Below are 72089 nucleotides of genomic sequence, written 5' to 3'. Positions count from 1 at the left end.
GTGATGAGGAAACTGATATCGTAGCCCTGGAGTGAGAAACAAGAGAAGGGGTTATAGTTCAAATGATGCTACTTTATCAATTCTCCACTTTTTCAAATGTTTGAAAAACACTCTCCTATAAATTTAGTATTGCCTACATTATACTTAAAGGATATGGGACATGGATTTTTACCTGGGCATAATTATGTATAAAGGACATAAGAAATGCCATCTAAATCACTGCAGGGCGTCAAAAATGTGAAAATCACCACATTATTCAAGTTTTTTATACATCAGCGTAAAACAAGGATTCGTTAATGAGCTAGGTGGTCACATGACCCATGACGCAACAAAAACTTTCCAAGGAGCCAGCGCTTGGGAATCTAATGTAAACAGGTTACCGAAATGGACACCAGACAGTGATATTCCCGATGTTTCACAGAGATGTGAAGTTAGACCCTATCAATTCGAACCGATAGCTGGAAATTCACATGAACATGGATCTTGTCTTTACTCTGACGGGTCAGATGATTCTGAGAGTGAGAGTTCATTCAATCCCCATGAAACTGAAAGCGGTCGGCTCGATAACACTTCCTGGTAAGTTAAAAACAATTCTGCTCAAAGGCTAATGATCTGTTGAAAGAAGTATTATTTTTGTATCATACATTGAAAGTTCATCATAGATCTAGCTAAAGTCCGTTGCAAGCTAGTTTTTTTTTTGCTGATATTTTTCGAGATTGATTGAGATACAATGCTTCCAGAGTCCGAGATGAAAACATTCAAAATGGTGAAACGAGTCAGAATTATGATAATCAATAATTGATACACCCAAAATTATAATACTAATCCTTACCTCGGCTTTCAGTCGCTTAGCACAGAGGTCTTCAACGGGGGGGGGGGGGGGGGGGGGGGGGGGGTCGCGAAATCGCACCGGATCACTCATATCAACAAAAATATTCCTGCCCTGTCCCCTGGCCTCCGTGCAGGGATGCAAACAGCGCGCCTTTCGGCGGATGCCGCCTTTTTCACGGCTGAATCGCGCAGATCCGATTTTGAAAAAAATAGCGATGTTGGTTCATGGAGCATGAGGCATGAAGTGTAAGGATGAGAGAGAGGCGGTTTGGGTCGGGAAGCTGCGCGCATTTGTGCAGCCTGGCGCAGGTGTGCGTGGCTTCCCGATTTGAACTGTTTTTTTTTCTCTCATCCTTATGCTTCCTGTTTCATGAATTAATATCGCTCAGTACCCGAGTATTAATGTTGAAAGAATCCTCAGTGAAATGGTCCGAACACAGTTTGTGGGAAACAGTAGGTGCAAAGTTTTTTTCAACAGGTGTTCTGTAAAGTTGTCCTACGAAGCCTACTGCGCATGCGCGAAGCCTACTGCACATGCGCAGGTGAGCCCACACTTTCCTCAGCTTCGGGTCCTTGGGGAATGCAAAAAAAACTTACTCCAGGGCATTTCCCATTGGAATTATTGCAACCATAAGCAGCACAATACACCATGATGTCCAATGTATGATGTCCAATGTACTTTAAAGACTATAAAAACAATTTTCTTGTCATCCACTTCTCCATTCATCTACCCGCTTGTGCTGTGCCCGAAAGTTTTTGTGATGTATGATCACGTGACAGCAGCTCTTCCGGTTGCAAAAAATGCATATCGGAAGTCGAGCAGAAATGCCATATAATCATCACGAATATAACGATTTTGCTGAATTTAATAGATGATTTTGTATTTGTTGATGCAATTAATTCATATTTTTAATGGAAATAAACTGATATAGCGTGCTGTTTCATGTCCCATATCCTTTAAGTGTGTAACTTATAACCAGATTTTATAGCCTAATGGCCATAACTCACATTTAGTGAAACCAATCAATCAATCAGTCAATCAATCAATCATCAATCAATCAATCTGTCTCTGTTCAGCATAAACTGAGCTGCCAATTTATTAGGTAGGTACATTTACTTCGTAGTTATGCTCACTGGTGTCAACAAAGTAGGCATGTAATGATTCACCCAATTCATGATTCACCCAATTCATGATTCAATTTTCCCATTATATTAAAAAAAAAAAAATGCAACATTTATTCTCCCATCAACTTAAATATTCCTTTTGGGAAACTTAAATAATTAAAAACAACAACAACAAAAAAAAGACACCACATTTCATTTTTGTAATTATTTACCCAAATTTGTGAAGGTTGCAGTATAATAGCCTATTAGCTAAAATATTCCTTGATTAAAAATGAAAAACATTAATACCAAATAAGCCTTTTCTGAACATTTTATTACCTACCATTTTCTTCTTTTTTTCAGCAGTCTGTAAAAAAGATGCTCTAATTTTTTGTTAAATTTATTTGTAGCATCAGTCACACAACAGCTCTTTCCCATTTTAGATCCATGTGTGTTTAGTGGCATTAGAGCTGTTACTGCTACCTACGGAGAAATCAGGTGCATTGCCACTATTTTATGTCATTGCGCCCTCTGCTGTCTAAACAACTGTAGCTCGGAAAACAGATTATGCAACCTGATGATAATCACAATTCTTTTTTTATTTTTTATTTAATCGATTCGACTAGTCATAAATTTGTATTGTGATTTAATGTTGCACAATATATCGTTACATGCCTACTACAAAGTGTACCTACATGTTTAGTGAACCAGAGAAAAGTTAGAGCTTAAAGGTAGACTGCCTTTCAGATTTTTCAAGTATAGATTATAAAAAGAATTTTCCCTGACACCCAATTATTTTTGTTTAGTGGACCGAAAGCTACTGAATTTGAATGACAGGCTTCCAATTTATTAGTTTTTTTTTTTTTAAAACAATTAATAAATTTAGGGCCATGTGGCCCTAAATTCTCCACTACTTTTTCCTGCTTCACCATGACCCAATTCAAGATACTCCATCATGCATCACGTGGTGGGCTTTCCCCGTTCACGCAAGGTATTGTGGAATACAAATTTGAAACAGGAGAGAAAAATGGAGGACCCGAGTGTGCAAATGAAACGTGAAAGACCGACTACGGTAACAGAAAGCGAGAAGAAAAGATGCCATGTTGCGAAGGAAAGGAAACACAGGACCAAACTAATAAATATCGGCAATCAGCAAACACCTCGGTGTAATCAGCTGTTCGTTTTATCACTAAACGATGTAACTGTCAGGGCACGGTCAAGGTAAACCTGGGCATGCGCACATGGACTTCCTCTGTCTACTTGACTGCAAGAAGCAAGTGATTTCATGCACATTATTTGCCCGGTAATCCCCTCAAATTAAATAACTTCCCAGCCATAGAATGGCCTGTTGTTTTGTGAGATATTGCAGAAATAAACATGCATCACAACGACCAAATTTCAGAGAGAACTAAATTTCACTGATTTTATGAAATTGAAAAGCAGTCTCACTTTACACTTAAAAAAAAAAATGTCAGTTCATCTATATGGTCTGAGATTACTTCCAACAGTACACTTCTCTCCTCTCCTTATACTTTACACATCTCTCACCTCCACTGGTTTTCTCCGCAGAATGAAAAAGTTCTCGGCTCTCATCATCATAAAGCGCATGAACTTGTGGCACAGAATCTTCTCAATCTCATCAGCCTAGAAAAGACCAATCAGAGTACAATGAACATCCACAACGTTTCAGCCTCAAATGCTCTGCCCATGAGACACTGACAACTGATCTCTTTGGAACACTTTTCTGGCCACAGGCTTCAGAATCAGGTATCAATCTCCATACTTCCATGTATATGCACTTCAATGCGCCAGTTTCCAGCAACTTCTGAATACCACAGCACAATGAACTTTTTGAACCAAGATATTGTCACTTGATTTAAAAAAAAAAAAAACCTCATGCAAAGTGTTTGAAGCAGTTACTAGCAAGTAAATATGACCTTGTGTGTTTGCCAAGGACTACTTAAAATGATCTATGATTGGACATACGTCAATCAAATTGTTTCTTCCTATCAAAAGAGGCAGGTTTCAGCCATATTTATTGAAAATGATTTTAAGACTAACATTCACATCATTAAAGCCATTTCTGAAGTTGTGATTGTTTTAGAAATTACATGATTGTGGTATCAAGTCTGCCATAAAATCATAGCCTGAATAAATGCGATGCTTTCTACAGATTAATGCCACTTCTCCAAAACCAACTACAAATGCAAGTCTCTGGGAATATAAAACTGATGTAGGTTAGTTTAATACCTGCTTTACTGCAATGCTGACACGAACGGAGTTGATTGAACCTTCTATAAGGACCTTCTCTTTATCATTTCTGCTAATTACAACCGGCTGAAGCAACAATTCCTTACTGCTCCTGTTACATCACACACAATCACAAAACAAACAGCCATTTAGTTGGGGTCAGCAAAATACTAGGCAGACACGGCACTATAAATATACAGCTTTAAAAGTAAGATTATGTAAAACTACAGGAATCCAGTAAACAATGTGTATTTACACTCAGAGCTAAGAAATACAGATGTGTTTTACAAATTATACTATTAATATACATAATACATAAAATAAAAGCATTAAAAAAAAATGTTCAACCAGGCTGTGCACACACTCTCGGTTAAAAGCATACTTACCGGACTTCAACCTCAGGTTTGTTGTGGCGCTCGACCACCTGCGAGGAGAAGTTTTCCAGGCAGAGAGCCGCCTGCAGTGTTGCTCGTACTGCATTCAGGTATGGACGCAGAGTCGCTGTCTGCAGTGAAACACGCAAACATGACAAGGGTGGAGGTAGCAAGCCATTACAACAGTGTTTCAACTAGACAACATTCATTCCTCCCAAATACACAGCTCACTTATGGTGACCCCACCAAACACACACCCAGAGTTTGTCTGCTCACTCTTGCTCGTTTTCTTTTTCACAGGCCTGAACCTGTACACAAATTCCTGAAATACTGTATTCTTCTACAACTCTGCTAAATCCACACCCGTTTCACAACTTCAGGCTCCAGGTGCATCAATATTTTTCAGTCATGTATATGAGAATGGGAACAAAACTTCAACATAAAACATTAGCTGCATAAAAACCAAATCTGAAAGTACAACTTTTGAAATCAATTGTATAAAATAAAAAAAGATAATGCATTTAATATGTAAATGGATATCAGTATTCAAAGTGGTGCCAGTGCAATGAATAACGTTTACACAGTTGTGGGACTGAGGCAAAGAATCACTGTTACATGCACACAGGGAGATTCACCTTGTGGAGAATCTCCATCTTTCTAATTCAGGAAGCAGGTCCATACGTTCACTGAAAGCATGTACCCTGCTGGGTCATTAAAGATGGCACAGTGATGTAGTGGGTAACGTTGTCACTGCACTACTCCTGGGACAACCCTAAGCTTGGCTTACTATCTGTGCAGAGCTCGACATGTTCTCACTCAGTGCGTTTACATGCACATCCAAATCGAGCTACTGTCGGTAATCGAGCTAGGGGTCCCAGCAGGGGTGCCAGAGAAATCCAATCCTACATGCACACAAGGAAATCGAGCTATTGTGTGAGGTACATTGTGCACCCGAGCCACGGGTGGCGCTACACGCCCCATCGTGTTGGTACACTTCCGGTTGTCGTCATGAAGAAGAGTTATTCAAGAGTATAAACAAAAGTTATCAGTTCCGTGTTCACAAGAAGAACGACGATGTTCGTTCTCCTTGTTCCTCCTGACCTCTTCTGCTGCTCGCTACTACTACTGTTGTCATGCCGACCGAGGCTGTTGTGTTTCCCGCTTGTGGTCTCGTCACTCGTCACTTCTGGAAGGGGCAGTGCTGAAGTAAGTAGCTCGATAGGGTTTACATGCACTAAGTTGCTCGGCTACAATCGCATAATCTAGGTCACGTAGCTCGATTACGAGAAATCCAGTTCGGTTCGATTTCAGCCGAGCTAAGGTGTTTCCATGGCATTTAGAACTTTAATTTCAGTCGAGCTATGGCAGAAATTCGATTTTCTCTACGTGCATGTAAACGCACTGACTGTGTCTGTTTGGATTTCTTCCCACCTCCCAAAAACATGCTAGTAGGAAGTAGGAAGACTCCCTACACTAATTTGCCCCTTAGTGTGTCGGGTGTGTGTGTGTATGAAGAAACCATGGCCTAAAGCTTAGAGAAGCAGCTTTGGGACCAAAAGGTTGCTGGTTTGATTCCCTGGACCAGCAGGAATGTCTTTGAAGTGCCCTTGAGCAAGGCATCCGGGCTGCTCTGGGTACACTGTACGTTGCTCTGGATAAGAGTGTCTACTAAATGCCTGTAATGTAATGGTACCATATCATAGCATAATCCCACTTCACACCTGGTGTTCCTGGGATAGTTGCTGGTGTGACCACAACCTTGACCAGGATAAAGGTGAATGAATGAAAGAAAACTGGTCAACTGTAAACGTACGTACCTAAGAAGTCACTGACAATTACTTTTCATAAGCAACAAGGAGGAGGAAGTCTGAAACTTCTCTCAAAAATCTACTGATGTGTATGGCCAGATTTGGTCATCGTATGATCCTGCACTGTGTGGGCTAGATCATCTCAAAACACAAGGGTAACATCAAATAGGTTTATCTGAGAGTCCCAGATATGACAAAATATCAATAATATCATGATGTACTTTGAGTATCGTAATCAGTACTTTTATTGTAAGTCACTTCAAAATCTTTTTGTACCGTGATATGATTTAATAAATCTCCCATTTTCTTAGACTTTTTAAACTTTTTAGACAAAAAAAAGCAAAACTAATTATCATGAATCATTTACTGACGATTGAAAAAAAAAAAGTGTTCAAGTAATATTGTACTTATGCCAAGCTGATATTTTTGCTATATGGCCCCTAATCCCAAGCAATAATCCAGTGCTCTAGCTTTGCAGGATAGTCTGCACCTACTGAATTTAACCATCTCACATCATGATGCATCAGCAAGAACCGGTGGAACATGCAATATGAACATTACTTGTGACGGGTTTGTTATGCAGGATGTAGTCTACGCGATCGCAGAAAGAAAAAAAAAAAAAGCTGATCAGTTAAGTAGACACTCATACACATCTATTAGTCAGATCTCCTGTATATTCTTGCTGTGGTTGTCTCGGTAGAAAAGCTGACTCGGGTGGGGATGACTTCGCCAGGCAGCTAACCGCTAATGTAATGAGCATTTGTGATGAGAACTACGAATATATACATTTTTTAAAAAATACGAAAATTGACGAAGTGCCTTTTTCTTTCTCTCTCTTTTTTTTACTCTGCTCAAAGTAAATAATTTGTTGCAATGTAAATTTTCTTACCATTTCTCTTTATCCGGCTCTTATCTGAAAGCGGAAATGCTACAAACAGCGAACCACTTCCGTGTTCTTCGTCGTTCTTTGGACGATACCACTAACGGTTCAGCATAGGGGTGTCCAAGAAGATCACAGAATTAATATCAAAAATTATTTGCGGTGGTTAGCACTGTCACCTCACAGAACGCAGGTTGGAGGTTCGCACCCCTCCGACTGTGTGGACTTTGTGTTTTCTTCGTGCGCGGTCCAAAGACATGCGCAGATCAGATCAGCTGGCTACTCTAAATTGCCCAAAGGTGTGAATGGTTGTTTGGCGACCAGCCCAGGGTTTGCCCCGCCCCTCGCCCAAATTGGGATTGGCTCAGCTTCTTCTGTGACCCTGATGGACCAACAGTGTAGAAAATGGATGGATAAACTATTTATAAATCTCATCTCATTATCTCTAGCCGCTTTATCCTGTTCTACAGGGTCGCAGGCAAGCTGGAGCCTATCCCAGCTGACTATGGGCGAAAGGCGGGGTACACCCTGGACAAGTCGCCAGGTCATCACAGGGCTGACACACAGACACAGACAACCATTCACACTCACATTCACACCTACGGTCAATTTAGAGTCACCAGTTAACCTAACCTGCATGTCTTTGGACTGTGGGGGAAACCGGAGCACCCGGAGGAAACCCACGCGGACACGGGGAGAACATGCAAACTCCGCACAGAAAGGCCCTCGCCGGCCACGGGGCTCGAACCCGGACCTTCTTGCTGTGAGGCGACAGCGCTAACCACTACACCACCGTGCCGCCTAAATGTAGTATTTCAACATTAATTTCTTCAATTTATCTCCATACTCTGATTTCAAATCTTTGATTTCAGTTTCTTTGTTTATCCTATTTCTTTTAATATTTGCGCAGAACTCCACCTAATGCCATTCTGCACAAAATGTAAACTGTGGGTGGTAAAAGAGAGCAACTGGACTTGCTTGAAGATTCTTGAAGACGTTTCACCTCTCATCCGAAAGGCTTCTTCAGTTCTGTCTGACTAATAGGGAGTATCAGGTATTTATCCTCTCATGGATGAAAAGCAATCCTAAGGCGTCATTGAGTCATCCTGTTGGTGTGGGTCACTGGGGGCCGGGTGTGAACGGCCTAGAGAGTCGTTGGGGTGATCAGTGGACTGTTGGTTCTCTCTGTCCTCCTGTGAGTCACTGAAAACAGCTGGGTTTTGGTGTGCCTTCAGTTGTCTGGGAAGTGTGCCAAGGACTGCATTGTAGGTGGCTGATAAATGATGTCTCAGACCACCACCTCTGTTCAGTGATGGCCGTTCCAGGTTGACAAAAATGGCTTCTTTAACTCTCGCTCATACCAACAATCCTCTCTGGCTAAAATGCATACGTTGCAGTCCTGAAATGAATGTCCTTTGTTGTTAAGAGTTTTCCTTTGTCAACCTGGAACGGCCATCACTGAACAGAGGTGGTGGTCTAAGACATCATTTATCAGCCACCTACAATGCAGTCCTTGGCACACTTCCCAGACAACTGAATGCACACCAAAACCCAGCTGTACTGACTCACAGGAGGACAGAGAGAACCAACAGTCCACTGATCACCCCAACGACTCTCTAGGCCGTTCACACCCGGCCCCCAGTGACCCACACCAACAGGATGACTCAACGACACCTTAGGATTGCTTTTCATCCATGAGAGGATAAATACCTGATACTCCCTATTAGCCAGACAGAACTGAAGAAGCCTTTTGGATGAGAGGTGAAACGTCTTCAAGAATCTTCAAGCAAGTCCAGTTGCTCTCTTACCACCCACAGTTTACTATGACCTGGATGACTGAGAATCTTTGCAGACATGCAGTTTGCATCATAATGCAAATCGAAATACCAATGTATCAGTGTACAAATGCTTATTATACTCTGTGTGTGTGTGTGAGAGAGATTATACACTACCAGTCAAAAGTTTGGGGTCACTTTGAAATGTCCTTATTTTTGAAAGAAAAGCACTGTTCTTTTCAATGAAGATCACTTTAAACTAATCAGAAATACACTCTATACATTGCTAATGTGCTAAATGACTATTCTAGCTGCAAATGTGTGGTTTTTGGTGCAATATCTCCATAGGTGTATAGAGGCCCATTTCCAGCAACTCTCACTCCAGTGTTCTAATGGTACAATGTGTTTGCTCATTGCCTCAGAAGGCTAATGGATGATTAGAAAACCCTTGTACAATCATGTTAGCACAGCTGAAAACAGTTGAGCTCTTTAGAGAAGCTATAAAACTGACCTTCCTTTGAGCAGATTGAGTTTCTGGAGCATCACATTTATGGGGTCGATTAAATGTCTTGACTATATTTTCTATTCATTTTACAATTTACACTCTTAAAACGAATGTGTTGAAAATCAACATCTTTTGTGCAAGTTTAATTTCAACAAGAGTTGTGTTATATTTCAGAAATGTTTAACACCACAAAAGTTGTGCTGAATATGGTAACACACAATGTGTTAAAATGAACAAAAGTTCTGTTGTCCCAATCTGGATATAGAGATGTGTTAAAAAACAACGCAAGTTGTGTTATTTTCAACACGTGTTTTAAGAGTGTATGGTGGTAAATAAAAGTGTGACTTTTCATGGAAAACGCAAAATTGCCTGGGTGACCCCAAACTTTTGAACGGTAGTGTATATTATAACCTGCATGTGTTTAATGCAAGAGCATACATACATCTTCGTTCTATAGTTTATATAGTTCTCAGCAGAAATGCACATGCTTATCTACAAAATATGAACCATCACTAACCTGAAATTGTTAAAACCACCTTGCAGAAGAAACAAGCCTTTTATTTTCTTTTACCATTTTATTGTAAAAAATACTTAATCTTAGCTAGTAATAGAAATGAAACCCAAGAGCAAACGTAAGAAAAATGCTTATTTGTACAAATTATTTACATTCGGTTAAAACAGTGAGACCAAAATGACTTGCGCATACAAACATAATGAACTCTGGATATAATAAGCCTCGTTTACCCACAGCATGGCGCTTATAGTAAGCGAAATACTTTTAACACAGCTTAAAGCATGCAGACTGTAAACATTTTAAGCCTTCTTAACAGTCTTTTTCGGCTGCTGAGCTTTCTTGGGCTTGCTCGCCTTCTTGGCAGCGACCTTCTTCGGTTTGGTGCTTTTCTTGGCGGGGGCTGGAGTCGCCTTCTTCACGCCGCTGACGCGCTTCTTCTTCTCCGCTGCTTTCTTGCCGGGCTTCTTCGCCGGTTTCGCAGCCTTTCCCGGTTTCCCGGAGCTCTTGCTGGTGCTGGAGGTGAATTTCTTCTTGTTGAGTTTGAAGGAGCCGTTGGCGCCGAGACCCTTCACCTGCACCAGCGTGTCGTTCTGCAGCAGCGCGCGGATGGAGTAGCGCAGGTACACGCGGCCGTGCTGCTGGTCGAACCAGCTCACCTTCTTCGCCTCATTATAGATCTTAAACAGAGACGAGCCGTTTCTCTCGCCCAAGGTTTGGATCGCATCGATCACCAGCTGGCTGTACTTTCCGGGCCCTTTACCCTTCTTCTGCTGCTTCTTCTTCTTTGCAGAGGCAGGCTTTGCTTTATTGCTGGGTCCCTTCTTCTTCTTGGCCGCCGGTTTTCCGGGAGCACTTGCCGGTGCAGTTGGCGCTGCTTCCGGTGCAGTTTCCTCAGTCTGCGCAGACATGGTTCAACTTTCAACTCTGCAACGCTCCTTTGCTCCGAGACCTGGCGCCAGTCGAGCTGATCTGCATTTCTCAACGACGCGCGGACGTGATTGAGAACAACAACACTGACAGCAGGTGCACGCCTCGAGTTGTGTTTCTGCTGTTATTTTGAGATCTCTTATCTCGCACGTTCTCGCCCGATTCCCACACTAACCGGCCTGGAATGAAAGTGCAACCAGTCCCGTGCGCACTCCTCTGCGGAAAAGCCGGATGAGCTGCGACACTCGGAAATATGCGGATAAACAGAAGATCTCACCCCGAGCACTGCAAGCAATAGCGAGGAGGGGAGGCGACTTAGAGCACGAATTATTATGAAACTGTACTCAGACACACACTGCTGACGATATACGACGAACGTTCAATGTGTAAATTACTTGAAACGAGGTTAGTTTGAACTAGTTCACCAAAGCTGTCCAAAATATATTTGGTTTAATTTCTCTAAACAAGCACATAAAACGCCATCACGTGGCTGTGTTGGCAAACTTTCTGCTGGAGCTTCCTGTAGTGTTTCAGCTTCATGGGCGATTCTAAAACAGGCCTATAGGGGTGCCTCACACGCCTCTATATTCCTTACGCACCCAGATGTTCAGCAGCTGCTAAATACTTTGTAACAGACCACACATTTGTATAATTTGGAAGCTCGTTTCCGCCACTATAATAATCTCACGATAATAACTTCTCAAAATAATGACTCTCATAAATGACAATTATTAGATACAAAGTTATAATTGTGAGATACTTTCTCATTATTATGACACTACTGTATGTGACAACTTTTTTTCAGGTGGCAGAAATAAGCTTCCATAGCGCGCGCGCACACTTATTTATAATCAATTTTGTTGACCAGATGAAATCTTGAAAGTTACACATTAGGTTTGTGTGATTTAAAGTACAGTATAAGCTCTGAATCCACTGCCACCATGACTCATCTCATCTCATTATCTCTAGCCGCTTTATCCTGTTCTACAGGGTCGCAGGCAAGCTGGAGCCTATCCCAGCTGACTACGGGCGAAAGGCGGGGTACACCCTGGACAAGTCGCCAGGTCATCACAGGGCTGACACATAGACACAGACAACCATTCACACTCACATTCACACCTACGGTCAATTTAGAGCCACCAGTTAACCTAACCTGCATGTCTTTGGACTGTGGGGGAAACCGGAGCACCCGGAGGAAACCCACGCAGACACGGGGAGAACATGCAAACTCCGCACAGAAGGGCCCTCACCCAGCCACGGGGCTCGAACCCAGGACCTTCTTGCTGTGAGGTGACAGCGCTAACCACTACACCACCGTGCCGCTGCCACCATGACTAGGATAAAGAAATTCCATCCATCCTCTGTAGCCGCTTTATCCTGTTCTACAGGGTCGCAGGCAAGCCAGAGCCTATCCCAACTGACTATGGGCAAAAGGCGGGGTACACCCTGGACAAGTCACCAGGTTATCGCAGGGCTGATACATAGAGACAAACAACCATTCACACCTACGGTCAATTTAGAGTCACCAGTTAACCTAACCTGCATGTTTTTGGACTGTGGGGGAAACCGGAGCACCCGGAGGAAACCCACACGGACAGAACATGCAAACTCCGCACAGAAAGGCCCTCGCCAGCTGCTGGGATCGAACCCAGGACCTTCTTGCTGTGAGGCAACAGTGCTAACCACTACACCACCATGCCGCCCAGGATAAAGAAATTACTGAAGATAAATGAATGAATAATAATAATAAAAATATACAAATAGTGAAAAATACTATGAAGAACAATTAGGGCCAAAACAAAGTTTGACATGTTTGAAATAAACTGATAATTTGCCACAACCCCCACACACAGTAAGAGAAGGAGAGTGGTGAAAGAAGGGGAAACTGAAGAACCCAGTGGACATGGGAGAACAGGTGAACAGAACAAGTGCAAGTCCAAAACAAACATCTGCAAGGATCTAACACACCCCAAAAACAGACTGTTTAGGTGGCTGTGGTCTGGAAAGTACCTCTGCAACCACATAGCCAGGACTGAGGGGGCTAAGGAGAAGCTTCTTCCCCCAAGTCATCAGAACCCTGAACTCCTGATCACTGCTCCAGCTCCTAATGCACGCATCACCAGTACATAGCTCATACGTCACATATGGCATATTTGCACATGCACTGGACACTTTAGTGTATGTACATAATTACATAGGTATATCCATACATACATATCTACCTGTTTTGTTTGTGTACATTATCGTCCATTCACCCCTTACCTTATACCTTACATAAAATCAACTGTATGTATATTGTTTGTATAGTCTTTAGTATTCTGTTACGCTGTCTTCGGCGTTTTCACTTCTTGTTTCACTGCACATTTTACTGGCTACAAATGCACGTGACAAATGAAGCTTTGAATCTTAAATGGAGGACATGCGAAACTGCACACAAAGTAAGCCAAGCTCAGGATCAAGCTTGGGACTGTGAAACGGAAATGCTGTGCCACCATGCACTCCACCCCCACTTTTTAATATAAATTACTTGAATTGTGAAAGAACCATCTATCTCTAATATTAAAATGTTCATTGGCTGTCAAAGGAATTTTGTCTGTGTGCAACCCTGATATCTCTGTGTTCCAAGGCAAACAGGACATGATTACAGTTAATATCAGACTTCCAGAGGACTGAGAATAAAGGAAACGTTTCTCTAGAATGATTTGTTTGCATTTATTTAAAATATTCCTTAAAGGAGATACGCAGAACCATGGCCTCACTTTTTGTTTATAAATGCCCTGAAACCTCCAGAATGGCATAGGAACAGTTTTAAGCATTAACAATAAATCTAATATAGTAATTTTTACAATAAAAATGATTCATATAGGTAGCGGTCTGAGTGAATAACCTTAATCTGTGACGTCACAGCAGGAAGGCTATCGGTCTCATCGCCATTTCCGCTATACTAAAACACAGAGTTGACTGCAACTCCGATCCTCCATTTTGAGCTAATTTATCGCCATGCCACATAGACATGTTGCTGGCGGGTGCAGCAACATGACAGAAGGTGGATTTATGTTGCATTCATAGCCCAAGAATGTTCAAACTGCAAAGATTTAGACGCATTTTGCGAGTTGTTCACGGGCACATTGGGTGCCTACGAAGTGGTCTCTGCTCTGGACATTTTACTGAAGACTCGTACGAGACCTCTGATCTGTTGAGGAGCGTTGGCTATAAGCCCGTACTGAAAGAGGGTGCAGTACCAACAATTAAAGGAAAAGAAAACTACAAGAAAAGGAAAGTAAGTTCAGTTGCACCAGTTCTCCCAGAGTGTGAGCTGAGGGTTGTTGGTAAAACCCGGGATGGAACGTGACGCGACATATTATCGCTCGGGCAGAGACCTCCCCGCGGTTGTTGCTAAAACCAGTGACGTCCCATGTTTTAGTAATTGCCTGAGCCGAGCAGTAACAGCGAAGTACTCAATATGGAGAATGAGTGGAGCAGCCATCTGATTTCTCTGCTGGATATACTTGCCTCAGCAGCAACATCTCATGCTTACGTGGAAGAAGCGAATGAATGGAGAACTGAACGAACAACTGAAAATGAGATTGTTTCAAAACAATTGGCCACAAGGTTGGCCTTCAAGAAGCGAGAACACAGATGGGTAAGCTCCAACTCTCATTTGGATACAAAACAACAACACTCATTATTTACCTGCATTTAGATTAATACATGTAAATTGTATTGCATGTTTAAGTTACCAGTATAAGATTATTTAATTTGCTTCAGAATGTGATTGTCTCAGTTCATCGGATTATTTAATTAGCCTTTTATGTTTTATCAGTGAAAATGCATGCATGTACATGTATGTTGCATAAGTTATAACACCTCTCCTGTTTTAATGAGAGTCAACCCACAATCAGTGAAGTCAAATCAGTCTTAGTTGAGCAAGTTGGTAATGCCATTTCTTACTTTCACCATAAATTTTTATTTATATGACTTTGGTCTATAGCTGTCAAAGGCCTTGGCCTTAAAACCGGTTACCGCTGTGACGTCACGCACTCAGGGCTGGCTGGCTCAGCGGGGCAGATCAAATGCCAACTTTGCGGTCGATTTTAACTCTCAAAAATATATATTTTTTAATTCCCATTTATGCAGCATACAAGAGTCAAGGACGGAGATACTATCCACTCAGAAATGTATTTAAAAATAAAAGGTTCTGCGTATCTCCTTTAAATTTAAAACTTCAATCATTTTGGCATATACTGTATATACATACATACATATACTATGTGAGTGTGGGGGTCGGTGTTTACTGAAGTAAAAGTCAAAAAGAGCAAAAGTAGAGCGTGCAAATCTGTTTTTGTTTAACCGAGCTTGTTAGTGTCTATATATACACACACACACAAGCGTTAGCAGCTGCAGCTTTGTGCTGATGAGCTGGAGTCGGTGTTCTTGTCCAACTGAACATGGTCTGGAAATTCATTATAAAGCTCAACTTCTGTTTCCTAAAAGGAGGGAGAGAGATAGTTACATGCATAGGTAAATGTATCTGGACAAATAAGTCAGTGAGCAGTGGAATATAATAAAATGACATCCTACTAACCTGTTTTAGAGCATTTCCTGCAATGGTTTGAAATGCCTGTTCAACATTGATGGCCTCTTTTGCACTGGTCTCAAAGTACGGGATGTTGTTTTTACTCTGACACCATGCCTGTGCTCGCTTTGTTGTTACCTGAAAGACATGCATATTAGAATAGCAATTACTCAATCAACCAACAATACTCCTGATGACAATAATATCGCTGTCAGATACAGCTACACTACACATTTCTTTCCATACATTACATTTTGCTTACATTTAAACCTATTATTTCATAATGAGATGGCATAATGCAATGTTGAGTGTTGTGTGGTAAAGAAGACTTTTGTATTTTTATGCTCATTAGGGCACATTATGCTAGGTGTACAGTGAATTATTTTGAAAACCTTGGTCTTTGGTCCCTGTGTAGACAAGGGAGCTCTTTGTGGTTTTCACAAAAACCTCATATTTTCACAAAGACCTTTTTAATATCACAAACTCTTCCCATTGGCCCTGTGTGCTACTTGCCTGCCTGTTTTCTAGATCAATCTTGTTGCCTAGGACCAGGAAAGGGAAGTTGTCTGGGTCACGAGGACCAGCCTGAATCAAAAACTCATCTCTCCAGGAGTCCAGAGTCTTAAATGTGGTCTGAGCAGTAACATCGAACACCAGCACACAGCAGTCAGCACCCCGATAAAATGCCACCCCCAGAGACTGAAACCTTTCCTGTCCAGCCGTGTCCCATATCTGACAGAAACAAACATAAAAAAACCACATATTGGTTCCAGCAGAATTTCTGCTACATACGTATACAATCTGATAGAAGAAATATGAACAGGTTCCATTTTGTGCTTTGAACGAGTAATGTAGTAATTCATTTTTATGTCACATGATTATATACACTGTATGGTCAAAGTATTTGGACACCTGACCACCACACCCTTCTGTGCTTGTTGAACATCCCATTCCAGATCTAATCCCCCTATGCTGTTATAATAGCCTCAGTTCTAATGGCTTTCTGCTAGATTTTGGAACGTGGCTGTGGGGATTTCTGCCCATTCAGTCACAAGAGCATGAGTAAGGTCAGGGACTGATCTTGAGCAAGGAGGTCTGGCATGCAGCTTGCATTCCAGTTGATCCCAAAGGTGTTCAGTGGGGTCAAGGTCAGGGCTCTGGGCAGACCACTTGAGTTCTTCCACCCCAGCTCTGGGAATCCATGTGTTAATGGACCTCACTTTGTGCACAGGAGTATCTTCATGGAACAGATTAATCTTAAATGTTACAACCTACAAAGACATTCTATACAATTGTGTGCTTCCAACTTGTGGCAACAGTTCGGGAAAGAACCTTATACAAAGTGTGATGGTCTGGTGCCCACATACTTTTGGCCATAGTGTGCATTTATGTAGTTGGCTTCTGGTCACATGACCACGTGGAAAGAGTTCACATGTTTTGGCTACAGACTTCAGAATATTCACAAACATTCGAATGTTGTGATCTCTCTGACTATTTTTGGAAGCAAAATATTATCTTATACTTGACCTGAAACTAGTTCACAGCATTACGTCTTCAAAATTTATTAGTTTTTTGTTTTTTAAACAGTCCAGAGTCAGTGTTTTATGGATTGCAGTATCAGTCAAATGGCCCTTGGCCATTTAGTGACAAAAGGTATCAGATCTCTAGCTTGCAATATTACATGCCTAGTACTCAAGGAAGTGGCACTTGTTAGAATCAGGAAACTGTTTTTGCCATATATCCAATATTATAATCATTAAATACAATGAAAGTGATTATCTGAAATTAAACTGAAATCTCTCACAGCTCATATGGTCATCAAGAGACTAAGGAAATATGAGCACATGCTATATCTACTCATATTAGGCAATAATATTCTTTGTCATGAAAATGTTTTACTTACAAATTTAGTGTCAATCAAATGAAAGTGAATTTCTAACAAAATACCTGCAAAGTAACAAGTCTGTCCTCAACCATCACCTCCTTCGTAAGAAAGTCAGCTCCTATTGTAGCTTTGTACTGATTACTGAATTTCCTGTTAACATACTGGTTCATTAAAGATGTCTTTCCAACACTGCAGCAAGAGAGAGAAAAAGAGAACTGAAAGAAGAAACTGGAAGTTCCAACATTTTTCAGTTTTATATGAGTCTCTTTTCTTGCACCAGACTCAAAGTTAAGGAAATGTAATTTTGTTTTTGATAATCAGGAAAATTACAAAAACTCACTTTGTGACAAGAACATCTATCCAAATGTCACACACTTACCCAGAATCCCCAAGTATGATAACTTTTAGAAGAACCTTCTTCCGGGATCCCATACTGCATGGAGGACAGATCAAGGACAAGCCTGATTTAATGCTACACCAACACTTCCAGTGGACTTTAGTTAATGTTCTAAAGATTACTGCTGTGTAAACAGCCCTTATCTGTAAATATAAAGATGGTAAGATCAACATGGTCTCCATATTGTTCGTTATATATACACAGTTGCTCTTATATTACATATACATAACTCACATATACAAATATTCACACTTTTCTTCTGTATCACCAGAGAAACACTAACTGCCAGAACCAAATTCCTTGTGTGTGTGTGTGAGAGAGAGTGAGTGAATATACCTGGCCAATAAAAATGATTCTGGTTCTGATTCTGTCCCTCTCTCACACAGTTAGACCAAAAACCTGTCTTGGTATGACCCATGAACTATGACTTTCTGTAACCACCAATGCACATTATAACTGGAGTACCTTTACAGAACAAATACACACGTTAACTGCTGGAGATATCTGCAATGTCCAAACCTGTTACTTCCTGTCTTCTCTCCTCTTTATGAGCAGCCCTTTCCCAGGCTCTGAAGTAACTATTAGAGTACTGGAATGATGTCCAGCTGCAATGCACTTGTCTTTCTCGTGTCAAATAGAAGAAAGAAAGCTTTAAGTTATTATCCTATTTGTATTTGTGTCGTAGTTCTTGCACGCTTCCCTTCCGTCTCTCGCTTCCTCTGGAGTTCCCGTGACAACACCGGTTACGTGCACGCGCAGTCGCGCACGTTTCTGGGGCGGATACCAAACCTATTAAATCCCACCAATCAAGGAGCTCATCCGTTCAGTCCATGCGGTGGATCTGGTCCGACTCCTCCTAATCATAACGGAAAAGACTCTCTACGACACTAAACAGCACGCTGTTGTCAGTCCATCCATCAATCCATTATCTGTAGCCGCTTTATCCTGTTCTACAGGGTCGCAGGCAAGCTGGAGCCTATCCCAGCTGACTGTGGGCGAGAGGCGGGGTACACCCTGGACAAGTCGCCACATCAGAGACAAACAATTCACACCTACGGTCAATTTAGAGTACCGGAAGGAAGCAAGCCCACGCAGACACGGGGAGAACATGCAAACTCCACACAGAATGGCCCCTATCGGCCGCTGGGCTCGAACCCAGAACCTTCTTCTCGAACCACTACACCATCGTGCCACCCAGATTGTATCTCATCTCATCTCATCTCATTATCTCTAGCCGTTTTATCCTGTTCTACAGGGTCGCAGGCAAGCTGGAGGCTATCCCAGCTGACTATGGGTGAGACTATGGGTACACCCTGGACAAGTCGCCAGGTCATTACAGGGCTGACACAGAGACAAACAACCATTCACACTCACATTCACACCTACAGTTAATTTAGAGCCACCATGTCTTTGGACTGTGGGGGAAACCGGAGCACCCGGAGAGACATGGGGAGAACATGCAAACTCCACACAGAAAGGCTCTCGCAGGGTGCTGGGCTCAAACCCAGGACCTTCTTGCTGTGAGGCGACAGTGCTAACCACTACACCACCGCCCAGCCCTATTATCCATCCATCCATTATCTGTAGCCGCTTATCCTGTCCTACAGGGTCGCAGGCAAGCTTGAGTCTATCCCAGCTGACTATGGGCGAGAGGCGGGGTACACCCTGGACAAGTCACCAGGTCATTGCAGGTTTTACACATAGACACAGACAACCATTCACACTCACATTCACACCTACGGTCAATTTAGAGTCACCAGTTAACCTAACCTGCATGTCTTTGGACTGTGGGGGAAACCGGAGCACCCGGAGGAAACCCACGCGGACACGGGGAGAACATGCAAACTCCACACAGAAAGGCCCTTGCCGGCCACGGGGCTCGAACCCAGACCTTCTTGCTGTGAGGTGACAGCGCTAACCACTACACCACCGTGCCGTGCCGCCCCGCCCTATATTATATTATATTATATTCATGGTATTGCCTCACTTCTGAGCAAATTTTAATCACACAACAGGTGAAACTAGTGATAATTTTTATTTTTATTTATTTAATTTATTTTTGTACAGTTAAAATTACATAAAAAAATAAAGATAACAAAATAATATAAAGTGCAGGGAGAGGCAAAAAAAAACCCGAATGGGCTTAAATAATATAGACCTATTCCTTCTGGAGTGAAAGCTTATAGTTTCAGAAATTACAGTCTTCCCAAAGCATCACAGAAAAGAACTGTTGTTAACAAACGCATTTAGTTATACAAGTCTAGGTTTATATGGAGGAAATATAGGAATTGAAATTCAGGAACAAAAATGAATATTAACCATAAGGATCTTAACAGGGGCGGCACGGTGGTGTAGTGGTTAACGCTGTCGCCTCACGGCAAGAAGGTCCGGGTTCGAGCCCCGTGGCCGGTGAGGGCCTTTCTGTGCGGAGTTTGCATGTTCTCCCCGTGTCCGCGTGGGTTTCCTCCAGGTGCTCCGGTTTCCCCCACAGTCCAGGTTAGGTTAACTGGTGACTCTAAATTGACCTTTCGCCCGTAGTCAGCTGGGATAGGCTCCAGACAGGATGATGAGATGATCTTAACACAAGATGGCGCCAGTTACTGAGCTGAGCAACACGAAATCAACCCACTGGATTCTCGAGAAGCAGCTTTGGACCCAAAAGGTCGCCGGTTCGATACCCTAGACCAGTAGGAATGGCTGAAGTGCCGTTGAGCAAGGCACCTAACCCCTAACTACCCCTAACGTATGTTGTACGTTGCTCTGGATAACAGCGTCTGCTAAATGCCTGTAAGAAGATGATATCATGCACAGATGTGTGTGTGTGTGGGGTCTCTCTGACGGCCACAAAGTCGCAGTGGCCAAACATATATTACACCTGACCGGGTTTCAGGATGGCACTCGAGGGGTTCGATCCCCAACCATTGTAACAATTCTTTCGCTTTCTAATAATAATCAAATGCAGTCTCATCATTTTAATTACTTTTAAACATTATTGTTTTACACATTTGCACATTGTAGATGACAGTTTAGTTAGTCTGTGTCTCTAATAGACTTAGTTTAAAAAGTGAGTAGCCCGATTGCCTTTAAAAAAATTTCAGTTAATTGAAACTCATAGTATGCTTGTTAGGACTTGGACTGTTTTGGCCTCTAGAGGCCGCTGTTATTTCCTTTTCGTGTCATATTTATTTTGGCCTCTAGAGGCCGCCACTGTTCCTGTGTTTTGTGTTTTTTTTTGTTAATTGCCTGTTAGTCCTAATTATCTTCACCTGTGTCCTTAATTAGTTTGTGTATTTATACCCCTGAGTTCAGTCCTCTTGTCACGGAGTCTTTGTGCTGTTATGTTTATCTCCAGTTTCCTTTGTACTGTGTTTCGTGGATCTTCTGAGATTTTGCATTTTTGCCTTTTTCTTTTTGAATTATACTCTTTGTTTTTGTTTTTTTTGTTTTGCCCTGGATTGTATATAGTGTACATAGTGTAAATAAACCTTTTGTTACTTTTTCTACTTCCGCCTCACGCCTCTGCATTTGAGTCATTCCCCTGGTGGCCTAGTGGGGGTTTGCTGGATCATCACACCAACGAACCAGGTTCGAATCCCAGCAAAACCCTAACAGAAAGACTCCGTCATGACCGACTCAGCAGAGGCTGCTTCAACTGTCTACCCGGCCAACCTTCAGGGAATTATGGCAGCTTTGACACGCTTCGGAGCGACCATGGACGCTCATGGATGTACGCTCACCAGCCAACGTGAGGCCCTTGCTCGCCACGAGGAACTGCTTCAGCAAATTGGGAAAACCCTGGCACAGCTGACATCTCTGCCTGCATCTCCTGCTCCTGATCCAGTTCCTGCTCCTGATCCAGCTCCCACTCCTGCTCCAGTGCCTCCTGCCATGCTGCCTTCTTCACCTCGCGAACCCAGCCTTCCTGCACCACAGAGGTATGACGGCAAGCACAGTGAGTGCCGAGAGTTCCTTACCCAGTGTCAACTCACCTTTGAGCTTCAGCCTACCACCTACACTATGGATCGCCGCAAGATTGCCTTTGTGATCACCTTATTAGCTGGTAAGGCGCGAGCCTGGGCTACTGCTATCTGGCAAAGACAGGGACCTGAGTGCTTTGATTTCCAGCTGTTTTCTGAAGAGATGCTTCGGGTCTTCGATCAGGCAGACATCAGTACCGACGCAGCCCGAAAGCTCATGTCCATCCGGCAAGGAGGAAGCGTCGCAGATTACGCCATCTCGTTCCGAACACTCGCAGCAGTAAGTGGATGGAACGAGACTGCCCTGGTGTCAGCCTTCCACCATGGTCTGTCTGACCCCATCAAGGACGGTCTGGCCTCTATTGGATGCCCAAGTGACCTCGAAACCCTCATCTCACATGCTATTCATCTGGACAACAGGATGAGAGAATGCCACCAAGCCTTGAGCCCCCCCAGCCTCCCTACCTCTACCTGGAGACCGTCTACCTCCTTCAGTGACTGTCCAGAACCCATGCAAGTGGGTCGTACTCGCCTCTCCGCATCTGAGAGGGAGCGCAGAAGGAGGGACAAGTGCTGCATCTACTGTGGCAAGCCCGGTCACTTCCGAGCATCATGTCCCGAACTCTTGGGAAAAGGACTGCCCCGTCCAGCTGAGGGAGGGTTGTGACGGGGCCTACCCTCTCTCCCGGACTCCCTGGCCAAGGAATCTACATCCCGGTCTCCATCTCCTGGGGTGAGTCTGTCCACTCTTGTCAAGCTTTGATAGACTCAGGGGCGGCTGGGAACTTTATGGATATTCACTTCGCCCAAAGCATCAATATTCCGACTGCACCTCTTGAAGTCCCACTGTCTGTGTCTGCCCTCGATGGCCAAGCATTAGGTGATGGAAGAGTCACCCAAGTTACTTCTCCAGTTTTCCTCCAGTCTCAAGGTCACAAGGAAGAAATATCCCTGCACCTGATTCCTTCACCTGAGTTCCCAGTTATTCTAGGCCTTCCTTGGCTTACTCGCCACAACCCTCGCATAGACTGGGTAACAAGCCAGGTTGTGGAATGGGGCCCTGCATGCCATGCCTCTTGTCTGCTCTCTAGCTCTCCTGTGTCTCCTGCCGAGCCCCCTGATCTCACCGAGTTATCTCAAGTTCCCACAGAGTACTGGGATCTCAAGGAGGTATTCAGCAAGAGCAGGGCCGCCGTTCTTCCTCCGCACCGGGCCTACGACTGTGCCATCGACTTGCTCCCTGGGACTACCCCTCCTCGTGGCAGACTGTTTTCCCTCTCTCAGCCAGAACGCAAGGCTATGGAGGAATACCTCAAAGACGCCCTGGTCTCTGGGTTCATTCGACCCTCCACCTCACCTGCTGGTGCCGGCTTCTTCTTTGTCGGCAAGAAGGATGGGGGGCTTCGACCATGTATTGACTACAGGGGCCTGAACAAGATCACTGTGCGCAACCGATATCCCCTTCCGCTGATGTCCACTGCTTTCGACCTGCTCCAAGGCGCCACCGTCTTCACCAAGTTGGACCTACGGAACGCATACCACCTCATCCGTATCCGACAGGGAGACGAGTGGAAGACTGCCTTTAACACCCCGTCTGGGCACTACGAATACCAGGTGATGCCCTTTGGACTCACCAACGCACCAGCTGTTTTTCAGGCCCTAATCAACGACGTCTTAAGGGACATGATTAACCTGTACGTCTTTGTCTACCTCGATGACATCCTTATCTTTTCCAAGACCGTGCAGGAGCACCGCCACCATGTCCGCCAGGTTCTCCAGAGGCTGCTACAGAACAATCTGTTCGCCAAGGCCCAGAAATGCGAATTTCATGTTCCCGAGGTCTCCTTTCTGGGATTTATTGTACGGACAGGCCAACTCCAAATGGACCCTGCCAAGACCCTGGCCGTCCGGGACTGGCCTACTCCCAAGTCCGTTAAGGAGGTTCAGCGGTTCTTAGGATTCGCTAACTTCTACCGCAAGTTCATCAGGAACTTCAGTTCTGTGGCAGCACCCATGTCAGACCTCACCAAAGGGACAGGTGGATCTTATGGCTGGTCTCCTCAGGCAGAAAAGGCGTTCAAAGACCTCAAGGCCCGCTTCTGCACGGCACCCATTCTGGTCCTCCCGGACACCTCCCAACCATTCATCGTGGAGGTGGACGCCTCGGACAGTGGTGTCGGCGCGGTACTCTCTCAACGTTCGGAAGGAAAGCTGCACCCCTGCGCTTACTTCTCCCACCGCCTGAGTCCTGCTGAGTCCCGGTACGATGTGGGGGATCGAGAACTGCTAGCGGTCAAACTGGCCCTTGAGGAGTGGAGGCACTGGCTGGAGGGAGCGCAACATCCATTCCTGGTTTGGACTGACCACAAGAACCTGGAGTACCTCCAGCAAGCCAAGAGACTGAACCCTCGACAGGCTAGGTGGGCCCTGTTTTTCAGTCGGTTTGACTTCACCCTCTCGTACCGTCCCGGCTCCAAGAACACCAAACCTGACGCACTGTCCAGGCTGTTCTCTGCCACTAACAGGGAGAATGAAGTCGGGCCTATTATCCCGGTGTCCCGGATTGTGGCCCCTGTCCGCTGGGGTATTGAGGAGGCTGTTCGACGAGCCCAACGCCAGGACCCCGGTCCTGGGACGGGGCCACCGGGCCTCTTGTACGTCCCACATCAAGCCCGGGCCAAGGTTCTCCAGTGGGGTCACTCTTCCCCTCTCACCGCCCACCCGGGAGCTCGGAGGACCCTGGACTTCCTGAAAAGACGCTTCTGGTGGCCTAACATGGAGCAGGAAGTAAGGTCATTTGTCCTGTCCTGTGAGGTTTGCACCAGAACCAAGAACCCACGACAGCGTCCCCAGGGTCTCCTGCATCCTCTGACCATTCCCCGGCATCCCTGGTCCCACGTGGCAGTCGACTTCATCACGGGTCTCCCTGAGTCACAAGGTAACATGGTCATTTTGGTCATTGTTGACAGATTCTCCAAGGCCTGCCGCTTCATACCTCTGTGCAAACTCCCCTCTGCTCTTGAAACAGCGAAACTTATATTTAATCATGTCTTCCGAGTCTTTGGTCTTCCACAGGACATCGTCTCAGACCGAGGGCCCCAGTTCTCCTCCCGAGTGTGGCACGGGTTCTGCAAGGTCATCGGAGCCACTGCCAGCCTCTCCTCTGGGTTTCACCCACAGTCCAATGGTCAGACGGAGAGGCTCAACCAGGACCTGGAAACCACCCTGCGAGGCCTGGCTATGGAAAACCCGACATCGTGGAGCACCTGGCTGCCATGGGCAGAGTACGCCCACAACACCCTGCAGTCATCGGCCACCAAGCTGTCACCATTCCAGTGCCAATTCGGGTTCCAGCCACCTCTGTTCCCGGACCAGGAGGAGGACGCGGGGGTGCCCTCGGTCAACCAATATGTGAGACGGTGTCGCAAGACCTGGAGCAAGGTCAGGAAGACCCTCATACAGACCTCCAGAACCAACCAGACTCAGGCCAACCGCCACAGAAGACCTGCACACACTTTCCGCCCTGGGCAGCGGGTTTGGCTGTCCACTAAGGACCTTCCGCTGCGGATGGAGAACCGCAAGCTTGCTCCTCGCTACATTGGCCCCTTCAAGGTGGTGCGCAGGGTGAACCCTGTCTCCTACCGGCTTCAGTTGCCCCGGACTCTGAGGATCAACTCCACTTTCCATGTTTCCCTGTTGCGGCCTGTACTGACGTCTACGTATGCCCCTGCCCCTAGGAACCCCCCACCCCCCCGCATCTTCCAGGGGCAGACTGTGTTCACTGTGCATCGCCTGCTTGACTCCCGCCGGGTCCGCGGCGGGTTGCAATATCTGGTGGACTGGGAGGGCTATGGTCCTGAGGAGCGCTGCTGGGTTCCTGCTCGGGATGTCCTGGATAAAGAACTGTGTCGGGACTTCCATTCGGCCCATCCGGATCGCCCTGGGAACGTCAGGAGACGCTCCTAGAGGGGGGGGGTCCTGTTAGGACTTGGACTGTTTTGGCCTCTAGAGGCCGCTGTTATTTCCTTTTCGTGTCATATTTATTTTGGCCTCTAGAGGCCGCCACTGTTCCTGTGTTTTGTGTTTTTTTTTGTTAATTGCCTGTTAGTCCTAATTATCTTCACCTGTGTCCTTAATTAGTTTGTGTATTTATACCCCTGAGTTCAGTCCTCTTGTCACGGAGTCTTTGTGCTGTTATGTTTATCTCCAGTTTCCTTTGTACTGTGTTTCGTGGATCTTCTGAGCTTTTGCATTTTTGCCTTTTTCTTTTTGAATTATACTCTTTGTTTTTGTTTTTTTTGTTTTGCCCTGGATTGTATATAGTGTACATAGTGTAAATAAACCTTTTGTTACTTTTTCTACTTCCGCCTCACGCCTCTGCATTTGAGTCATTCCCCTGGTGGCCTAGTGGGGGTTTGCTGGATCATCACACCAACGAACCAGGTTCGAATCCCAGCAAAACCCTAACAATGCTAACATAGTGCAACTTGACTGCCTCATTATGCTAACTTATTATATGAGTTTCAATGAACTTAAAATTTTAAGGGACTCATTTTAAATTAAAACAAATAATTTTTTAATAGTCAATTGACAAATTCCTTGCTTTATGTCTATGAAATTCATCCAGAAGAGCTTTCATAACACAATTAGGTAAGGACAGGATAATTTACTTAAGGTTTACTTAATTATTTGTGATTATGCATCATATATATTTATTAGTTATATAGCATGTTTCTTATGTACACTTTCTCCATTATGTACACATTTGATAGGTAGGATCTACACTCACTGTCCACTTTATTAGGAACACCTGTACACCTGTTCATTTATGCAGTTATATAATCAGCCAATCATGTGGCAGCACCACAATTCAAAAATCATGCGGATACAGGTCAAGAACCTCAGTTAATGCTCACATCAAACATCATAATGAAGAAAAAGTGACTAACTGTGGCATGGATATTGGTCCCAGATGGACTGGTTTGAGTATTTCAGAAACTGCTAATCTCCTGGGCTTTTCACACACAGCAGTGGCTAAAGTTTATACAAAATGGTGCAAAAAACAATAAACATTGAGTGAGCTACAGTTCTGTGGGTGGAAATGCCTTGTTGCTTTGAGAGGTCAGAGGAAAATGGCCAGATTGGTTTGAGCTGCAAGGACGGAAATAGTAATTGAAATAATCACTCTTTACAACCGTGGTGAGCAGAAAAGCATCTCAGCATGCACAAAACATCGAACCTTGAGTTGGATGGACTACAACACCAGAAGACCATATTGTGTTCCACTCCTGTCAGCCAAGAACAGGAATCTGAGGCTATCATGGGCACAAGCTCACCCAAATGGGACAATTAAAGATTAGAAAAAATATCACTGATTCTTTTTCCAGTCTTTAACTGTCCAGTTTCAGTCAGTCTGAGCCAATGATAGCCTCAGCCTGGATAATGGATGCATGAGCAGGTGTACAGGTGTTCCTATTAAAGTCAACAGCGAGTGTATGGGTGTTTTGTAATTTTTATGTTTTATGATTTTGTTCTTGTTTAGAGACTTCTACTGTAAAGTTTTGGAGTCTAATAAACACATACAACAGTGTGGTTATTTCCTTAACAATACATATACAGCCAACTTTTCTTCCTTGTCTATCTGCCTACATCCCCCTCCAACTCAGTCCACCTACACACATATCCGCACACAAGAATAAACACACATCTCTAAACCACTATCTAAACCAAGGGCAGGTCTCGCACCTTTCTCTTCTAGACCGAGGTCAAAGATCAGGGTGTAATAGAGGTCACACCATTGAGAAGGTGTGGTGTGCATGTGTGGGTTTGTTAATACAGGCATAAAAGAGTACCAAGAGGAATTCCACAAGTCTTTCAGCTTTTATGACCTTTAACAAGTTCAACAAATAGTACACAGATCACAAAAAGGACAAAAGTCTAATGGTGAAGTATGGATATATTCATTATGAAGTATGTGTGGTATCAGCTTTTGCAGAATACCACACATACTTGCATCGGTGCATGTCAGAGAGCAAAGAAACTGCATTATCTTGGAATCTAAGCCAAGACCCCTACAAACAGAGAGAGAGACAGAGAGAGAGAGAGAGGGAGGGTTGGAGGCAGAGCTCAAATAAAAAGAGAAAGACAGCAGAAGTTTCAGAAAGATGAGAGAGTGGAAGACTTATACAGGTAAAGAGGCATAGAGAAGACATATTATCTCACACAGATCTAACTGGCACAGATTTGAAGGGAAAAAACCCAAAGACTATTTATTTGAAGACTTGTGTGCTAAGAAAGCACTAGGCGGAGAAATAAAGGAGACAGCAATTTGTGCAAAAGATTGTTGAAAGGTAGCAGGAGACTTCTGACAGTTGAGTGCAGTCACTTGTTGGTAAACCTCTTGCTTTCCCATGAGTGTCCATAGCAGTGTGTGCATGTGTGTGTGCATTCTGCGCTGGCTTTTGCTGGTGTTGTGTGTGATGTGTCTGTGTGTACTGTGTCAGAGGGACAGTTTGGTGGCTGGGCCACCCAACAGAAGGTGTGTCGGGGGCTGTAGTGCAACAGCATCTCCCCCAAAAGCACACCTCACACACAAGAAGGACATACTACCCAGAAAAACACAGGAACCTCTCCAAAGAAACACACAGGTGAGTTGCCTTGAGTATTTTTAAGTGTGTAGGTGCAGTGTAGTGTTTTTCTGGGAATTGGACCCTTTCTGTTTTTGTGTTTAAATGAAGGAAAGAGCAGAAAGCAGCAATTACATTTTGGTTATCCTCTATATGAAGTTCTGTATCATTGATTAAGTGTTTTTAGTTTTTATAACACTGCAAAATTAGACAATTGTAATAAATATACTTATATTTCGGAGAAATAGCATTAAATTACTAATCAGCATGAAATTATTGAATGGTCATTATCATTATGTATGATGATGTGGCTGTTTATTATTGTGCCTATTATGTTAGTTTGTGGCACGTATATGGATTTTTTTTAAATGCATATACCTGGAGGAATTAGAAAATTTTCATGCACTTGCTGCAGTATTGCTGTATTATTGTTCCATCCATCCATCCATCCATCCATCCACTGTGCCACATAAAACTGAACAAAAAGTAATATAATTTGTGTGTGTGTGTTGTTTAGTCATCTTCCATGTCGGAACGTCTGATGCAGCTACAGCGGTGTATGAAACAACATGAACCAGCTTCAGGAAATCAAAGTGATGGATCCAATTCCTTGGCAACCATTTTGGCTCTAATGACAGCTGTACTTATCGAGTGTGACCTGCACTGCCACAGTCAAAGACTTAGAGATATGGCAGGCAGGCTAGGTCTGTGGCTGATATTCTCACAAACTCTGCTGTCAGATTTTAAATAGCAGCTTATATTTACTGCTTTGAGAGCCTCTGAATTGAGTGCATTTCTCCCAGCACTCTCAATTAATTCCAATCTTCCCAACTAACACACAGAGAGAGAGAGAGAGAGAGAGAGTAAACAGAGGTTGGTAGTTGTACTCTTAGGAATGTGGATCTTCTGTAAGAACTAACACTTAAACAACCTCTGTTCAGCCACTGAACATCCTTTAGACAATCTTTATATAACCCTGTCTCAGTAGAGTAGGCTGTAAATCACAAAACCCTAAACCAACCTGTCTGTCTGTGTGTCTGTCAGAGCGTGCAGCTGTGGGGAAAAATGGAGAAAAAGACTTGCTGCTACTGATGAAGAGCATCACACATTCTGGCTCACCACCAACACAAGGTGCTTTAACAGGTACACGCACACACGCACGCACACACACGCAGTATTAAATTAGCTGTTATTGTATGTTTTATGTCCCGCTGTGTCTGGTAGTGTTTCCCTCTGCAGGACTTTATCCACAGAATTGCTACGAGATCTTTCAGTTTGGAATAAAAGATAATGGAATTTACACCATCCAACCAGACCCTCAAAAACCAGCCTTGGAGGTGAATCATCATACCATTGCATGCATATGTAACAGAAACTAAATCCAAATGAAATTAAATATATAATGTTTTAAAAATTTTTGAACATTATATTTGTTAAAAAAAGGTTTTGGTAATGGAGTGTGTCTATTATGTGTCTGTTCAATCCCTGGATCTGACACCCTAGGCTATAAAAATAGGACACACACACACACACACACACATATAGCCGGTTCATTTGTTATATATATATATATAAAACAACTGAACCCGAGCTGTGTTCAGTTGTTGGACTTCTGTGCCATGCACGGTTTGGCCATAATGAACACCATGCTCGAGCATAAGGGTGCCCATAAGTGCACATGGCACGAGGACACCCTAGGCTGTAGATCGATGATTGACTTTGTAGTTGTTTCATCTGATCTATGACCATATGTCTTGGACACTCGGGTGAAGAGAGGAGCAGAGCTGTCAACTGATCACTAGCTGGTGGCAAGCTGGATCAGATGGCGGGGGAGGAGGCCGGACAGACCTGATAGGCCCAAACGTGTAGTGAGAGTATGCTGGGAACGTCTGGTGGAGGGTCCCGTCCGTCAGATCTTCAACTGCCACATCCAGCAGAGCTTCAACTGCATACCGGAGGATGATGGGGACATTGAGTCCGAGTGGACCATGTTCCGCACCTCCATTGCTGAGGCGGCCATGCAGAGTTGTGGCTGCAACGTTGTTGGTGTCTGTCGTGGCGGTAATCCCCGAACCCGGTGGTGGACACCTGCGGTGAGGGGAGCCGTCAGGCTTAAGAAGGAGTCCTATCGGGCTTGGTTTGCCTGTGGGTCTCCAGAGGCAGCTGACAGATACCGACGGGCCAAGCGGAACATGGCTCAGGCAGTTACTGAAGCAAAAACTCAGGTGTGGGAGGAGTTTGGTGAGGCCATGGAAAGTGACTTTCGGTCGGCTTCGAAGAGATTCTGGCAAACTGTCTGGTGGCTCAGGAAGGGGAAGCAGTGCTCTGTCCCTACTGTTTACAGCGAGGATGGAGTGCTGTTGACCTCGACTGGGGACATCGTCCGACGGTGGAAGGAATACTTGGAGGATCTCCTCAATCCCACCTTCATGTTGTCCGAGGAGGATGCAGAGTCTGAGGGTGCTTGGGAGGACTTGCCCATCACAGGGGCTGAGATTGCCGTGGTGGTTAAAAAGCTCCTCAGTAGCCAGGCTCCGGGGGTGGATGAGATTCGTCCTGAGTTCCTGAAGGCACTGGATGTTGTTGGGCTGTCTTGGCTGACACGCCTCTTCAACATTGCATGGAGGTTGGGGACAGTGCCTCTGGACTGGCAGACTGGGGTGGTGGTCCCCCTTTTTAAAAAGGGGGATCAGAGAGTGTGTTCCAACTATAGGGGGATCACACTTCTCAGCCTCCCTGGGAAAGCCTATGCTGGGGTGCTGGAGAGGAGAGTCTGGTTGATACTTGAACCTCGGATTCAGGAGGAACAATGCGGTTTTTGTCCTGGTCATGGAACACTGGACCAGCTCTTTATCCTTGCAAGGGTACTGGAGGGTGCATGGGAATTTGCCCAACTGGTCTACATGTGTTTTGTGGAGCTGGAGAATGCCTACAACCATGCCTCTCATGGTGCCCTGTGGGGGGTGCTTCGGGAGTATGGGGTCCAGGGCGTAGTATGACCCTGTATGACCGGAGCAGGAGTTTGGTTTGCATTGCCGGCAGTAAGTCAGACTCGTTCTCGGTGCATGTGGGACTCCACCAGGGCTGCCCTTTGTTGCCGGTTCGGTTCATAACTTTTATGGACAGAATTTCTAGGCATAGCCAAGGGGCGGAGGGTGTCCAGTTTGGTGGCAGCAGGATCACATCTTTGCTTTTTGCAGATGATGTGGTCCTGTTGGCTTCATCAATCTGTGACTTACAGCATACACTGGGACGGTTTGCAGCCAAATGTGAAGCAGCTGGGATGAGGATCAGCACCTCCAAGTCTGTGGCCATGGTGCTCAGCCGGAAATGGGTGGAGTGCCTACTCCGGGTCAGGGGGGGGGAGTTGCTACCTAAAGTGGAGGAGTTTAAGTATCTCAGGGTTTTGTTCATGAGTGAGGGTAAGGGGGAGCAGGAGTTGGACAGACGGATCGGGGCAGCGTCATCAGTGATGCGGACACTAAACCGGTCTGTTGTGGTAAAGAGAGAACTGAGCCAAAAGGTAAAGCTCTCAATTTACTGGTCCATCTACGTTCCCACTCTCACCTATGGTCACGAGCTATGGGTAGTGACCAAAAGAATGAGATCGCGGATACAAGTGGTAGAAATAAGTTTTCTCCACAGGGTGGCTGGGCTCTCCCTTAGAGACAGGGTGAGAAGCTTGGTCATTCAGGAGAGACTCAGAGTAGAACCGCTGCTCCTCCACATCAAAAGGAGTCAGTTGAGGTGGTTCGGGCACCTTGTTAGGATGCCCCCTGGATGCCTCCCAAGGGAGGTTTTCTGGGCATGCCCCACCGGGAGGAGACCCCGAGGCAGACCCAGGACATGCTGGAGAGATTATATCTCTTGGCTGGCCTGGGAATGCCTCAGTATTCTCCCGGAAGAGCTGGTGGAGGTAGCCGGGGAGAAGGAAGTCTGGGCTGCTCTGCTTAGGCTGCTACCCCTGCGACCCGGATCAGGATAAGTGGTAGAAGATGGATATATATTTCATCTCATTATCTCTAGCCCCTTTATCCTGTTCTACAGGGTCTCAGGCAAGCTGGAGCCTATCCCAGCTGACTACAGGCGAAAGGCGGGGTAGACCCTGGATAAGTCGCCAGGTCATCAGTTAACCTAACCTTCATGTCTTTGGGGGAAACCGGAGCACCCGGAGGAAACCCATGCGGACACAGGGAGAACATGCAAACTCCGCACAGAAAGGCCCTCATCGGCTACGGGGCTCAAACCCGGACCTTCTTGCTGTGAGGTGACAGCGCTAACCACTACACCACCGTGCCGCCCGTGTATATATATATATATATATATATATATATATATATATATATATATATATATATATATATATATAGAGAGAGAGAGAGAGAGAGAGAGAGAGAGAGAATATTACACAGTTGTGTGAAGATATGAAGTTTATCTTCAAGTGGTGAATGTATATTTCCCCAGTAAGTGAAGTGGATAGTGGATGAGTGAAAATATTTTCAACACAAGAAGATAAACTTACAAATACAAAATCTTTATTGAGCCTCCCCGTAAGGGATCTTCCAGATTAATTTACAAGGTAATAAAAAAACGCAATATTAAAATGTAAATTGGTACAATAATAAAAATAATAATAAACTAGTTACTTAAAAATCTAGACAATAATATTTTCTTTAAATTGCCCTTAAAGGCATGTGCACTAGAGCTTGACTTGATGTTTGGGGGAACAGTATTCCACGTTCTGGCGCCACGATATATAAAGGACTGTTGTGTGGCATTTGGGCAGACTTAAGCTGTCTCTGTTCCTGGTGTTATACCTGTGAACCTCGGATCTCATATGATAAAGTTCAGTTAAGTACTGAGGTGCTAAATTATTTCTGATTTTAAACATCATTGTAGCTTCCCTGATGTAAAGAAGGTCAGATATGGGAAGTAGCCTAAGCTGTTTCATAATTGGAGTGATATGGTCAAACTTCCTTTTGCCAGATAAGAGACGGCCAGCAAAGTTTTGCACTAATTGTAATTTTTCAGTGTTATGTTTACTTGTCCCTGACCATACCGTAGAACAGTAAAACATTTTGCTGAAAACTAGAGAGTTGATAACAATGAATAAAGTTGATTTGTCGAAAAGGTGCCTTATCCTACTTATCATACAAAGTTTAGCCATTAAATCAGATGCTAATGAGTCAATGTGTTGGCCAAAGGTCAGACCCTTGTCCAATATGACACCTAGATCCCTTACGGAATCTTCAACTGTGAGATCTTTCTCTAAAAACATTAGAGTAGGGATCGGAGTCTGAGCAAGCATCCCTACTCTAATGTGGCTTCAAACTTCATATCTTTGCGCCACTGTGTAATGTTCTTTACATTATATGGACACATCCACAAAAAATATGCAATGTAATCAAAAGAATTTTAATTTTGAACTGGTTTGCCATTTTGACAACGCTCTCGTCAGTCAGCGGGAAAACACCAGGAGTGAAACGTTGGAAAATATGTCACTCAGATCTGCAATGTATTTCATATGAAAAATGTGAGTTTTTCAACATGAGAAGATAAACTTCATATCTTCAAGCCAATGTGTAAGTTTTCTTTTTATTATATAGACACATTCACAAACAAAAAGTACCCAAATTTATCAAAGAAATTCATCAATTTCCTCGCGAGTGACACACAGAGATTTATGTCACAGTTTTGAATCTCCACGTCCTGGATGTAGCTCATATGAAAAAAATTAGTGGTATATTTCCCAGTAAAATACTTGGTTGTTTCCGGAGTTCCGGTTGAGCATGTAAGAGAGCAAGATGCAGGTGGAGAGAGCTCCCGGGTTTGCTAACAATTTTTCATATTTCACACACATAGTTACACCCCCGTATTATTATCTTTAAAGTTTTAGAACATTTTTTTACTGAAATGGCATCAGAGAAATCGCGTCGGTACAAGATTACTGCCACAGCTACGCCTGCTACTAAGAACTCTGACCATGCTAGCGCTTCGTCTGCTAGTACTCATGGCACCTCCCCTGTTAAACTACTTGTGGATTTAGACAATCTTCGTTCTGCTTTAATGTCTGATCTAACATCTGCCATTACTGATCAACTTAAACTGGCGATAGACGCTGCTCTGGCACCAATTGCTGCTGCGATTGAAGGATTTACAGTGAAGATCGATTCTCAAGACCGCCGTATTGTTGATTTGGAGCAACACCTCTCCTCTTACAGTGATCGAGTTGTGTCGCTAGAAAGAGCAGTTGAAGATCTTGCCACGGCTAACAAGCAGCTAAATGATAAAATGGAAGACCTAGAATCCCGCTCCCACCGCTGCAATCTTCGCGTCATTGGCATACCTGAGGGGGCAGAAGGAGCTGATCCAATGGCATATATGTCCAATTTTTTTGCTGACGTTCTGGGGACAGGTGTATTCCAATCACCACCACGTTTGGACAGAGCTCATTGCATCGGCCCTTAACCATCGAACCCCAACGCCAAGGGGCTAAAGCTGAGGGTCTTCATCATTCAGCTCCACTATCATCAGGACAAGGAGCGAGCCTGGTGCTGGGGGATTGCCAACAAGAAGCAGCTTACTCACGACGGTCGTAAGGTCTACATTTCCCCAGATTTCAATGCTAGCGTCGCTAAAAAGAGGGCTGCTTTCACCAATGTGAGACGATGTCTGAAGGAGAAAGAGGTGCAGTTTTCCCTGCGTTTTCCTGCCCAACTTCGTATCGACCATGGCAATGAGAAACTCCAATTCGCCAGTGGATGCACAGAGTAACTTTCCTTCAGGGTGAAGTAAGGTCCATTGGACTTTCTATATGTGACAGTATTTTGGATCTTTTGTAGTTTGTACAGCGGTTTGCTTACTTATAGTTTACCCATCGATGGCAGTTAGCTTACTGGCTTGCTGGCAGGCTAGAACTAGCTGCTATGTCATTAGCAGCTAACATTACTTTACAGGTTAACCTAGCTCTGTTAGCTTTCAAGCTAGCTTTGGAGGGAATGAACCTGTGCATGTTTTATTTTAACTATGGTTTGCTATTCCTGGGTCTTTTATAGATGTTTTGAAATGCTATTACTAGTTTACTTTGCTTATACTTTCATATCCGTAAACATGACTGATTTTGCATTGTGTTTAATGTTAGGTTAACAATGAGAATTCTCAAGGTGATTGAGCTGCGGTCTAGCTCTAGCCCAGTTAATACAGTTCTGACTTGCGTTTATCGCAGGGGTGTTTTGATAATCTAGTTTAAATACTAAATGTGAATTTTTCGCCAGGGAACCTCTCTGTTCAGAAGAGGTGACTTGTTTTGTTCAGATGCATCGAAATCAGACTAGGAGTTTCTCCGTGATTTCTCCTTGGGGAGGGAGATTTAGGGACTGGGGGAGGGGAGGGAGGGGAGGATACTTTTACCTGTGTGCACATGTGACTTTGTTTCGTTTTCATGTGTTTATGTCCTCATTTATGTGTTTTGATGTGATTTTGTTAACCTTACCTGTTTTTTGTTTATATGGTGATTGCTCTGATATTACCCCTCCTAGCTGAGGTCCTTTGGTTTTTGCTAGGTGTATGTGCTGTATTTCCAGTTTATTTCTCATACCCATTGTTAGGTTTTTTTTCCATCTCTGGCCCTCACCATCTCGAGATCAGTCCCCTCGTGTCACCCAGACGTCTGGGGGTGAGTCGCAGAAAAAAGAAAGGAACCCCACAATCCAGTTCGCAATCTTTATTCGCAAGTCCCCCAATGAGACAAGAATACAGGGGGTTATTATATGTGGGTGTTATCTGTGTGGATGAAATGACATCACTGTTTGATATCTGTCTATGTGTGTGTGTGTGTGTGTGTGTGTGTGTGGATATGCAGCTATGCTATGTGTGTGTGTGTATGTGAATGTGTGTGTGTGTGTGTGTGTTATGTGTGTGCGTTGTAGGATGTCAGACTATGACAATAGTGACTAGGTCAGTAAACCTTGGACTGAGCAAAACACATCTTAATAAGCAATATATTCTGATAGAATGTCCCAAAATATATCAGTATTACGTCTCGAGCAATGTGTCTAGCTTAGACAGAAGGTCACACAGTAACTTGGTCAAGTTACACAGAATTCAATGCCTTCTAGCTGAAATAGTAAAATAGAACAGAACAGAACAGAACAATATTAAAAATAAATCCTTACAATTTTGTCACAAAATAAATTACTGCCTTCTTGGTCAAGAATAAATACTTACAATTATTTATCCTTACAAAGGAATAAAACCTTACACCCATCTTGCTGTTTTATTCACCCTGATTTAAGATATGGGTGATCATGTTAAAACTGATTCATCCCTGAGATTCTTCAGTTGGAATTTAAAAGGGATGAATAGCCCTGTGAAGAGATCTAGAGTGTTCTCTCACTTAAAACAGTTGATGGTAGATGTAGCTTTTCTCCAGGAGACTCATCTGCATGTTAAGGACCAACATAGGATAAAACCCCCTTGGGCTGAGCATTATTTTCACTCTAATTTTGATTCCAGGGCCAGAGGAGTTGCCATTCTAATCCACAAAAAATTTACACTTTTCCCCAGCTAAAGTTATTGCTGATAAAAATGGTAGATATTTAATCATAATGGGCTCTATTAACCACACACCTGTTCTTTTGGTGAATGTATATGCTCCTAATTTTGATAATTTGGAATTTGCTTATAACCTTTTAATGCAGATCCCAAACCTAAACACCCATTTATTAATATTTGGTGGAGACTTGAATTGTGTTATCAACCCTGTGTTGGATCAATTCAGTGCTCGAACCAGTGTGCCATCGGCCATGCCAAAAGCTTTCTCTGAATTTATGACACAGCATAAATACACTGACCCTTAGAGATTTAATAACCCTCTAGCTAGAGAATACTCATTGTTTTCCCACGTACACCATACGTTTTCTCATATAGATTACTTTTTTGTTGATGGCTCTCTACTCCCAGAGGTTATAAACATAAAATATTGACCTATTGTTATTTCAGATAACGCTCCCCTGGTTCTTGATATTGACTTGAATTCCCATCGTGTGGACCGACCCCCATGGAGACTGAATTCTTTATTTTTATCTGACCCCTCTTTCTGTGAATTAATTTCTTCATCCATTGACATTTTCCTTAGGATAAACAAAACTTCTAACACATCTTACTCTTTACTATGGGATACCCTCAAAGCTTACCTTAGAGGATACATCATATCATGTGCATCGCACCAAAATAAAATTAGGAAAGCTAAACAGACGGACCTTTCCAATGCCATTCTTAACATTGATCATCAGTATGCACTGAATCCATCTCCTGAGCTCTTTAAACAATGCCTTGACCTTCCCTTCAGGCCGAGTTTGGCCTCCTGTCAACAGGGGCAGCAGAGAGGTTATTGCTAAAGTCTCGTGGCTCTTACTACGAATATGGTGATAAAGCCAGTCACCTTCTAGCACATCAGCTAAAGCGTCAGACAGCAGAGCGCATTATTCCACAAATTAAAAATCTCTCGGGAACATTAACTTTCGACCCTGTTGAGATAAACTCTACTTTTAAGTCCTATTATTCTTCACTTTATACCTCTGAGTTCCCAACCAACTCCAACAACATGATCCATTTTCTTAATGGCTTGGATATCCCTAATATAAATTCCACTCTAGCTGATCAACTTGATGTTTCTATAAATTTGGATGAGGTTGTGGGTTCTATCATGTCATTGCAATCAGGCAAAGCTCCTGGTCCAGATGTTTTTCCCCCTGAATTCTATAAGAAATTTCACATTCAATTAGCCCCGTTGCTTCTATCTGTGTTTGAGGAATCTCTAAAGCAAGGTTCACTCCCCCCCACTCTAAGGCCCTGTCCACACGGCAACGGATTCAGGTGACTCCGATACAATTGCTTATCGTTTAGGCCTGGCGTCCACACGGCACCGGCGTTTTGGGTGCCCAAAACGCAATCTTTTTGAGAACGGGTTCCAGACAAGCTTCAATTTCTCTTCTGTTAAAGGAGGGGAAAGACCCTGATCTGTGTGGCTCCTACAGGCTCCTGAGTCTCCTCAATGCCGACATAAAGGTCCTGGCTAAGCTGTTAGGTACCTGCATTGAAAATGTTCTTCCCAGTATAATATCTGATGAGCAGACTGGTTTCATAAAAGGCAGGCATTCATTTTTCAATATTAGAACGCTGTTTAATATTATCTACTCCAAAGACACGAGTCAACTCCCTGAAGTAGTCATCTCTCTGGATGCTGAAAAGGCTTTTGATAGAGTCGGGTGGGAGTACCTTTTCACTGTTCTGAAAAAGTTTGGCTTTGGGGATACACTAATATCCTGGATACACCTCTTGTACACCTCACCCCTAGCCTCTGTCAACACCAATAATATCAGGTCTGAATATTTCAGTTTATCTCGTGGCACTCGCCAGGGTTGTCCACTCAAACCCTTGCTTTTTGCCATTGCTATAGAGCCCCTCTCTATAGCTATCAGAAATTCACCCTCATTCCTGGGGATAACCCGTAGGGGCATTGAACACAGTCTTGCGTTGTATGCAGATGACTTGCTTTTGTACGCTACTGATCCTCTTTCTCAACTACTCAACATTCTGTCTTTATTACAAAACTTTGGCTCTTTTTCTGGGTACAAGCTCAACCTACAAAAGAGTGAATGTCTCCCTATAAACTCAAAGGCTCTCCTGCTTTCTCAGTCTGACCTACCATTTCAACTGAATAACTGTAGCATCAAGTACTTGGGAGTAACTGTTACTTGTACACTGTCTGCTTTATTAGATACAAATTTTACCCCCCCTACTCAGCCATATGAGGGCTGCTTTCCAGAGGTGGCATAATCTGCCCCTGTCTATGCTTGGTAAAATTAATGCAGTTAAGATGAACATTCTTCCAAAATTTCTATATCTTTTTCAATGCATCCCTCTATTTTTTCCAAACTCATATTTTAAATCTATTGATCAAGCTGTCATTTCCTTCATATGGGGAGGAAAGACTCCTAGGATTAGGAAGTCCCTCTTGCAGCAGTGCTCACTCAGTGGAGGACTCTCATTGCCAAATTTTTATGTATTATTACTGGGCAGCAAATATCCATAAATTTCTGTTTTGGGTACATAACCCCAAAACCCTGTGGTGCCAACTTGAGTTGAGGTCTTGTGTGTCATCCTCTCTTCCTGTTCTTCTCTTCTCTTATCACTCCTGACATCTCCCTCTCATTACACAGATAACCAAATTGTCTGTACCTCCTTGAAAATTTGGTATCAATTCAGGCGCCATTTTAAGTCATACTCCCCCTCTACTCTGATGCCTATAACCCACAATCATTTTTTTCCCACATTCTCTTAGACCCTGCATTTCGCTTGTGGGAGAGAATTGGCATGCAGACGTTCAACGAATTATACACAGGCAGAGTTTTTGGTAGCTTCACAGATCTATCAGTGTAGCACTTTTAATGTGTGGGTGGAGCACAGAGGACGGCAGGACACACTTTGAGGCAGAGCAGGCTATTTATTTCCACAACTTTTCAGTATACTGTGGCGTAAGCCCATACACACACACACACACACACACACACACACACACACACTCTGCATCTAGTCCCGGGTTGCACTCCCTCTGCTCTCTCTCTGCCTCCTTAAATAGGGAGCGGTTACTGGGAAAACACACACAAAATACAGGTTAACTACCGTCAGGTGTAGCGATTCTGCCACTCACCTTCCCTGGCTCCGCCCTCCTGTCACAGACCGGCGCTTGACCATGCCCCCGCTGCCACATACCCCCACCGCCTGACTCAGGCCGGGCGCCCGTCCGGCCCGCAGCCGACTCCCCCCCCCCTTGACGGGAGAGGAAGTCCGCCACGACCATCTGCGCCCCCGGCCTGTGGACCACCTTGAAATTGAAGGGTTGGCGTGCCAGATACCAACGGGTGATCCGTGCGTTGGCATCCTTCATGCGGTGGAGCCACTGGAGGGGCGCGTGGTCCAAACAGAGGGTGAAAGGGCGCATCAGCAGGTAGTAACGGAGGGCGAGGACCGCCCACTTGATCGCCAGGCACTCTTTCTCAATCGTGCTGTAGCGCCCCTCACGCACTGACAGCTTCCGGCTGATGTAAAGGACCGGGCGATCCTCCCCCTCCACCTGCTGGGACAAAACGGCCCCCAGCCCTCTGTCCGACGCATCCGTCTGTAACATAAAAGGGAGAGAGAAGTCAGGGGAGTGTAAAAGTGGCCCCCCACACAGTGCAGCCTTTACCTCAGAGAAAGCCCGCTGGCACTGCTCCGTCCACTGGACCGGATCTGGCGCCCTCTTTTTAGTGAGGTCAGTCAGCGGGCTGGTGACGTCCGAATAATTAGGTATAAACCTACGATAGTAGCCAGCCAGCCCCAGGAACTGTCTCACCCCCTTTTTGGTCTTGGGCCTCGGGCAGGCCGCAATCGCTGCTGTCTTATTAATTTGGGGACGCACCTGCCCGTTGCCCAAGTGGAAGCCCAGATACCGTACTTCCACCTGCCCAATCGCACACTTCTTTGGGTTGGCAGTGAGTCCCGCCCGCCTCAGCGACCTAAGGATGGCCCTCAGGTGTTGCAGGTGCCGCTGCCAGTCATTACTATAAATGATAATGTCGTCTAAATAAGCGGCCGCATAGGTGGCGTGGGGCCGGAGGACCCTGTCCATCAGCCGCTGAAACGTAGCGGGCGCCCCAAACAGCCCAAACGGAAGTGTGACGAACTGGTGTAAGCCGAACGGTGTGGAAAAGGCCGTTTTCTCCCGGGATAATGGAGTCAAGGGGATCTGCCAATATCCCTTCGTCAAATCCAGTGTCGAGTAAAAGCGAGCCGTGCCTAGTCGATCGAGCAGCTCATCAATACGAGGCATTGGGTACGCGTCGAATTTAGACACCGCGTTGACTTTTCTATAGTCCACACAGAACCGGACCGAGCCATCGGCCTTGGGAACCAAGACCACCGGGCTGCTCCAGTCACTGTGGGACTCCTCGACGATGCCCATTTCGAGCATGGACTGAAGTTCTTCCCGAACCACCTTTTTTTTGTGTTCGGGTAGCCTGTAAGGGCGGCTACGCACTACCACCCCCGGGGGCGTCTCTATGTGGTGTTCTATGAGGTTAGTGCGACCGGGCAGGGGCAAGAACACATCCGAAAACTCGGCCTGCAACTGGGCGACCTCCGTGAGTTGGGTCAGGGAGAGGTGGTCTCCACAGGGGACCGGAGAGGTACGTGCTGCCAATGTCCCTTTTTGAACCTCCGGCCCCAGCTCCGCCTTCTCCGGAACTACCGACACCAACGCCACGGGGACCTCCTCGTTCCAGGGTTTCAGCAGATTGAGGTGGTAGATCTGTAGTGCCCCCTCCCTGTCCGTTCGCCTAACCTCATAGTCGACGTCCCCGACTCGCCGTGTGACCTCAAAGGGTTCTTGCCACTTGGCGATTAATTTGGAGCTCGACGTGGGCAACAGGACGAGTACCTTATCTCCCGGAGTGAACTCTCTAAGGCGCGTGCCCTTGTTGTACAGGCGGACCTGCCATTCCTGGGCCTGCCGCAAATTCTCCTGAGTTAGGTGGGTGAGCGTGTGGAGTTTTGCGCGCAGGTCCATAACGTACTGAATTTCATTTTTGCTCTGTGAAGGTCCCTCCTCCCAATTTTCCCGCAGTACATCTAAGATGCCGCGCAGCTTACGCCCGTATAATAATTCAAACGGGAAGAACCCCGTGGAGGCTTGGGGGACCTCTCGCACTGCAAATAACAAGGGTTCGAGCCACTTATCCCAGTTACGTGCGTCCTCACTTACGAATTTTTTGATAATATTTTTGAGGGTGCAATTGAACCGTTCAACTAAACCGTCCGTCTGTGGGTGATAAACGCTGGTGCGGATCGGCTTAATACCCAGTAGCCCATACAGTTCGCTCAGTGTTCGTGACATAAACGAGGTGCCTTGGTCAGTCAGAATCTCTTTCTGGATTCCAACCCGGGAGATGACGTGGAAGAGGGCCTCTGCAATACTGCATGCTGAGATATTGCGAAGAGGCACCGCTTCCGGGTATTGCGTTGCATAGTCCACCAGAACCAATATAAAGCGGTACCCTCGTGTTGACCAATCTAATGGCCCGACGAGATCCATCCCAATTCTTTCGAACGGGGTCTTGATTAATGGTAGGGGGCGCAAGGGTGCTTTTGGAATGGCCGCTGGGTTTACTAACTGGGATTCGCGGCACGCCGTACACCACTTACGGACGTCGCCGCGAATCCCCGGTCAATAGAATCAGGCCATTATCCGGGCTAGTGTCTTATCCTGCCCAAGGTGTCCAGCCATGGGATTAAAGTGAGCCGCCTGGAATACCAATTCCTGGCGGCTCTTTGGAATTAATAACTGGGTGACTCGCTCTTTCGTCTGAGTGTCCTGCGTTACTCGGTATAATCTATCCTTCAAAATGGAAAAATAGGGGAAGGACGGGGTGGCGTTCGGCTGGAGCATTTGACCATCGATTACTCTCACTTGGTCAAACGCGTGTCGCAGAGTCTCGTCTTGTGATTGTTCCAGTGGGAAATCCGCGAGGGATTCCCCAATAGAAAGAGGAGGAGCCGGCGGCTCCTCACTCTGTCGCGGAGATGACGTAGATGGCTCTGCGACCGCAGCTCCAGCCAAAGCGACACCGGGACCCTCCCCTGTCAACCGGCAGGACCCACTCTTTACTAGGCGTGCCATTAAACCCTGAAATCCCGGCCAATCAGTCCCCAAAATTAAAGAGTGGGTAAGGCGAGGATTAATCGCCGCCTTCACTATGGATTTTTCCCCTCTGAAATATATGTGGACCGACACCAAAGGGTATCTGTGAACATCCCCGTGCACACACAACACCTTCACCCCCTGTGCTCCCCCCAATGCCTCGTCTTGCACCAGGCTTTGGCAGATCGAGGTCTGATTGCAACCCGAATCCACCAACGCCTGATATGTAGCCCCTTGTACACTTACCGGTATGCGATACGCTCCGGCCCAATCGAGGGCAGCTTCTGGCGCGTCGGGGATCCGCACCACCGCCCCCACCTCCATTGCTGCGCACTGTTGCTGCAGGTGGCCCGGTTCCCGCAGCGCCAGCAAACCGGCCCGGGCCTTCCCTCTGCAGCTGTGTTCTGGGGCTCACTCACCTGAGGGGGGGGAGAGACAGACACAGAAGGGAGAAATGGGAGGGCACCATGGGTGCGGCGGGCCGGCTGGGGTGGAGCCGGCCCCCGCCTCCGTGGTGGGGGAATGGGGAGAGGACGGGACACGGGGGGGGGAGAAAGAGAGAGAGAAGAGGCAGCGTCGTTGGCCGTCCTGCCGCCGGAACAGCCGCCAAATGATCCTCCGCCAGTCCTACGGCCTGATCCAGTGACGCCGGGCGGTGGCACTGGACTCACTCCGCGGTTCCGGCTGGTAAGCGGGCGATGAATTGCTCCAGCACCACCTGATCGATGATTCCCTCGGCGTCGCGATCGTCTGCCCTCAGCCACCGCCAGCAGGCGTCCCGGAGTTGCTGGCCGAACGCGAATGGCCGGCCGACTTCCTCCATCCGCAGCGCGCAGAAGCGCTGGCGCTGTTGTTCGGGTGTGCGCCCCACGCGCTGGAGGACGGCCCAGCGAAGGTCGGCGTAGGCCAGCCGGCGGTCGGCGGGGAGCTGTAGTGCGTCCAGCTGCGCCTTTCCCGTGAGGAGGGGGAGGAGGCGCGCCGCGCACTGCTCCATCGGCCACCCCGAGGCTTCGGCGACTTGCTCGAACAAGGTGATAAATGCCTTGGGGTCGTCCTGCGGGCCCATCTTGGTCATGGTGAGGGGAGACGGGCCCGCGGCCGGGGCGCTGGTGGATCCCGCCGATGCGAGGAGATGCCGGAACGCCTCTCGATCTTCCTGCTGGGCCAGCACCAGGGCTTCAAAGCTTCGCTCCTGCTCCTTTCGGAGCGTGACGAGTGCCTGGTGCTGGCTCTGCTGAGCCGTGGTGAGGGCGTGGACCAAGTCCGCGAATGGGAAGGATTCCATGGGGCTGCAAAGGTGGTGCTCCACCTTCTCCCGGGTTTCAGCACCACTGTAGCGCTTTTAATGTGTGGGTGGAGCACAGAGGACGGCAGGACACGCTTTGAGGCAGAGCAGGCTATTTATTTCCACAACTTTTCAGTATACTGTGGCATAAGCCCATACACACACACACACACACACACACACACACACACACACACACACACTCTCTGCATCTAGTCCCGGGTTGCGCTCCCTCTGCTCTCTCTCTGCCTCCTTAAATAGGGAGCGGTTACTAGGAAAACACACACAAAACACAGGTTAACTACCGTCAGGTGTAGCGATTCTGCCACTCACCTTCCCTGGCTCCGCCCTCCTGTCACAGACCGGCGCTTGACCATGCCCCCGCTGCCACAATCAGTTTCACATGATTTGCCCAAAACACATTTATTTAGATATTTTCAAATTAGGCATTGTGTCTTAAATATTTTTTCTGACTTCCCCTCTCCACGCCCTAAGCAGCCATGGGAAGACTTCTTTAAACTTAAACCCAATCAGAGATCACTTGTTTCCCTAATTTATCAAGGTCTTCTGTCATTTAACACAGAGCACTGTTCTAAAAGCTGTGCTGTCTGGGAGCGAGAGCTGGGCATAGAGTTTGAGGAATATTTCTGGGAGAGAGCCATTAACAGAATACGTCATTCTTCATCATGTGGCCGTTTGGGCTTGATTCAATTTAAATTTTGCAAAGATTGCACCTGTTGAGTTCAAGGCTATCAAAAATATACCCTGACATTGAGGACACCCGTGTGAAGTATGTTTGCGTTATGCCCCAAACTTGAATATTACTGGAACTCCATCTTTAAAATCCTCTCGGAAATATTAGGAATCACTCTGGAACCATGCCCTCTTGTAGCCATATTTGGTGTTTCACCCAGCCCACGTGTCCTCAGCAAGACCCATGCAAATGTTGTGGCCTTCACCACCCTACTGGCTAGGCATAGAATTCGACTTAACTGGAAATCACCACAGCCCCCTCTTCTATCTGTCTGCTTGAAAGACCTCATGTTTTTCTTAAAATTAGAGAAAGTCAAATTTACTTTATGTGGGGACACAAGTAGATTCTTCAAGCACTGGAGTCAGGCCTGGAATTTCATCATTTTAGGGGCAAGGCCACTTGGCCTTTTGTGCTGTCAATATTTTGAGGGCACGAAGGCCAAAAGCCAGGGCACCAAGGCCATAAAATAAAACAATGATTTTAAGTTCATGTCTATAATGAATTTAATTTAAGGACTAATGACTCATGACCTATGGTCATGAGCTTTGGGTAATGACAGAAAGAACAAGATCGCGGATACAAGCGGCTGAAATGAGTTTCCTTCGCAGGGTGGCTGGGCGCTCCCTTAGAGATAGGGTGAGAAGCACAGTCACTCGGGAGGAGCTCGGAGTAGAGCCGCTGCTCCTCCACATCGAGAGGAACCAGCTGAGGTGGCTCGGGCATCTTTTTCGGATGCCTCCTGGACGCCTCCCTGGGGAGGTGTTCCAGGCATGTCCCCCCGGGAGGAGGCCCCGGGGAAGACCCAGGACACGCTGGAGGGACTATGTCTCTCGGCTGGCCTGGGAACGCCTCGGTGTTCTTCCCGAGGAGCTGGCCGAGGTGTCTGGGGAAAGGGAAGTTTGGGCTTCCATGCTTAGACTGCTGCCTCCGCGACCCGGTCCTGGATAAGCGGAAGAAGACGAGACGAGACGAGAGACTAATGACTCTTCTGAGGAAGATTGGAGTCTCAGTCGAAACTATCAAGCAGGTAAAGAAACATCTCATCTCATTATCTCTAGCCGCTTTATCCTTCTACAGGGTCGCAGGCAAGCTGGAGCCTATCCCAGCTGACTACGGGCGAAAGGCAGGGTACACCCTGGACAAGTCGCCAGGTCATCACAGGGCTGACACATAGACACAGACAACCATTCACACTCACATTCACACCTACGGCCAATTTAGAGTCACCAGTTAACCTAACCTGCATGTCTTTGGACTGTGGGGGAAACCGGAGCACCCGGAGGAAACCCACACGGGCACGGGGAGAACACGCAAACTCCACACAGAAAGGCCCTCGCCGGCCCCGGGGCTCGAACCCAGGACCTTCTTGCTGTGAGGCGACAGCGCTAACCACTACACCACCGTGCCGCCCGGTAAAGAAACATCTCCTACACTATTATGTCTGAAGATAAGAAAATATTGAACACATCTAAACTTATCAATCCATCACTCACTTCAAAAATTGTAAAACTTATTAAACCTATATCCTCCCATAATTTTTGTTCATTTGACACCGAATGTGCAAGAGCATCTTCAGACTGTACTACTACGCAGATTTTTGATTAACCAAAATTGAGCCTGGTGTAGGTGCATTTGGGTAATTGAGTGATCAATCTCATTAAATCTGAAGGTTAATAATTAAATTTGAATCAGTCTCATTTGAATCGTTTAAATTGAATCAGTCTCATATCATTACATTACTCATGGAATCAGTCTCATTAATTAATACCATTAATTTTGGTGCTTAATAATAAATTACCAAAGCTAAATTATGGTATATTCCAAATTATGATCACTTATCATATTACATAAATTATATGCACCTTTTTGAATTCTTTGGGAGATTGTGTGACTTCATAAACATTGGAACACAAATAAAACACACAGTTTCAATAATAAATGAATTTATTATAACAAAGATAAAAATGGATAATAGCAGATTGAAATATATACAAACAGTGAGGTGTGTGTATGTCTGTATGAATGAGAGGCCTTGTGTGGGTGTGGCCTACAAGAGGGTTAGCTCTTGTAGCTAACTCCACGTGTGTTTGTGAGAGGCCACGTGTTTGTGTAGGCCTAGATTAGCCTTGTGTTTAGCTAAGGCAAAGGAAAGCTAGCTAAAGAGGATGTGTCACCACGTGGGGTTTGAGAACAAAGGATTTAGCTCTGGTTGCTAGCTAAAGTGTGCTTGTGTGTGAGGCCTTGTGGCTAGCTAAGGCCCAAGGATCCTACCTCGTGGAGTTAAAACAAAAGAGGTGTGTGAGTGTGGGGGAAGGACTGCCACGTGTTCGGGTAGGCCTAGATTAACCTCGTGTGGCTAAGACAAAGGGGAGCTAGCTAAAGGTGTGTTTGTGAGTGGCCACGTGGCCTGAACAAAGAGCTAGCCTGTGGATTGCTAACTGAGGTGTGTTTGACCATGTGGTAAGGCCTAACAGTCCTTTGGGGACAATACAGTTATCTCTGGATGCTAATAAGATAGAAGAATTAGCCGTAGCAGCTAATCCACTAGCTTTATAACATTACCAAATTCACAGAAATCTTGATACAATCAAAATGTGTAATAAGGAAATCAAAATGTTAGTAAGGGATAGAGAGAAGCATGCACAGCCTATCTATTAAACAATTGAGAGATTAAAACAAAATAAATCAATTCAACACGCTGCATGTCTATAGTGTAACAATTAAATGTGAGTTTAAATTCACACTACTTCAGTAAAAGCTAATTCCTAAGACTAGGTTTTGCCCAAATGCCAAGTCTTACTCAGTATCTTGCCTCTAGCAAGATTATGAAGAGATGTTCCGAGACTTTGGAGTTTCGGCGTTGTGGAGCACGTGAGTCGATTTCGTGGAGCAGAGAACTTGATCCGACGCGTGGTCGCTCGTGATGAAAAGAAAGTCTCTGATTAAATACTGTGCACAGCTTTTGAGTTAAAAAGAATTCAATCGCTTCTTAACTTTAAAATAACTGCCTGGCTGCAGTGTTGTACATACTTACAGTGCAATGCAATAATGAGTACACCCCCCTGAAAAACGACATTTTTCACAGTATTAAAATGAACACAAACAATATGTCCCAAACAGTTCCTTGATGATGTTTATTGCACTATGTTCTTACATTATAACTCAAGCAGAAAGGTGAAAAGATGCCTTAAATTAAATATTTTTCTGTTTTCGTGAAAGTGGGGTGGAGCAAAAGTGAGTACACCCCACAACAAACTCAATTACATCCAGTACATTTAGTACTTTGTATGGCCTCCATTATTTGCAATGACAGCCCCAAGTCTCCTTGGCATGGAATGCACAAGTTGACAACATTTGGCTACATCAATCTTTTTCCATTCTTCAAGGATGACATCTTTCAGAGCCTGGATGTTGGATGGAGAGTGATGCTCAACCTGCCTCTTCAGTATTCCCCAAAGATGCTCTATAGGGTTCAGATCAGGTGACATACTTGGCCATGGAATCACTCTCACCCTGTTCCTCTTCAGAAAGTCAGCAGTGGCCTTAGATGTGTGTTTTGGGTCATTGTCATGTTGAAAAATGGCACGACGACCAACGGCCCGAAGTGATGGAAGCATCTTAGCTTTCAGTATAGAGCAGTACATTTGAGAATTCATGATGCCATCAATGAAATGCAGTTCTCCAACACCCGCAGCACTCATGCAACCCCACATAAGAACACTACCCCCTCCATGTTTCACTGTGGGCACCATGCATTTTTCCTTATACTCCTCACCCTTGCGACGCCAGACTGTTTTGAAGCCATCAGTTCCAAAAAGATTGATTTTGGTCTCATCACTCCAGAGTATAGAGTCCCAGTAGCCTTCATCCTTTTCAGCATGTGCCCTGGCCAACTCTAGACGGGCTTTTTTGTGACTGGGCTTTAGGAGAGGCTTCCTTCGGGGACGACACCCATGCATGCCATTCCGCTGCACTGTATGGCATATTGTGTCACGTGACACGTTCACTCCAATTTCAGTCTCTACTTCCTTAGATACCTGTTGTGCACTTGCATGCCGATTTTCCTCAACTTTTCTCATTACAAGCCGCTCCTGCCTGGGTGTTAATTTTCTTGGCCGGCCTGTACGTCTCTGTACTTTGGCTGCAGTTCCATCTGTCTTGAATTTTTGGATCACTTTTGCAACCGTGTTCTTACTGATAAGTAAGGCTTTACTGATCTTCTTGTAGCCCTCACCTCTCTTGTGTAAAGCAATAATCCGCTTTCTCAGATCCAGAGACATTTCCTGGCCATGAGGTGCCATTGCTGACAGCAGGAAATGGGAAAGGGTGGTTTGCTTTAGGTAACAGCCTTTTGTAGCCAACTGCCTAATTAACACCTGTGTAATGACTAATTAGACTCACCTGTGGTTAATTGTTTGTTCAGGTCCACATTGGTAGCCTAAAAAGTTGCTTTACTCAGAGCCCTTCAGTGGGGTGTACTCATTTCTGCACCACACAAATTTCACTAAAACTGAAATAAAAATCATTTAAGTTATATTATTAGCCTTTGTTTTGAGTTCAAAAGCTCAACAGAACCTGTGTTTAACTTAGTCTGGGAACATTTTGGAAATATATCTTTGTGTTCCTTGTCATATTGTGTGAAATGTTACTTTTCAAAGAGGGTGTACTCATTATTGCATTGCACTGTATATGAAGAGTATATGAGACAGTCATTGGGTGTACTCATTTTTGTAATTTAAACAAACTTAAACTATCATGTTTTACCTCAGGCCACAGTGCTGCCCTTTTGTGATTGGCTTGAAACTCAAGACAAGTCTGTGCTTATCCGTTGGCTACAGAGGAAGTTGCGCCATTTTCTAATTTACACAGAGCAATTTAAGGTCTTTGCACTTTTGACAGCAAGCTAATTAGCATTTGTTACCGGCTACAGTCAGTACTCGGCACGTTAAAAATGGGTCAACGTTGTAACGACATAACATTACTGTACAAGCAATGCTTATTTAATGGTAACAAACTTAAGCCCTATATGTTGAAATTCCTATCTTATTCATTCATTAATTTATCACACAGTCAACTTCCTATCAGTCAACTTCTTCCCTCCTTCTGTGAAAATTCAACGTCTCAGACACAGACACAAGTGGGCAGAGGATGCGTTTGATTACGTCTCCTGGTTGGCTGGTGATAGATTGGTGTCATTATAGCACGTCGGAGCGGTTCATGCCAGGCTCAAGTCCGATCCACCACTGATGAGTTGCCCAATAAGAATCCACAATGTCATCAAAAGACGTATTTTTTTCTCAATAGATGCAGGTGATGTTAAAGCCTATTGGCAGTCACGAGGCAGACTACAAAACCACAAAACTGCAGGGCATCAAGGCCACTGTGGCCTTACAGCAGATATTTTTTTCCAAGGGCACAAGGCCAAATTGAGAGGGCACGAGGGCCATGGCCCTCGTGGCCCTCGTGAAATTCCTGCCCTGACTGGAGTCCTTTTATAGAATACTTTGCTGACTTACAAACACTCCCATGATCTAGTATGTTTAAGACTACTTTCCAACCCACCAACTTTTAACTGTTCTCCTTCTATACCAGCCTAGTACTTAGGATATATATCTAATCTCCTCAATGGTACTGTAAAGTCTTCTTATTCTTCACTTTAGGGCCTCTATTACTCTCTTGTTATGATGTTATCACAAATACACCATAACTGTGATTGTTATGCAGACAACCACCAAGGATCTGGCCACCAGTGTCCTTTATATATATATATATATATATATATATATATATATATATATATATATATATATATATATATATATATATATATATATATATAAATTTTTTAGGGTGCGTATTTATTCTTTATAGTTTATTTGTCTTGTTTTTGCTTTGTTCTCACTTTTTTTGTTCTTCTTTACTGTTAATGTTTTAGATGTCCTTGTTTGTGATTTGTGTGCCTGGGATGTATTTGTATGTCTGTTTTGTGAAGGGATGGGAATGGTTGGGTGGGTGGGCGGGAGGGGGTGGGGTGGTGTGAGTCTGTGCTCTTTGAATTTCATATGAATATTTGTACTGTAAATTTTAATTTGTGCTTTAAAAATGAATAAATAAACCTTGACCAAAAAATACTTGGTTGTTTCCATATATATAATAAGTGTATGTATACATACACACTTATTTGTATTTACACATACTTATTTGTAAATGAAGACTTTTCTTTCATTTTAGGCTGTGTGTGATATGGAGTCTGCAGGAGGTGGATGGACGGTGTTTCAGCGTCGATTTGATGGACAAGTGGACTTTAACCGGACCTGGCAGGATTATCGGGATGGCTTTGGTTCTTCACAAAAGGAGCTCTGGTTAGGGAACACAGTTCTACATGCTCTTACATCCAGTGGGAAACATACACTCCACATCACTCTCCAAGACTGGCATCAACAGACCCGACATGCCATCTACAACAACTTTAAAGTGGCAGGAGAGAACCAGAGGTGCAGAGTTCCTCACACACCTAAACACACATACAGAGCATGAGAAAGAGACTCAATACTGTACACACTATACAGGAACAAAAATGGTCAATGGCATTCTTTATGATTTGATTATCTTCTAGTCTGTCTTATTGTTCTATCTTATTGTTAGAGTTATAATACATAGAATTATATATATATATATATATATATATATATATATATATATATATATATATATATATATATATATATACACACACACACACTACCGTTCAAAAGTTTGGGGTCACTTTGAAATTTCCTTATTTTTGAAAGAAAAGCACTGTTCTTTTCAATGAAGATCACTTTAAACTAATCAGAAATACACTCTATACATTGCTAATGTGGTAAATGACTATTCTAGCTGCAAATGTCTGGTTTTTGGTGCAATATCTCCATAGGTATATAGAGGCCCATTTCCAGCAACTATCACTCCAGTGTTCTAATGGTACAATGTGTTTGCTCATTGCCTCAGAAGGCTAATGGATGATTAGAAAACCGTTGTACAATCATGTTAGCATCGCCGAAAACAGTTGAGCTCTTTAGAGAAGCTATAAAACTGACCTTCCTTTGAGCAGATTGAGTTTCTGGAGCATCACATTTGTGGGGTCGATTAAATGCTCAAAATGGCCAGAAAAATGTCTTGACTATATTTTCTATTCATTTTACAACTTATGGTGGTAAATAAAAGTGTGACTTTTCATGGAAAACACAAAATTGTCTGGGTGACCCCAAACTTTTGAACGGTAGTGTGTGTGTGTGTGTATATATATATATTGTATACACACACACATATATATATATATATATATTAATGGAGCCATTGCACTTGGGAACACACATGCAATTTACATATAAGAAATCAAGTTTGTGTAAACCCACAAATATCTCATTCTTCCTGCTCTTTGTATCTGTCAGGTTTCGTCTGACTGCACAAAATTACCAAGGAGATGCTGGTAATGCCCTCAGCTATAGTAAGCACTACAACCATGATGGCAGAGCTTTCAGCACATATGATCGTGATCATGATCGCTATGCAGCTGGTAGCTGTGCTCAGTACTATGGTGCAGGCTGGTGGTTCGATTCCTGTTTGGCTGCCAATTTGAATGGACATTACTACCACGGCCGCTACGTTGGCATCACAGATGGCATCTACTGGGGCACCTGGTACATCCTCACTGACTCTCGAACGAGGGAGAGATACTCATTTAAAAGTGTGGAAATGAAAACACGACCCAGACAGCCCTAAAATAATCTTTTTCCAACATTCATATAACATACACAAATTATGCAATGCTACTTTAAGTATTTATACTACACTAAACCTAGAGTGCATGGTACCAGTTACAATGTCATATTTAACACTACAGTCAGGGATTTTTAAGTCAGTACACTTTATGTAATATGTAGCAAAGTTATCCTCATATTCTGGTAGCTCATATCTCTGTGGTATCCCAGGATCTATAAACGCTTATAAAAAGATGGATGTGGATAACTAAAATCCAACTAATCGAGTCAAGGAGACTTTTATATTCACCCGTAAATTATGTTATGTATTAGTTCAGCAATCTTCAGGCATTCTAGCCAAAGTAGCACATGTGTGTTTTGGGGATGCAGCTTTGGAGAGAACACTGAAGGGAGAAACTATTCTAAAGCTAGTACTTGAAGCTCTTGTCTTTTGAGTTTCAAAACAGTTAGCTTAAGGTACCATCTGCTAAAAATCACTGGATGTATATGACAGTAGTTTTTTATAGCCAAATGTATGCAAATATCTTTGTGAAAATAAACTTCTGGAAAGTATTTTTTTAAGTGAAATATCATTCACATCTCTTTCTTATATGAATACCATTTAGTTTAGGATAAAGGTATGTCACAGGTACTGTATGAAACAAAAAAAGTATAGATTTATATACTAAATAAAACACACCTGTAATCACTCAGGTTAAATGTTTAATAAGTTAATATGTTACAGAGAAGGAATGATTCATAAGATCATGTAAAAGAGAATGAAATGTATATATCCATCCATCCATTATCTGTAGCTGCTTATCCTGTTCTAGAGGGTCGCAGGCAAGCTGGAGCCTATCCCAGCTGACTATGGGCGAGAGGTGGGGTACACCCTGGACAAATCGCCAGGTCATCGCAGGGTCGACACATAGTGTAGTGGCTAAAGTTCCTTTCCTGTGATCAGTAAGTTTTTCTCAACCTATTCATACACTTAACCACTCTAAGACGGAAAGAATGAGTCTCTACGCGTGTTTAAGGTTTGAACCACGATAGAAAACAGTGTGTTCGCTCCATCTTTACTGAATTCTCAAAAATATACAAAACACACAGTATTTACTTTTCCCATGCACGCGAGCTCACATGTCATAGCTCAGCACCCGCTCCTATCTCCTATACATCTCTGGTAACTTACATTCTAAACAATGCAATGCATGTACACTAACATGTACTAAACTAAAATGCAAACTATAAATACAGTAATGCAATCATAAAAATTATAGTTATGCTATAATAAGCAATCACTAAATATAAATCTAAATAATATTATGTCTAAATCTGAGTCTAAATTATGATATGGAAAATGGCACTAACATTTCCGGCCCCTAATTGCTCATCATGGGGATAACAATTACATAACCAAACAAAAGAGTCATTTTCTATACTCTAATCCCCTCCAGTACTAAGGTCTAAACCAACATAAACAACCTAAACTAATCTAGGTGAGGCCTACAAGATAGACAACTATAGAAATAATAAATTCCTAACTAATAATGTCCTTCATTGCCCCAGAGGTTCTTCCATCTCGAGCAGAAGACACAACTTGTCTATGGGTCTCTCCAGGGTGTTGGTCTTCGTTTTGACAAGGACCCGATGGACAAACCCTAAGGCGTCGGGGATAGTCTTCTCCACTTTTCCCATCAACCAGGACCCTCTTGGAGCCCTCTCATCCACGATGAGTACAACATCTCCCTCTTTCACATTTCTCTTCTTCTCCAGCCACTTCTGCCTTTCTTGTAGGAGGGGCAAGTATTCTCTGGACCAGTGCTTCCAGAAGATGTCAGAGATATACTGCACTTGCCTCCATCTTCGTTTGCAGTATAGAGCCTCCTTCTGAAACATGCCTGGAGGGAGTGCTGGTTTTCCCTTCAGAAGGAGAAGATGATTAGGTGTCAGTGGCTCGAGGTTGTCCACATCATCAGATGACTTGGTAAGGGGTCTGCTGTTGATCACTGCTTCTACTTCACACATCACAGTGTGCAGACATTCGTTGTCGAGTGACTGGAGCTTCAGAAGATTGGTAAGTATCTTCTGTACAGTTCTTATTTGGCGCTCCCAGATCCCGCCGTGGTGCGAACCGGCAGGCGGGTTGAAGATCCAAGTGACTCCTCGTTGCAGTAGATCCTCAGAGATCTGGGACTGGTTCCATTCTTTCATCACCTGGCAGATCTCATGTTCTGCAACTACCAGGTTCATTCCGTTATCAGATCTCACAACTTCCACTTGTCCTCTTCTAGCTATAAAACGTCTCACTGCGTTTATACATGAGTCAGTGTTGAGCGAGTGTGCAATTTCAATGTGGACTGCTCTGAATGTAAGGCAAGTAAACAAGACTCCATAACGCTTGACTCGCACACGCCCAATTTTTGCTTCAAAGGGGTCAAAATAGTCCACACCAATGTTAGTGAATGGTGGATGGTCAGGCAGTAGACGATCAGGTGGTAAATTTGCCATCTTCTGTTCACTCACAGTAGCTTGACTCCTCCGGCATTTCACACACTTTGAAAGCACACTTCTCACCGCTGCATTTCCTTTGCATATCCAGACCCTTTGTCTCAGCCGAGCAAGGGTATGGTTTCTCCCTCCATGTCCAATTTCCTCATGAGCGTTCCTAATGATCAGGGTTGTGATATGGTGATCTTTGGCCAGGATAGCCGGATGCTTCGTGTGTTCTGGCAAGGCTGCCTGGTGCAATCTTCCACCAACCCGGAGAACCCCATCTTAGAGGAAGGGATCCAGCTTCATGATGGAACTGCTTCTCTTGATCTTTTCACCTTTCTGCAGCATGGAAAGCTCCTCATGGAAGGTTTGACTTTGGCTGAACTGAATAATCACAGTTTCTGCTCTTCTGACATCACTGACAGTCAGATGGGTTCCTTTCAGGGTGGATCTCCATTTCTGCATGCGGTTCTCAACTGTCTTGATTTTCACATCTTGACTTTCTGAAGACTGGGCTTGAAACTTGAACATCTTCCTTGTGTCGCACAGGCTTCTAAGCAGCTCCTTCAGCCTCGCCATCCAGGCAATTGCCTTCTTCAGGCTGTGCCAGTCGGAGTAGTGATGAATCAGCTTGAAGAGAGGGTCTGTGCTTGAGTTGACAGCCTTGATGATGTTCATGCTAATTGTACGCTTCACCTCAGCATCATCTTCACTTATCTCTCTTGAGAATTCTGACAGGACCGGCCAGTGAGACTCATTCTTGGCTAGGAAGTCAGGACCTTTAATCCAGCTCTGACACTTCATGAAGTGCTCTGCCTTCAATCCCCTCGATCCATGGTCAGCTGGGTTAGAAGCTGTGTTGACATACTGCCAATGTGCTGGCCTTGTGTTCTCTCTGATTGTCGACACTCTGTTTGCAACGAATGTTTTAAAGCAAGCGCCGTCATTGTCGATATATTGGAGGACAGTTGTGCTATCTGTCCATAGCACGGACTCTTTGAGGTCCATCCGAAGCTCACGCTTCAAGAGCTTGTCCATTTTCACTGCAATGGTAGCCGCGGTGAGCTCGAGGCGTGGGACAGTGACTGGTTTAAGCGGCATCACTCTGGATTTTCCTAGAAGAAATGAGCAATGGACTCGACTGTGGCTGTTCTCGATATGGAGGTAAGTGGCGAAGCCGTAGCCCTTCTCGCTAGCGTCGGAGAAATGGTGCAGTTGTGCTGACATTACTGGACCAAATCCCTCAGGTTTGATGCACCTCCTGACAGAAAACCTGGCAAACTGGCTCAGATCAGACAGCCAGGTGAACCATCCGTTTGCTATGTCTTCTGGAATTTCCTCATCCCAGGTAAGTTTCACTCGACAGAGACTCTGGACGATGGTTTTCGCAAGAAGAATGAACGGCGACAGGAATCCAAGGGGTCGTATATTGAGCTTACGACCGAAAGGATCCCCCATCTGGTTATGGGCATGCTCTTCACATGGATCCGGAACTTGAAGGAATCTGATTCTATACACCAATCCACTCCAAGGGCCCTTTCCATTGGTAGTTCATCCCTGTTCAGATCTAGATTCTTGATCTCCTTCGCTCTTTCTTGTTCGGGAAGTGATGACAACACTTTGCGGCTGTTGCTAGACCACTTAGTCAAGCGGAATCCTCCACTCTCACAAAGTGCAATGAGGTCCTTGGTCAAGGTGGTAATCTTCTTCTCGTTGGACATTGAGACCAGGCAGTCATCGACATAGAAGTGCTCTAGGACTGTAGTTACGGCTTCAGGTGATGACCTGTCTTTCCCATCCTCTGCAGTCCATCTTAAAGCATAGTTGGCACAGCTTGGACTCGACTTGGCCCCGAACAAGTGGCCCACCATCTTGTATTCGTGCAGAGGCTGGCTCAGATCCCCCTGTGGCTACCAGAGGAATCGTAAAAGATCAGAGTCCTCATCAGGGACTCTCACTTGATGGTACATCGCTTCTATGTCGGAGATGAGTGCAATGTGCTTGTGACGAAACCTCGTCAGGACTCCAACCAGACTATTAGTGAAGTTCGGACCCTGTAACAGTTCTTCGTTCAATGACTTTCCTTGAAACGAAGCGGCGCAATCAAAAACAACCCGCAGCTTTTCCTTTTGTGGATGGGTCACTCCATGATGGGGAATGTATCATACTCTGCTGTTGTTGCGGTCACGCTCATCTTCAGGAACTTCCACTGCATAGCCTTTGTTCAGCAGGTCTGACATGAAGGTCTTGTAGTCATCGTGGAAGCTGGAGTTCTTGGCGAGTTTCTTTTTCAAGTTTGATGCCAGTTGCTCGGCAACACATCTGTTGTTTGGCATCACCACATTTTTATTTCTGAAAGGCATCCCAATGCTGTAGTGACCATTAACTTTCTTAATTGTCTCAGTCACAGACTTCATGAACTGAACATCTTCACACGACATTTCTGACTTCTCTTCGCAGGCTTGCTCTGGAAAGTCGTGATTGTATTGCTGCAGCAGCATGCTGTCCACGCCACTGACTGAGATTCTGTTGACTGAAGCCCTTTGACAGTAGTGGCTTGACTTGACTTGTGGTGATCGTCACTTTTCTTGAGCGGGCCATTAACTACCCAACTGAGGGTCGTCTTCACCGCATAAGGCCCGTCATCTTAGCTGTGGATTATCTTCCACGGCTCCATCACAGAGTGAGCGTTCATTCCGATTAGCATCTCAACATCTGCATCTATCTGTGGTAGCCGTACTTCCTTCCGCAGATACGGCCATCTTTCCAAGTCCTTCTCAACAGGAACATTGTCCTTCGTCACAGGTATGTCTGTGTGGGTGTAGACGTCTGGCAGGCTTATGTACTTGTTCTCTGTCAGACCGCACACTTCTAAATCTGAGAGCACGAAGCAGGACACAGGCTTCTCCTGGCCCATAGTACGGAGTAGCACTTGAGCCTTCTTACCATGAATGCCAAGCTGTCTCATCAACCTTTCGGAGCAAAACGTAGCTGAACTTCCTGAGTCCATGAATGCGTACATTTCTATTGTTGTGTTGCTCCTCTTGGATTTGATGCGCACAGGCACGATAGAAAGGATACAGTCATTGCCTCCGGCCCCGGTGACTGCTGTGACTTCACTCTTGGCTGACACATCTTCTTGTGGAGTTGAGTGTCCATTGGTAGAGCCTTGGCTTTTTTCAGGCTTGGCATTCACTTGGCCAGTATTCTCATCCCTTTTGATGTGAAGCAGACCTGGGTGTTTCTTACCGCAGATTTCACATGTGGCTTTCCTTTTACAATCTTTTCCCATGTGTCCTTGAGTGAGACACCCGAAATAAAGCCCTTTATACTGTAATGAATTTCCTGTAGAATTTACAGTAAATACCAGGCAAAAAAGTTGCCAAAAAAGTGCTGTAAAAGTGTTGTTAATTACTGTAAAAATAATTACAGTATATTACTGGATACTTTTTACAGTTTTTTGGTGTATATAAATTACAGCAATGTATTGTTGTTTTATATTAGAAACAACCATTAATTGTATTTTAGTTTACAACATTATCTTGTATTCCATTCAAATTACATGAGTTACCTGGCAACTAATGCTGCCAGTAAATAGCTGTTACTTATTCATAATTCAGTATTTTATTGTAGAATGGTTTTACAGTTAATCTTTGTTTATTTGTCACATTTAGCAAATTAAGCACACTGTGATTGCTGATAATCCAAAATGTATCAACACTACATTAGATTATCTTCAGCTGTTAAATAAAACAAGTCAGTGTTGCAAAAAGAACAAACATTTATTAGGACTCAATACAGTGTATTACATTTATATTCAATACAGTGTATTGCATACCAGATGTGTATGAAATATTAAACTTGAGGTGACTTTCCTTTTTATGAACTAAAATCTATCCATATTTTAAATAGACATAGAAGGCATAAACATAAGACAGACTGCACAAGACTAGTGCAGCATAGCCACTCAGTGTAACTCAAATTTGTAGCAACAAAGTCAAACATGTTTAACATGGGGCGGCACGGTGGTGTAGTGGTTAGCGCTGTCGCCTCACAGCAAGAAGGTCCTGGGTTCGAGCCCCGGGGCCGGCGAGGGCCTTTCTGTGTGGAGTTTGCATGTTCTCCCCGTGTCTGCGTGGGTTTCCTCCGGGTGCTCCGGTTTCCCCCACAGTCCAAAGACATGCAGGTTAGGTTAACTGGTGACTCTAAATTGACCGTAGGTGTGACCGTAGGTCTGTGTCTATGTGTCAGCCCTGTGATGACCTGGTGACTTGTCCAGGGTGTACCCCGCCTTTCGCCCGTAGTCAGCTGGGATAGGCTCCAGCTTGCCTGTGACCCTGTAGAAGGATAAAGCGGCTAGAGATAATGAGATGAGATGAGACATTATCATCACCCTCAGCTCCATTGTTGAGGGTAACATGATCAAACTGATAGAATTTTCAAAAGCTTCAACATACAGTATAATAATTTTACACTTACATTGGCCTGTAAAATGAGCCCCTCATATTTCTCTTTGAAGTGTGCCATCAGCAGCAAAATCATGCATTGCCATGGATCACACTTTTCTTCTTTGTTGTACTTGACCAGGATGCGCTCGACCTCATCTGCACTGGTCCCTGTTGTCTTGTGCTGGAAGAACCTAAGGATCAGCTTCCCCTTTTCTTCTACAGCCTGCTCCATTTTTTCCAGAATGTTAATGTCTGTGAGTAAATTGAAATGGCTGAACATCTCTCTTGGAGTGAAAAGATATGGCCATTCAGTCTTCAGCTCAGCAACTGAAGGAGGTGGGCTGGCATTGATGTTTTTTCTTTGTAGGTAGTAGGTTGTTTTCATTAACTGAATCACATATCCTCTCTCTGCACCAGCTGGTCCCTCAGTGTGATATAGGTCTTGCATTTCACTCTTTTTCTCTTTGAGACCCTCGACAGTCTCCCCTGGTGGACAGTCAGGTTGCCATCTCACGCAGCCATATTGGTCAGCTGGTCCTCTGGCTATGTCTTCAGGTGCATTTGAGACCCTTTTCTGCTTCCTTCGTCTGGAGAGAGTATTTCCACGATTCACATGTTCTACTCGTGTTTTTAGTTGAGTCAAAAGAGATGCATAGCCACTGCCGATCACAGTGCCATCTCTCATAACATCAGCAAAGCTCTGAGGATGTTGCTTTACAATCATCTTGGCTATTGTCTGGCACTGAAACTTTGATGGATTTAGTTCATTCAGCCTCATTTCCTCAACTATGTTTCGTACCATTTCCCTGCGGTCTTTAGCAGATGGACGTTTCTCCAGTGCAATTGCGGTCGTGATACCAGGAGGCATTCTGTTCCAAGGAACACTGAAGTTTTCATGCCAGACACTTAAATTAACAGTCATTCTGGATGTATTACTGCTTGACATTGAAGTGCTGTTGGATTCAGAAGATGGAGGATCCTCTGTAGTGGTACTGAGGACTTTGTCAGAGTGGTCTACAGGAGTCAGTGTCACATATGCCGTTTGATCTATAAGAAAAAAAAACATTCTATTGTAATAGTGCTGCACAATATCTACAAAAAACAAAATTCAAACATGAATTATACATGAGAACGTGTACAGTATATCGCACTCAATACACATCAATGTTATGAAATGAGCTTTTAATTTTTATGTGGTTTACAAACATTATCTAACACATACCTTGACTTTGCCAGGCATTGAGAAGCCTCTGGCACTGGATAGGTGTGATGTTGGCTGGGAGATCCTCCTCTTTAATGAACTGCAGATCGGATTTGGACTCCACGCCAATGCTTGCCAACTTGTTCAGCAGCGACTGGACTTTATCCTCTGGTAGGCTGGGTAATACCGCCAATACAGCTTCTCTTATGTCCTCCATCAGCGCCAACATTTCAGTATACGTCTGGGAGAGAGTGATGAAATATTATAACTGGTGTGCCATTCAGCTTGTACCCCATTAATGGATAGTAATCAAGGAGGTCTTCTTGCTTAACACATGTGTAGTTTGACTCATGGACTTCATCTGTTAGACTGTGAATACCCAAATCAACAAGCTCCACAGCCAGCTGCTTCTCCACAACAAAGTAGACAAAATCGCTACAATGGATCAAAATCAACTTAATCTCACCCATTTGAATGCCCTCGTCATTTTGTCCTAGAACAACATATATTTCTTTTTTATACTTTGTTCCTTTAACGGTGACAGCATTAGTGGCAACAGTAGTGTCATGAGTGAAGTTAAGTGAAGCAGTTGCTACCTTGATGCTCTCATTATAGTCACTTGCATAAAATTCTGTTCCCTTTTCAATGTGGATGGCAGGAGGGAAAAGACTCCCAGCACCTAAATATGCTTGAAGGAGCTGGTGACGCTCTGCTAGATTAGCACACAAGTTCTTAAAGTTGTGCAGTTTTCTGGCACACTGTTTGAAGAAGGTATGCTTACTTTCAAATCTCAACATCCAAAGATGGATCAAAGGTCCAAATCGAAGAATAAGCTCAGGATAGTGACAAAAATAATGGTGCTTTGGTTTAAGGGGATGTTGTGGAAACAGCTCCACCCTAGACTGGATGTATTCCTCAATCAGGACATTCAAGTAGGCAATCTGATCAGCAGTAATTGTTGGTGCACATACATAAGATACTATCTCTCTCAGGAGGAAAATTAACTTCCAAACACCATTTTCACAAGGATTCTTGATCCTGTTCCCGATGATCAGAGGCAGAACTCTCAACAGGCACCAATTCTGGACGGCATGACCATTCAACTTCTCACTGCCTGGTGTGAACTCAGGAGGTTTGTCATGTGCATCGTTTCCAAGATAGGTAAACTATCTATATACTTCTGTTCAAATCTAGGAAAGTAAACTGTTTTTCCCGGTTTACCAAGTGGTTGATGCACAATGCTATGTCAACAGAAACAATGCCCTCAAAAAGGTCATGTCCAAGACATGGTGGGAGGCCAGTCTGGCAAACATGAAAGTAATGTAGCTGGTTGAATATGGAGTCAAATTTTATGCCGCACACTGTGTCTGCATGTCCTGCTCCTCATTCTTGTACATTCTGCTGATATGACTGTTTTGTTCTCTTTGAACCAGTGGACAATGGACTCAACTCAAATGTCTGTCTGTCTATATTACAAAACCTACAAAAAAACACTCCTGCTGAAGTTTTCCACAAAGCCACCAATACTATGAGAACCAAGATTATCTCCAGCTATAGCACAGACAGAACCTTGAATAACTTTTCCATCTCTCAAAACAATACCACTGTCCTCTAGATCCTTTAGATCTCGTATCAGTGGACTGAAAACAGTTTCCTGTCCAAAAACCTTGAAGTCTTGCTCCCTGCAAAGAAGAACAAGCTGCATGTGGTCAATGTTTGATCTGTTGTAGGGTGATATGTCACCAAGTGTCAGATACACTGCCAGTACCTTGTGTTTTTTCCAGCCTGATCCTAGCGGATTGACAACTTCAGAAGCATCTTGATAAAGAATCAAGGCTACTAATGATGTTTCAGTTTTAAGTAGGACACTGTCAGTAGTATTCTGTCCATCCCATACATCCTCAAACACACCTTGCTTGGGATTGTGAGAATGGGCCTTTTCATATTGCTTTTTGAAAGCCTCGGTTTCAAAGAGAGAGGTAAGTGTTTCCTTTATTGGCACATACTGTGCAAAGCATTGCTTTCCTGAGTCATTTGTGCTCAGATACAAAGGCAGAGGTTCAACATAATTGAAGTTGTTTTTAAAAACTGACTTGTGACGCTGATCTGCATGTAAAATGTTGTTACCTTTTTTTAATATACCATTTTTGGTGAGTTCCTCGATTACTTTTGTTACAGTCATGTCAGGCACTCCAAATGTGGACAACTTCTCTTTGAGTTTTGAAAATAGATGTGATTGAGCAACATCGTGAACTTCTTGGATCTCTTCAATGATGGTCTGAATGACTGAGGCTGGTAAAAGCAACTTAGCCTGAAGCTTCAAATAAAACATAGATAAGTTCTTCAAAAAGAGTTCTTCCTCCACGCTCTCATAACTTTCACCTGTCTCCAGCTGTTCATCATTCTCAATGACAGAGGTGGAAGGCTGACTCATAGGTTGGGAAGGGTTTTCAATCTGTGCTTCTTGTGTTGGTTGTTTATACACCATCTCATGTAAATGTGCAGCAGAACTGTTTTTGTGTACTCTTGAAATACGAGATGCAAAAGTGGATTTTACACCGAATGTTTTGTCACAACCCCGAAAAGGACATGTTATTTTCCTGCCCTCTTGTATATGGGTTTTTAAATGATTAAGGAAATCTTTCAGATTTATAAATGTAGCCTGACAAAATTCAAACTGACAAATCAGTGTTGTGTCAATTTCTTCACTCCTGTGAGACTTACATCCCTTGTGATCTCTGTATACATGAGACTTGAAGGCTGCAAATTTTCTGAATGAACGAGAACATTCAGGGACACCACAGGTAAAAGGGCAGTTTGGAGCATTACTGTGAAGTTTCATATGACGAGTAAATCCTATTATAGTTTTACTCTCATGGCCACACTGTTTGCACTGGTACATCTCTGGGCTAGAAAGTACAAAAAAGAGAAAACAAAAAAAGTATGTCCAAAAACAACAACACAAATACAAAGCAGCGCTTTAAGTAACCACAACTTTAACTAACCACATTTGGCTGTGCCATCATTGGTGTCATAATGTAAAGACTAGTATTTCACTGTCCACAGCAAGAATAGCAAACTTAGCTTACATGAGTTCGCTGAACTGCTACCGTATATTACCGCAGAGGTTGTGCTGAATCTCAACTATGTCAAATTTTAAAATCTCATAGCAAATGAAAACAATGGTCAGTAATCTAAATGTAACTGACAAATTTTTACCTGAATTCGTCTTCACAGATGTGTGGTGATGATCACTGTGCCCTCTGCAGTAGCGCTCATTGCCCAGGGTTTTCCTCTGCACCTGTGGCGACAGTTCAACAGCAAAACAAACATGCTTAATTAGGCTCAGGCTGGTTACAGATGAGGTTTAACAATTTAACTGCTTAGCCAATGTTAATTGTGCCTTTTTTCTATAACATAATCTTACCCAATATCAGCCATAACTCAAACTATCTCTGCCGAGATGGATTCCTCCAAGGCCCCACTCCAGACTGCTTTACTTGGTGGAGCTGTAAGAGATGATTGATTAATTGCTTGATTGGACTGGATTGGATTGTTGTTGTTTTCTCACTGTAGATATCTACAATTCCATGCAATAAGAATTGCTGATATCGGCACATTAATTATTTATAACTCCAGTTTCAGATGTCTACAATTTAATTCTGACAAATCATGATTGAAGTTATGACATCTTCAATTAAATTTGAACTCAATTCAATCTCTATTTCTCTCTCTCGCTTTCACACACAGATGACTGATGTTTGACTGCAAAAAAAAAATACTTTTTAATGGACACAATTTTGGACAGAAGGGCAGGGATATAGCAGATTCTTAGGAACAAAACTCTTCCAGGTCTAATTAAACCCAATAAAAACTCTGAGCCACAGTGGCTGCTGAGCAAAAGAGTCAATGTCAAGTATTAGCTGAGGGCTTGCACACTGTGTAAAGCCTTAGCTTACATAGAGGTGTGGATGAGAGACTGCTGACAGAGCAGACTGAAATATGCCTGCAAAGTAAGTGCTACTGTAACTGCATGGCTTTGTTTGGTCATAATACATTCCTTCAGATGAGATTTCAAGCTGAAACCAGGTTAGGTCTGCAGCATAAGTTACCATGGGGATCTAGCCAGGTTAAAAAGAGACGCCTTCATGACACCACCATGACAAAACTCTGGTTTTAGGCTCAACATACTATAAATTGTACCACCACACTAATCATGCTTCGTAGTACAGCCATCCGCAGTCACTCTACTCTACAGCTTGCTGCTCTGTGGCACGTGTATGACGCACTCGTGGTGTGTTGTACTCGCAGTCGACGAAGCTCTCTCTCTTCATTCAGCCTAGAGATCTCTCGTCCCTACTATTTTGCTAAGAAAGCTTCTTAGAGCTTCTAGAAGGCAACTTTTCAGCACAAGACGCGGAGTCCCATTGCTCATTAATGTCATACTAGCATGGAACCGGGCAACTATGCACATATGGGCTTTCGCTCCAACAGTTTTCTAACCTGGAGGGTTTTAGATAATGTGCTCATATTCCCTCAATCCTGGAGGTGACGGGCTAATGCTGGTAGCTAACGTTAGCTTAACTTTTTCGCTAGCTAACATTTGCAAAAACGGTGCAGAGTCTTACAACCCGTATATTCTGTATAAAACACGACTAGGATAAATAAAACAATGTAAAATACAGTCACTCACACAAATAAAGAAACATTATTCTTACAGAAATGCTGGTTTTGCAGCTTCCTCTTCACTTTGCCTGCTTCGTTCCTGTCGGCAACACAGACACGTCTACCTTACATGCATATTCTGTAACTAAATTAGTTGTAAATTAGTAATTAAATGTACCGTTTACAGTCAGAACCAAGTGAAAACACAACCATCCTGTAATTTTTAAATGTGATACTGTAAAAAATGCTTTAGGTTACTGTCATTATTTTTGACCCATAATGCATTGCAATATACAGTTACACCTTGTAAAATATTAGAACAAGAAACTACTGTAAGTTTTTCTCATCTCATCTCATTATCTCTAGCCGCTTTATCCTGTTCTACAGGGTCGCAGGCAAGCTGGAGCCTATCCCAGCTGACTATGGGTGAAAGGCGGGGTACACCCTGGACAAGTCGCCAGGTCATCACAGGGCTGACACATTGACACAGACAACCATTCACACTCACATTCACACATCACACATCACATCACATTATCTCTAGCCGCTTTATCCTTCTACAGGGTCGCAGGCAAGCTGGAGCCTATCCCAGCTGACTACGGGCGAAAGGCGGGGTACACCCTGGACAAGTCGCCAGGTCATCACAGGGCTGACACATAGACACAGACAACCATTCACACTCACATTCACACCTACGGTCAATTTAGAGTCACCGGTTAACCTAACCTGCATGTCTTTGGACTGTGGGGGAAACCGGAGCACCCGGAGGAAACCCACGCAGACACGGGGAGAACATGCAAACTCCGCACAGAAAGGCCCTCGCCGGCCACGGGGCTCGAACCCGGACCCTCTTGCTGTGAGGCGACAGCGCTAACCACTACACCACCATGCCGCCACTGTAAGTTTTTACTGTAGAAATTACAGAAATTTGTTACAGTGTACCTTTAAGGAACTCGATTCTCTCTTTGTTTGGCAGACTTCTTATTTTGTTACATGCGCTCAGGGTGTGTCTACTGTTGCAGTACAAGCATGGCTCTTGAAACGCTTTGCTGGTCTGCTTGTTCTTTCTTGATTCTGAGGCATCCTTATCATCTGGCGTAACACTTGTAGCACAGCCAGTGGTTCTTTTCAGTCCACCTCCCATTGCAGATCTAGTGTTTGACTTGCTCTTTTCTTTCGCTTCGGAGGACTCTTTGACATCACCAAACAGTGGGTCTGAAGCAATCTTAGCTTGTCTGTTGATGTATGTCACGAGATCAGAGAACTTTGCTCTTCTTCCTTCCTTTTCTTGTATGTCGAAAGCGATGACTCGCCATCTTTCATGAAGTCTGAAGGGCAACTTGTAGATGACGATCCGAAGGTTGCTCGGGCTGTTCATCTCCTCGAGGTACTCCATGTCCTTCATGACATTGTTGCATCCAGTGAGAAAGATGGAGAAGCTGTGAAGCGACTTGGCATCTTCTGCTTTGATTTGAGGCCATTTGACAGCCTTGTCCACATAGGCCGCAGCTATTTTCTGCTCATTGCCATAGTGATGGGTCAAGAGCTTTCTTGCTTCATTGTAGCCTCGTTGTGCGCTCATGTGTTGGCAACTTCTCACCAGCTCTCTTGGTTCACCACTGGTGAATTGCTCTAGATAGTACAAGTGGTCTTTATCGTTGTCTGTACGACTGTGGATGATGTGCTCAAAAGTTCTCAAGAATGGCAGGAACTCCAAAGGATTGCCACTGAATACAGGGACCTTTCATTGAGGTAGGTTAGCTAATCTCTGTTGTGTGACTAACATCTCTGTGATATCCTTCTGTTTCAGTATCACTTCACCGAGTTCAGCTTGCCTTCCATTGGAACTTGTACTTGTGTTATTGTTGTTTTCATCCTTTACTTGCACATAAGACATGTGTCTAGTTGGATTATGAGAAGCATTGTTGTCTTTGATAGCTCGAAGACAGCTGGTCAATTTTGGTCTGACATCTGCTGTAAGCATGTTCTTGTCGAGGTAGGAATTCATACCATCGTCGTCCATGTTTTCTGTGCCATCACATTCTTCCAGAACTCGTATCTTTGCTGTGGCCTCTGCTATAGCAGTTTCGACATCTAGCTCCTCCATTTAAGCCTTCAGCAGAATCTGCTTGGCTTTCAGCTGTGCTTCCATTTGAGCCTCTTCCAACTGCAGTGCCTGTTTCTTCTTAAGTGCGGCTGCACATGCAAGTAGGGCTGCACGGTTAGCTTCCTCTGTTCTACGCAGAGACGAAGCATGAGATGACACTCTGGATGACTTTGAGCGTCTACTGCATACACTTTGTGCTGTGACTGAACTATATTTTTCTTGTACAGCAGATGCACTGTCATCTGGGTCCACATCTTCGGCGGCAGACTTACCTTGCTGTGTCATTGCGCCATCCTCTGGGATTACATGTTCAGTAGCAGCCTGTTGGTCAGCGGCCTTGGTGTGCCGTCATGCTTCTATTATCCACTGCTCCAATGTGCTCAAAAGGTTCTCATACTTTGTAAGGTTTGGCTCACTCCAATACTGCTGATCAGCCTTCCTTTCATCATCTGATAACAGTTCACTAACTGCATTGTTCATTTCAATAAACTCATTCAGGAATTTTGAGTAATCACTGAGATGATCTCTTTCCACTAGAAGTGCATTGGAATCATTTAACATGAGGTGTTCTATTTCCTCTGCTTTGGAGACAAGGCATGCTAATACACGTTTCCTGAGATTCATCTGTTTATCACATTTATCTTCTAGGGCCTTTGTGGTCAACTTGATCTTTCTTTTTGTGTTTAGTTCAACATTGCCCTCCATCTTGGTTTCGTCGTCAGACATTTCAACAAGCTATTAATGTTAGATGAGTCTCTTATTATAGTTAGCTCTTGCAAACTTCTGAAATCCAGATCAACAGTCTTTCAACTTTAACCTTAAAACATGTAGATGCTTTCAAATAAGATTCCAAGGCTGTCGTTATTTCCAGAGTCACACTCGAGCGTCTTCTGGTCTAATTGTGACTAGCTAACAATACCACTTTTCTCAAAAATGTCCTGTGTGGCTACTGGCTACTAGCCTAGCAACTCTTGAAGTTTCTAATAATTAAGTTGACTTGGCCACGTTACTGGCTATGTTGATTACAGTGATTAAATTATCCGTATTTTGCCATTGCTAGAAAGATCTGCAGCTATAGCTCATTCATTCATTCAAAATTGTTCTTTGTGTACTCATCCATAATCGTAGAAGTTGTCTGGAAATCCGATGGGGTGCACAGCGTGGTCACTGTCGCTTAATGTTAATTCTTCAGCTGGCTAGCTTCCTTCATCAACTCGTGCCCAGCACAACGCATCCACTCTCGGCTCCCGAAGATCTTCTCTCGCCCTCAGTGACTGTTTTCTACTCAATGTAGTGGCTAAAGTTCCCTTCCTGTGATCAGTAAGTTTTTCTCAACCTATTCATACACTTAACCACTCTAAGACGGAAAGAATGAGTCTCTATGCGTGTTTAAGGTTTGAACGACGATAGAAAACAGTGTGTTCGCTCCGTCTTTACTGAATTCTCAAAAATATACAAAACACACAGTATTTACTTTTCCAATGCGCACAAGCTCACACGTCATAGCTCAGCGCCCGCTCCTATCTCCTATACATCTCTGGTAACTTACATTCTAAACAATGCAATGCATGTACACCAGTGGCGGCTGCTGGTTTTTAAAACAGGGGAAGCCCATTTTACACATTCATCGTAAAACCTGTCGGCCGGATATCAAAGCATAGAAAGGTGTGCCCCATTAGCATAGTGAACTAGACAACCCTACCTAGTGGCAGAAAGTATTTTTGCTTGTACATTTCATGTTATAGTCTGGCTTGCCAGGCTAGTGCCTCATATCCTTAATCAAAAATATCAAACATCCAAAAATCACTGGCTATTCAACGAAGAGCCTTGAACATCATACCCTGATATGCAACACAGAGTCTTTAACACAACACCCAGCTGTGCAACACATCCTTGAACATCTTCTGCAACACAGTCTGGAAATTCATAACCAGGTAGGCTATGCAACACACAGAACCTTGAATATTATACCCAGGTATAACCTATAACACAGAGCCCACCATTCTCTTAACATTACTGAACAATATACACACTTCAGATTCATGAACATGAACACTATTTATACACAAATTCTGCCCTCCGCTCCTTTTCCAGAAAATGGTCTGTGACCCTGTCATACCAGCTGGTTGTGCTTTCCAGAGACTTTACCAATTTCTGTTAGCAGCTAGCACTGCAGATCCCAATAAGGCTCAAGCTAGCCTACAACCAGATTGAACTACAAATGAAATAAACGAGTGAATTCACGAATGATCAAACTGATAGAATGGATGAAAGTTAACGGAGCACAACGAGTAATATTTACATTTATTTACAGAGTAATGTACAGAGACATCAATGAGAAGAAACGTTTATATGTAAAGAAATTCGGACAGCACTTTGGCACACAACTACACTTTCTCGACATCCGCTAGGGACTGACTGATCATACTTCCGTGTTCCTTGCCGAAGTACCGCCCTCCTCATGTCTTTCAAACACTACCTCCAATAATCCTTTATCAGCCCGGCTTCTTGTCCCTCCCACTGTCTCGTTTAGTCCCAGAGAAGCCCGGCTTCCCTGGAAGTGACGATTTTGTTGATTTTAACCAATAACAACTAGCCGAAATTGGCTGTTCAGAGCCGTCTCGTAGACTGCAACGGATACCCGGCTGCCAGTCAGTGTTGCCAGATACTGCTGACATTTTCCATCCCAAAATATGTTCAAAACCCGCCAAAATGCACTTAAAACCGCCCAATCTGGCAACACTGCTGCCAGTCCATAGAGCCCATTGAAATAAGAAAGGTTACAGCCTGGCAGCAAAGGTGATTCTCGTAGCGAACTGCAAGTTCGTCAGACATCACTCAAATAAGTTACAGGATAGTTATGAACATAAATACAGTCTTGGGCATATATTATGTTATGCAAGTTATTGTTTTAATGAGAATTCAATGTCGTAGACGCCGCAGTTTGGGGAGAGAATTTTAGGGGAAGCTCGGCTTCCCTTGTTGTCTCTGAGAAATCGCCCCTGATGTACACTAACATGTACTAAACTAAAATGCAAACTATAGATACAGTAATGCAATCATAAAAATTATAGTCATGCTATAATAAGCAATCACTAAATGTAAATCTAAATAATATTATGTCTAAATTATGATATGGAAAATGGCACTAACACATAGAGACAAACAACCATTCACACCTACAGTCAATTTAGAGCCACCAGTTAGCCTAACCTGCATGTCTTTCGACTGTGGGGGAAACCGGAGCACCCAGAGGAAACCCATGCAGACACGGGGAGAACATGCAAACTCCACACAGAAAGGCCCCTGTTGGCCACTGGGCTCAAACCCAGAACCTTCTTGCTGTGAGGCGACAGTGCTGACCACTACACCACTGTGCCACCAGACATGGTCCAGTAAAGTCCAATAAAGTTGCAGATAAAGCAGATGAACAAAACTGACAGAAGTCATGCCTCCAAAACAAAATCATTTCTATCCGCACGCCTCCTCTGATCTGTGTCCAGCTGACTAGCTGCCATGCCAGAACTATGCTGCAAGATCTTCATATAGCTGATGCATCATAACTCTGACACAAGCCCTGCCATAACTATTTATCTTTCCCTTTAAAGGAAAGAGTGACAGTAAACTGTGGAAAAGTGTGGTGATTTGTAGAGTAAGAGAAGAACACTCCTATCAGCTGCAGTGGCCAGAATGTTAACCTTTTTCTGTACTTGCATCAGAAGATAAAATCGTATCTTTGAGATGAGCTCATCATTGAAGTGACCTAAATTTAGACCTGGCATCATCAAGTTTAAATATGGAAGTGAATATATATTTTATATAAAAATAAGTGAATGGGATTATCTATTTATGTGTTTATGTGTGTAACAGCGAAAGAGAGAGAAAGAAGTGCGTACTTGTAGCATGCACCCCATTTAATTGTATTCACAATGAGATGTGAGCAGGGGCGATTCTAGCATCTGATCTTTGGGGGTGCTTAGCCCCCAGAGCTGACAGAGGCACCTGGCTTGAACGACAGTGTTTCCACGTTTATTCCGCATTTAGACTAGACTTAACTAGACAAGAAGACTAGACTAGACAAGACTAGACTTATGCAATGTTTTAACAGAAGCTGACCCAATAAACTATGATATCTACACATTTACAACCACTGACACAGATATTTACGTTATATTTTTAACTAAACAAGACCTACTACTGCATTTGTAATGTTGGAGCTATT

General features: G+C 44.2%; 4 protein-coding genes across 5 annotated transcripts in view; 1 reads left to right on the top strand and 3 right to left on the bottom strand.

Moving 5' to 3' along the window:
* arpc4 (actin related protein 2/3 complex, subunit 4) overlaps positions 1-7486 on the bottom strand; it is a 10427-nt gene extending 2941 nt beyond the window's left edge. The window contains exons 1-5 of the mRNA XM_060919635.1: positions 7257-7486; positions 4572-4690; positions 4186-4297; positions 3484-3579; positions 1-26 (exon numbers count right to left, since the gene is read on the bottom strand). The exon at positions 1-26 is cut by the window's left edge and continues 145 nt beyond it. Coding sequence (XP_060775618.1) covers positions 1-26; positions 3484-3579; positions 4186-4297; positions 4572-4690; positions 7257-7259 — 356 coding nt within the window. The 5' untranslated portion in view covers positions 7260-7486. The remainder of the gene's footprint in view (positions 27-3483; positions 3580-4185; positions 4298-4571; positions 4691-7256) is intronic.
* A 2596-nt stretch (positions 7487-10082) lies between these two features.
* Positions 10083-11006, bottom strand: LOC132885218 (histone H1.10). The gene has a single exon (XM_060919634.1). It carries the CDS (start codon positions 10947-10949, stop codon positions 10341-10343), a length of 609 nt encoding a protein of 202 aa, XP_060775617.1. The 5' UTR covers positions 10950-11006; the 3' UTR covers positions 10083-10340.
* Positions 11007-13665: 2659 nt separating this feature from the next.
* LOC132885217 (ras-related protein rab7-like) lies at positions 13666-18572 on the bottom strand. 2 transcript variants are annotated; one of them, XM_060919633.1, is made up of 6 exons: positions 18313-18572; positions 17809-17862; positions 17492-17618; positions 16058-16276; positions 15554-15682; positions 13666-15455 (listed from the first exon to the last, which is right to left on the bottom strand). In XM_060919633.1, the coding sequence occupies exons 2-6, from the start codon at positions 17859-17861 to the stop codon at positions 15360-15362; spliced, it is 624 nt and encodes a 207-aa protein (XP_060775616.1). In that variant the 5' UTR covers position 17862; positions 18313-18572; the 3' UTR covers positions 13666-15359. The 2 variants fall into 2 exon arrangements, with proteins under 2 accessions (XP_060775616.1, XP_060775615.1); XM_060919632.1 differs by having other exon boundaries at positions 18346-18572.
* Positions 18573-28213: 9641 nt separating this feature from the next.
* si:ch211-157b11.8 (fibroleukin) lies at positions 28214-52972 on the top strand. Its single transcript, XM_060918455.1, has 6 exons — positions 28214-28450; positions 28947-29133; positions 29474-29572; positions 29654-29766; positions 51440-51702; positions 52642-52972. Exons 1-6 carry the CDS (start codon positions 28214-28216, stop codon positions 52970-52972), a joined length of 1230 nt encoding a protein of 409 aa, XP_060774438.1.
* Positions 52973-72089: the final 19117 nt, after the last annotated feature.

The sequence above is a fragment of the Neoarius graeffei genome, chromosome 4 (assembly GCF_027579695.1).
Source record: "Neoarius graeffei isolate fNeoGra1 chromosome 4, fNeoGra1.pri, whole genome shotgun sequence".
Lineage (NCBI taxonomy): Eukaryota > Metazoa > Chordata > Actinopteri > Siluriformes > Ariidae > Neoarius > Neoarius graeffei.
This window is presented reverse-complemented; position numbering and strand designations above follow the sequence as displayed.

Coding starts and splice junctions, on each gene's coding strand:
- LOC132885218 (XM_060919634.1), bottom strand. CDS start 10,949: ATGTCTGCGCAGACTGAGGAAACTGCACCGGAAGCAGCGCCAACTGCA.
- LOC132885217 (XM_060919633.1), bottom strand. CDS start 17,861: ATGGGATCCCGGAAGAAGGTTCTTCTAAAAGTTATCATACTTGGGGAT. Junction 16,277..17,491: donor ACAGACTTGTTACTTTGCAG/GTATTTTGTTAG, acceptor TGTTTCTGTCAG/ATATGGGACACGGCTGGACA. Junction 15,683..16,057: donor TTGATCTAGAAAACAGGCAG/GCAAGTAGCACA, acceptor CATGTCTTTCAG/GTAACAACAAAGCGAGCACA.
- si:ch211-157b11.8 (XM_060918455.1), top strand. CDS start 28,214: ATGAGTGTCCATAGCAGTGTGTGCATGTGTGTGTGCATTCTGCGCTGG. Junction 29,134..29,473: donor AGATATGGCAGGCAGGCTAG/GTCTGTGGCTGA, acceptor TGTGTCTGTCAG/AGCGTGCAGCTGTGGGGAAA. Junction 29,573..29,653: donor AACACAAGGTGCTTTAACAG/GTACACGCACAC, acceptor TGTGTCTGGTAG/TGTTTCCCTCTGCAGGACTT.